The following is a 72,089-nucleotide window of genomic DNA, read 5'->3' on the forward strand; positions in this document are numbered from 1 at the left end:
AGCACAATGAATAACTCAATAATAAAATGCTCAGTTCGTTCACAGTTTCGAAAAAATAAACATTTTTCTTTCCAAATATAATAGTATAACTCAATTATTTTCACTAAAATCACCAAAATATGAGTAAGTTTGAAAACTGTGATTTTTCCAAAATCCTTTCAATAATAAATAAGATGTTTCATTTTTCCTTCCGGATAACCCGTGTAAAACAAATGCAATACTATGCACATCTGTCAAAAATGTGTGAGAAATCATGAATGATGTGATGTTGTACAGCATGAAGAAAAAAACATCTTTATGCCTGTATGTCATGTGTGCATGCCAATGCGATGCAACTCAGTGATAAAATCATAACCAGCCCCTCGAGCAGAACATCACTCATATACAGCCCCTCGGGCAAATCTCACAGTCACTCGCACCACTCGGGCATACCTCACAATCACTCATGCCTCCCAGTCACTAAGCACTCGGCACTCGGCACTCGCACTCAGTAGGTACCTGCGCTCACTGGGGGTATATATAGACTCCGGAGAGGCTCCTTCAGCCCAAGCGCTATAATCTGCACGGATAACTCACGTGCTGCACGGACAACTCACGTGATATAACATCATGCTATAATCTGCACGGACAACTCACGTGCCATAATAATAAAGTATGTTGCAGGCGGGCAGCCCCGATCCACACTCATCCTCAAAATTAGGCTCTCGGCCTCACTCAGTCATCAATCTCTCCAGTCTCTCCGGCTAACAATGTCATGAAAAATAGCCCAACAACAATGATATGATGCATCAACAATAAATAAGAGAGACTGATCGATTTGGAGGTCCGTGGTAGAATTAGGCTTGAATTGGAGAAATTGGAAATTTGGCGATTTCGGTCGGCAGTGGAAAATTTGATATCGGGGTTGGAATGAAATTCCGGAAGTTGGAGTAGGTTCTTAGTATTATTTGTGACGTGTGTGTAAAATTTGAGGTCATTTGGACGTGGTTTGGTTGGTTTCAGCATCGGTTGCCGAATTTGGAAATTTAGAAGTTCTTAGACTTGAATCCGAGGGTAATTTGGTGTTTAAATATTGTTTTGAGTGAATCAAAGGTTTGACTAAGTTTGTATGTTGATATATGACTTGTTGGTATTTTTGGTTAAGGTCCCGATGGCCTCGGGGTGATTCCAGGTGGTAAGCAGATTTGTTGAAGTTGGAATTTGTAGCTGAAGCTGCTGCTTCTACTATTTCCACACCTGTGGAGGAGGAGTTGCAGGTGCGAGGTCGCTGGTGGGCAAAGAGGGTTCGTAGGTGCGGGCAATGATTGGCTAGGCAGGATACGCAGGTGCGAGAAGGCTATCGCATCTGCAAGCCCGCAGGTGCGAGACCTGGGGCGCAGATGCGGAAGGAAGGAGGAAGGCTGGCTTCGCAGATGCGGCGAGACGCGCGCAGGTGCGACGGGTTTGCCACAGATGCGGAGTCTAGGCTGTTAAGTGAGTTGCGCAGGTGCGGCTCCTTGGACCGCAGGTGCGGTCGCGCAGTTGCGAGTAAAAGGCCGTAGGTGCGAGAAGCCTGGGCAGAAGATACATAATGCGCACTTCGCGAATTTTGGTGCATTCTTCACCATTTCTATTCGGTTTTGGGGCTTTTGGGAGAGATTTGAAGAGGGAATCAAAGGGGTTTTCATTGAGGTAAGTTACTTGAGCCCTAATACTCGTATATATGGTGATTTCCTGTTGTTTAAACATGTAATTAGTGAAAATGAGGGGTTAGGGCTTGAGATTTTTGGAGGAGTAATTTAAGGATTTGAAGGACCAAACGATGTCGAATTTTTATAAATTTGGTATGGTTAGACTCGTGAGTGAATGGGATTTCTAGTTTTGTAAATTTTATCGGATTTCAAGAAGTGGGCCGGGTTTGAGCCAATTTCGGGTTTTGGTCTAATACTAGCTTTTCTTGTGGAGTTGATTCCTTTAGCCTATATTGATCGTATTGTATTGCTTGTGGCTAGATTCGGGGTGTTTGAAGGCCGATTTGAGAGGCAAGGGCATCGTAGAGTAGGATTTTGCTTGGTTTGAGATAAGTAACAGTTTTAAATCTAGTCTTGAGGGTACGAAACCCAGAGAAATTCATACGATGTCGATATTTAGAGGTGACGCACATGTTAGGTGATGGACGTATGAGCGGGCACCGAGCGGGATAGAGACTTGGTCTGTCCCGATAGATTGTAAAGTCAAATACACCTTGCTATTACCTGTTCACTCTTGCTTTCGAATTATTGACTATTTTACATGTTAGAAACCATGCTTAGGTTATATAGAAACCTGTTGGGCCCGTAGTGGTCGTGAGCTTGTTGCATTGACTGTTAAATTGTTATCTTGTACTCAGTCCTTGTTTGCTTATGCATTTTGTTCCAGTTCTCTCCCATGATTTGATTTGTACTGGTTATAGTCCTTCTTGGGCTATTGTTGTGATAATTGTGAAGCTGGAGGCTAGTGACTGATATAGGGCATGAGTGCCGGGTTGAGAGCTGCGTGAGTTATGTTGGGTCAGGCTGCATGATGCAGCAGTACTTGGATCGGGCTGCACGCTGCAACAGTGCTTGGATCGGGCTGTACGCTGCAACGGTGCTTGGATCGGGCTACATGCCATAGTAGTGCTTAGATCGGGCTGCACGCCGCAGTAATATATGGATTGGGCTGCACGCCGGAGCAGTATTGGCTTGGGCTGCACACCGCAGCAATATAGCGCTTGGGCGGTAGGAGCCCCTTCGGAGTCTGTACACACCCCAGTGAGCGCAATTACCTTGAGTGTGAGTATTGAGGCTGAGAACCGAGCGATTGAGCTGTCGTGTTAGATGAGTGACAGTAGCCCCTGTGAGGATGTATATTGCTTTTATTTATTGATGCACTTTGTTGCTAGTCATTTTGTTATGATGTTTTGGTGGACTTATACTGTGTCGCATGAGCTTAAAACGTCTTATTTTTGAAACACCAGTTTGAAAGTGTGCCTAAATTCCTTAACTGAAAATTCTGAAAAGAACTGTATTATGTGTAGCTCGGTTTTGATTTCCTCATTTCCTTATTTATTTCTGTTACTTGCTGAGGTGGTTGTACTCATGCTACACCCTGCACTTTATGTACAGATCCAGGTGTGTTTGATTACGGCGGTCATTGAGTTCGAGCGCGATCCAGTATCGGAGACTACGAGGTAGTTGCCGGCGTCCGCAGGACCTTGACTCTCCTTCTATATTCCTTTCTATCTTGTATTGATATTTAGACACTGGTTGTATTAGCTTGATTATCTAGATGCTCATGACTTAATGACACCCCGGTGTCGGGCTTTTCTTTTCTGCACTTTTATTTTGGGTTGAACTCTTTTACGAAGGTTTTTGTGCTAAATAGTCTTGAAATTATTTTTGAAATGAAATATTGGTTTGTTTTGGGAATGAGCCGACTTGCCTAGTTCCACGATAGGTGTCATCACGACATGTTAGGATTTTGGGTCGTGACACGAGAATTTTATTTTTTTATGGACCAGACTTTGTTCCGTCGTTAAATAAAAAGATAAAATCGGGCAATACTGACTAGAAATAAATCTTGTCCCAATAAGTATACTTTTAGGGACCATATTATACACTCATCGTTAAAACTTGGTCGCTAATAAGCCTTTTTCTTGTAATTCAATATTAGTTATTTAAGACTTTATATTATTATTTATCATAATAAATAATAAATCTGTTGTGGCTTTACAGGATATAGGAGTGGTGGATTGAACGGAGAAAATATAGACTTTACATGGTATGAACATTTCAAAGAAACGTGGTTTCTGTTAATATTAAATTCCATTGCTTTCTAATAGTTAAAACATTAAATTTGTATCCATGTACAGGCATCTGGTTGTTGAAAGCTTAAGCTCATTGAACGTAAGGGAGCTGAAGCAGCTGGAGAACAGACTTGAACGAAGCATTACTAGAATTAGGTCAAAAAAGGTAAAATAAAATTGTTAAGAATACTAGTAATATTTTTATTGTCCGTAATATATAACCTCTTAATAAGTATGTTAGGATCGGGTTACCAGGTAGTGCAGAATTTAGCCAAACAACGTTATAATGACAATAACAAAGACAATGCTAGTTGATAATAACGGCAATTAAAGAAGATAAAGAAGACACAAATTTAACGTGGTTCGGTTAAGGTGACCTACGTCCACAAGCGCAGAGGAACAATTTTACTATACCAATAAGAGTACAAAAGAGAGTACAAAATTAGAGTAAATACTCTAATTAGTCCCAAATACCCCAAGAGAATAACCTCACAAGATCACTCCAAAGAAAGGGTTCACACAAGTGTTTCCCAACACTCACTCTTTTACAAAATACTCTATAATGAATAAAGGAGGAGAATGAAAGACAAGAGTGAAAAGTTCTTGAATTAGTGTGTTTGCAAATGAGGAGAAGCTCCTCTATTTATAACAAGAAATTATTGGCCTAATAGTGGATATTATGTCATGGCAAATGTCATGATCCACAATTTTTGTTATAATGGATATTATGTCATGACAAATATCATGAAAATTTGGCCATATTATAAAATGGCTTTGAGATTTCTTATGTGGTTGAACAGCATGAGATGATACTAGCTAGCTGAAACTAAGAATTTAATAATCGCGACCTAATATTACTTAGTGTAGAAGGGATGAAGGCACGTGATGGGGAGAAATGTGCGAAAGGGGTGCCTGTTTGAAAGAAAACAAAATTATATCCAAGAATTATAGGCTGCGATAATATGTCATAATTGAAGTTTACGTAATCTTAAATTTGTTTGCATGAGGTCATTGCCTACGTGGTGTTTCATGACGTTTGCAAATTGTACGTATGTAGAGGGGATGAAGGCACGTGATGGGGAGAAATGTGCGACTTCCCCTTTCTTATGCTAAGACGTTTCCACTATAAATAGCTCCTAAGAGGTCCTCGTTTTTGCATCAACAAATAAGAAAACACAGTATTAACTAATTAACCTTGAGATAAGCATAAAAACACTCAATGGCAGGGAAGGTTGAGAAAGTGCTTGCAGTACTGATGCTTGCAATGCTTCTGTTTTCGGAGCATTTCATGGCTGCTAATCATGAAATTACAACAACTGAAGATAACTCTATTAGCCCTTTCTGCTTAGTAAAATGTTTACTAAGTGATTTGTGCAAAAGCAGCCATTTGTGCAGCTCAATGTGTTATTAAGTGCGCTGACAAAGATGAGGCCAATATAGCTGAAACTAAGGGCATAATAGGTGAGACTGCATACAACCAGTATGATGTTGGATGTGCCCTTGGCTACTGCTCTGAGTTCCTGTTGAATTATGGTATATATCTCTCTCTCCCTCTCTTGAATTACGTTACCAATCATATATATAGAGATCGATTATTTAATTGTGTCTTTAGCATGCTTCTTCGTGTGCGCGCGTGTCTAATTCCTTTTCATGGGTCAAACATAGATCATGGATATGGCAGTGAACTAGAGCCTAGCTAGTTTATTTCTTTAGTATTATGTTGAAGTACAACGTTACCATCACAGCGGATCTAGAATTTTTATCATATGGGTGCACCACTGAAGAAAGGAGAAAAAAAAATATTAAGTAGGAGTGATCTCTCCTCCTCTAGATAAATAACTCAGAATTCGACCAAGTGCACCAATATTGCCATCATATAACATTAGATCAATTTTAGAAAAATATATACATAAAATACCTAATTTCGCGAAAAGATCATGGGTTCGCGGGCCCCACATATTAGCCTATAAATCCGTCCCTCGTTACCATCTCATCTAAAAGATTAATTTAGCTGCTAGAAAGAACATAATCTTTATAGGCTTTTATTATATCTTTGTTATTCAAAATTAATAGTAGCATAAAATTAAAGGGTCAAATGATCTTTCTCTAATATGCATGTCTTCACCGGTTTTATTTATCTGTTAATAATGCAGATGAGAAGAGGTTCAACTGCTGCATGGTATACTGCCGCGAGGACAAAATGACCTGTCCTGTTGAGGTTGCAGCTTGAAGAAATGGTTGCCGCCCTAAAATTATCGCCTCATCAAATGGAAGTACACTACTGTTTCTACTTCCAGTGTTTAGTAGTAATAGTAAATAAGTGAGGCATGTTACTTATTCTTATGTTTTGTAATCTTTATGCTTTTTAATAATGTAATCTGTCTGTGTGCATGCCATGCATGCATACGACGCTAGCTACCACTTTTTATCTACTAAAAGAGAAGAGTAACTTATTTTGTCATTGCTGAATACTTATGCTCGATGGGGAAGCTAGCTTTCTGTAGCTAGAAAATTAGTTCGGGTGGGCAATATATGAATTCTTAATATCTAATTTGTTATATATGTCACGATCCGAAACTTTCCACCGACGGGACCGCGATGGCGCCTAACATTTCACTTACTAGGCAAGCCAACGTTAGAGAATCATTTACCAATTCCTTATTTCCGTTCAGTAATTAGCAATAATTAACTACGATGAAATATAATAAGTGCAGAATATCATAAATCTATATTAACTACTACCACCCGGATCTGGAGTCACAATTAACGAGCATTCTAGAACTTGCTACAAGTAATAGTCTGAAAGAAATACAACTGTCTGAATGAAAGAAAACAGTAGGATATAAAAAGATAGACGGGGACTTCAAGGTCTGTGAACGCCGACAGATCTACCTTGAGTCTCCGGACAGCGGACCAATAGCAAATCTCGACCAACCTGAGCCGGTATCAAAATCTGCACAGAAAGTGCAGAGTGCAGCATCTGTACAAACGACCCCATGTACTAGTAAGTATCGAGTCTAACCCCGACGAAGTAGTGACGAGGCTAAGGCAAGGCACCTACAATCAACCTGTACAATTTAACAGTTTATACGCAAATAACAGGCATGAAGAACTAAACAGAAAATGTCGGGAGGGGAGACATACTGAGGGGAATATAAGATAAAGAACTACAACAGAATGATCACCGGAGCAGTCAATATACCATGAATCAACAGGAATAATGAATATAGTAAAGAAGAATGCACGGCATCACCCTTCGTACTTTTACTCTCAATCTCACCATAAAATTTATAGAAACGGTACGGCATCACCATTCGTGCTTTTACTCTCATATCATGGAACGGCATCACTCTTCGTGCATTAACACTCACAATATGGCACGACATCACCCTTGGTGCATTAACACTCACAATATGGCACGGCATCACCCTTCGTGCATTAATACTCACAATACGACACGACATCACCCTTCGTGTATTAACACTCTCCCTTACCATAATGCAATTCATAAATAACAACAGGGAGATAGAATAACAAGTACAAGCCTTACTTCAACATTTGGTTCCATAATATCAATCTCAACTTTGAAATAAAAACTCAATTATCACCAGAAAATTCCGTAAACATGATAAGAACGATAATTTGAACAACACTAGTATAACACGTAGTAATTTGGCATAGGAATGAGAAAATATCAGAAAAACAGAGAAACATGGAAAAATATGTAAATTGGCGGCGCATAGGTACTCGTCACCTCACATATACGCCGCTCACATGAATTTCACTTAGCAAATAATCTAAGGTTCCTAATTCCCTCAAGTCAGGGTTAGACGCAACACGTACCTCGCTCCGAAGGCCACTTAATTCTCAATCACAGCTTTTTCTTTGGAATTCACCTTCAAATTACTTGTATCTATTCAAAAATGACTCAATAATATCAAATATTGCTAAAGGAATCAATTATATTGCATAAATTAAATTTTCCTCCAAAAACTCGAAAAATCGACCCCGGCCCGCTTGGTCAAAATCCGAGGTTCGGACCAGAATCATTTTACCCATTCACCCCCGAACCCGAATATGTAATTATTTTTGGAATCCGACCTCAAATTGAGGTCTAAATCCCCAAATTCCCGAAATTTTTATTTTCTACCCTAACCCTTAATTCTACCATGAAAAATCTAGATTTTTGGTTGAAAATTCAAGAAATGTAATGGGTAATTGAAAGAAACGAGTTAAGGAACACTTACCTATGATTTGGGGAAAAAATGTCTTTGAAAAATCGCCCTAGGCCTCCTATCCTTTTGAAAACGAAGAAAAATGGCTGGAGTCCGAATTAAATGCTCACTGCCCAGCAACCTTTGCACCTGCGGTGCTTTGGTCGCACTTGCGCATCCGCATGTGCGGACGGGGTGTGCGCTTTTGCGGAAAAGGGCTGGGCCAACTGAGGCCGCACCTGCGGACAGGGTTCCGCTTCTGCGGTCCTGCTCCTGCGGAGAAAAGTCCGCATCTGCGAAAAAATAAAGTCCAGGCCTGGGTCGCATCTGCGGGGCTCTCGCTCGCACCTGCGACCAAAGGCTCGCAGGTGCGGGCACACCAGATTTGGTGCACCAGCAGCCTTGTTGAGGTTTGAACTCAACACGCGCATCGCCCCGAACGGCACCTGAGCCCTCGGGGCTCCAAACCAAACATGCACGCAAGTCTAAAAATATCATACGGACCTTCTCGCGCGATCAAATCGCCAAAATAACACCTAGAACTCTAAATTTAGCACCAAATCAAATGAAATTCTCAAGAACACTTTAAAACTTCTAATTTCTCAATTGGACGTCCGAATCACGTCAAATCAACTCCCTTTCTCACCAAATTTCACAAACATGTCTTAAATATCATAATGAATTGGTACCGGGCTCTGGAACCAAAATATGGACCCGATACTAACAATGCCAAATATCAATCAATTCTTAAAAATAAATAATTTCCAAACTTTTAATTTTTATCAAAAAATCATAATTCAAGCTAGGGACCTCCGAATTCGATTCCGGGCATATGCTCAGGTCCCATAATTCGATACGGACCTACCGGGACTGTCAAAGCACGGATCCGTGTCTGTTTACCAAAAATGTTGACCGAAATCAACTAAAATTAATTTTTAAGGCAAAAATTCTTATTTTCATCAGTTTTCAACATAAAAGCTTTCCGGAAACCTTCCCAGACTGTGCACGCAAATCGAGGAGGGTAAAAATGAGATTTTTAAGGCTTAAGAGCGCAGATTCGAGTTCTAAAATATAAGATAACCTTTTGGGTCATCACATTCTCCACCTCTAAAACAACCGTTCGTCCTCGAACGGACATAGAAAAATACCTGGGCTGGTGAAAAGGTTGGGGTACCTACTCCGCATATCGGACTCGGACTCCCAAGTAGATGCCCCAATAGGCTGACCTCTGCACTGCACTCGAACTGAAGGGTAACTCTTTGACCTCAACTGACAAACCTGCTGGTCTAGAATGGCCACCGGCTCCTCCTCGTAAGTCAAATTCTTGTCCAACTGGACAGAGCTGAAATCTAACACGTGGGACGGGTCACCATGATATTTTCGGAGCATAGACACATGGAATACCAGATGAACTGAGGATAACCCTGGAGGCAACGCAAGTCTATAAGCTACCTCCCCCACTCTCTCAAGGATCTCAAATGGCCCGATATACCTAGGGCTCAACTTTCCCTTCTTCCCAAATCTCATAACACCCTTCATGGGCGATACCCGAAGCAATATTCTTTCTCCAACCATGAATGCAATATCACGAACTTTACGGTCAGCATAACTCTTTTGCCTGGACTGAGCTGCACGAAGTCGATCCTGTATAATCTTGACCTTGTCCAAGGACTCCTGAACTAAGTCTGTACCCAATAACCGAGCCTCCCCCGACTCGAACCACCCAACTGGCGACCTGCACCGTCTAGCATATAATGCCTCATATGGAGCCATCTGAATGCTCGACTGGTAGTTGTTATTGTAGGCAAACTCCGCTAACGGCAAAAACTAATCCCAAGAACCTCCAAAGTCAATAACACAGGCACAAAGCATATCCTCCAAGATCTGAATAGTACGCTTGGACTGACCGTCCGTCTGAGGATGAAATGTTGTGCTCAACTCAACCCGCGTACCCAACTCACGCTGAACTGTCATTCAAAAGTGCGAGGTAAACTATGTACCTCGATTAGAAATGATATACACGGGCACACCGTGAAGACGGACGATCTCACGAATATAAATCTCTGCCAACCGCTCCGAGGAATAAGTAACTGCCACAGGAATGAAATGCGCTGACTTAGTCAGCCTGTCCACAATGACCCAAACTGCATCGAACTTCCTCTGAGTCCGTGGGAGTCCGACAACAAAGTCCATAGTGATACGCTCCCACTTCCACTCAGGAATATCTAACCTCTGAAGTAAACCACCAGGTCTCTGATGCTCACACTTTACCTGCTGGCAATTTAGGCATCGAGCTACATAGGCAACTATGTCCTTCTTCATTCGCCTCCACCAATAATGCTGCCTCAAGTCCTGATACATCTTGGCGGTACCCGGATGTATAGAATACCGGGAACTGTAGGACTCCTCAAGGATCAACTCACGAAGTCCATCCACATTAGGCACACAAATACGACCCTGCATCCTAAAAACTCCGTCATCTCCAACGGTAACGTGCTTGGCACCACTGTGCCGCACTGTGTCTCTAAGGACAAGTAAATAAGGATCGTCATCCTGCCGATCTCTGATGCGCTCAAATAAAGAAGTCCGAGCAATTGTACAAGCTAGAACACAGCTGGGCTCATAAGCATCTAACCTCACGAACTGGTTGGCCAAGGCCTGAACATCCAATGCAAGCAGTCTCTCACCAACTGGAATATATGCCAGGCTACCCATACTGACTGACTTTCTACTCAAAGCATCGGCCACCATATTGGCCTTCCCAGGATGATATAATATGGTGATATCATAGTCTTTCAATAGCTCCAGCCACCTCCTCTGCCTCAAATTGAGTTCCTTCTGCTTGAACAAATACTGCAAGCTCCGATGATCAGTGAATACCTTACATGGCACACTGTAAAGATAGTGCCTCCAAATCTTCAGCGCGTGAACGATGGCTGCCAGCTCTAGATCATGAACAGGGTAATTCTTCTCATAAACCTTCAGCTACTGTGAAGCATATGCAATAACCTTGCCACCCTGCATCAATACCGCACCCACACCAATACGAGATGCATCACAATATACTGTATAAGATCCTGAACCTATGGAAAACACCAATAACGGTGCTGTAGTTAAAGCAGTCTTGAGCTTCTGAAAGCTCGCTTCACACTCGTCTGACCACCTGAACGGGGCACCCTTCTGGGTCAATCTGGTCAACGGGGCTGCTATGGATGAAAACCTCTCCACAAATCGACGGTAATAGCCTACCAAACCCAGGAAACTACGGATCTTTGTAGCTGATGTGGGTCTAGGCCAATTCTGGACTGCCTTAATCTTCTTAGGATCCACCTGAATACCCTCTGGTGATATAACGTGACCCTATAAAGAAACTGAACTCAACCAAAACTCGTATTTTGACAACTTAGCATATAACTGGCTGTCTTTCAGAGTCTGAAGAACGATCCGAAGGTGCTGATCATGCTCCTCTCGACTGTGGGAGTAGATCAAGATATCATCAATAAACACAACTACAAAGGAATCCAAGTAGGGTTTGAACACCCAGTTCATCAAATTCATGAATGTTGCTGGGGCATTTGTCAGCCTAAATAACATCACTAGAAACTCATAATGCCCATACCGAGTCCGAAAAGCTGTCTTAGGAACATCGGATACCCTAATCCTCAATTGATTGTAGCCAAATCTCAAATCAATCTTTGAAAATACCTTGGCACCCTGAAGCTGATCAAATAAATTATCAATCCTCGACAATGGATACTTGTTCTTGACAGTGACTTTGTTCAATTGCCGATGGTCTATACACATCCTCATCGATACATCTTTCTTCTTCACAAACAACACAGGTGCACCCCAGGGCGAGACACTAGGTCTAATGAAGCCCTTATCAAGCAAATCTTGTAACTGCTTCTTCAATTCTTTCAACTCTGGCGGGGCCATGCAATATGGCGGAATGAAAATAGGCTGAGTGCCCGGAGCCAAATCAATGCCGAAATCAATATCACTGTCGGGTGGCATTCCCGGCAGGTCTGCAAGAAACACCTCTGGAAACTCACGAACAACCGGCACTGAATCCATGGAAGTAACCTCCGCATTAGAATCGCGGACATAAGCCAAATAAGCTAGACACCTTTCTCGACCATATGCTGAGCCTTCATATAAGAGATAAACCTGCTGGCAGAATGGCCAAGATTCCCTCTCCACTCTAATCGAGGCAACCCCTGCAAGGCTAAGGTCACCATCTTGGCATGACAATCTAATATAGCATGATAAGGTGACAGCCAATCCATACCCACTATGACATCAAAATCAACCATGTCGAGAAGTAGAAAATCTACACGAGTCTCAAGACTCCCAATGGTGACCACACACGAACGGTAAACACGATCTACAACAATAGCATCTCCTACTGGTGTGGACACAAACACAGGAGAACTCAAAGAATTACGGGACATAACCAAATAGGAAGCAAAATAGGATGACACATAGGAGTAAGTAGATCCCGGATCAAATAGAACTGAAACATCTCTACTGCAAACTGAAATAGTACCTGTGATAACAACATCAGATGACTCATCCTCAGGCCTGGCTGTGAAAGCATAACACAGGGGCTGGGCCCCACCACCCTGAACTACATCCCTGGGACGGCCTCTAGCTTGCTGGTCTCCACCTCTAACGGCCTGACCTCCACCTCTAACTGTTTGGCCCCTACCTCTGGCTGCCTGACCCCTGCCTCTGGCTGGCTGAGCAGGTGGTAAAGCAACTGGTGCCGGAACCATGGTACGAGAACTCTGATGCTGTGAGCTGCCCGTTGCCCGAGGGTAAAATCTAGCAATGTGCCTCAAATCACCACAAGAATAATATAACCTCGGCTGCTGTGACTGCTGACCCTGAAACTGACCCTGTCGACTTGAATGACCACCCTGATAACTCTAGAGTGGAGGTGCACTAATAGGAGCTAGTGGGGCACTGTAGGCTAGCTAGTCGGAATAATGCATCTGAGGGCCACGACCACCTGAGGCACCGTGGGATGCCTGGAGTGTTGAATGAAACGGCCTGGGAGGATGGCCTCTACCAAAAGTACTCCTGCCTCTTGTTTTTACACATAAGAAACCTATCTTTTACACATACGAGATTTAAAAAAGATACTTTTTAAATTTTAACATTGTAAAAAGTCATGAAGGCAAAATACCCCGGTCAAGTCATGACTTGTGAACCACTAAACAAGATAAGTAATAAAGATAGTACCAAATCATAACGTCATGACTTACAAATAATTTAACAGGACAAATAAAATAATTTAGTATCACAATATGACAATCCCTCATGATTTGTAAATAATTTAATAAGATTGGTAAAATATAAATAGTACCAAATCATGCTAATCGATCCATCAAGTGAATAGGAAACTAGTATATAGCTATTGTATATAGAGTTTTTTTTTTAACATCAAAATGGGAGTTCCAGAACTATGAAAATTCAAAGAAAGAGATGGTTTACCTAAAAAGAGGTGGATTGTATATTGGACATTAAATGGTAAGTGACTCTTTCTATGAAATATACTCTCAATTCACCCGTCAAATACGAACTCTTTCTTTCGATTCACACAATGAAACACCAGCTTTTATTATTTTCTTTTAATTGTTGATTGTTACAGACTGAACCCACTACAGGACCAACAATGTAGAAGCATTATTGTTAATACCATATAGTGAGATGGATGATATTTCTCACGTTTAATTATCTTGAATTTAAGTTCTGGTAATAAGGAACTCGTCGAAGGAACACCTTTCCTTTAATGAGCTTTACATAATGCGAATCTCGATTAGACAGGCTAGTTAGTTTTGGCTACCGAATGCATAAAACAATATAACCTTAAACACAATATTTTATCTTCACTACGTACTACAGGGACTTCCAAATTTTCCTACGTGAAATGTAAAAATAATGCATAAGAGAATAGTAACATCAAGATTCGAATGATCAAGATTCAAGTTTTCAGCTATAAAAATGCTAAACCACGAGTGATTCAGTAATTATTTTGTTCAATGTAAAAGTTGTAGTACAATATTAATTTCTTTTATTATAATCATACCCCTAAGTTTGAGTTGTCCTGACTTTCTTTCTTGAATAAAACCATATAAAGTACCATGATTTGATCATTCCCATATTAAGCTAAATTGCTCATGCAGTTTGTTGGCTTTTGCCTCTTTAAGCAATAACTTGAATAATTCATGACCTTCATGGTTTGTTTGCCTTATCAAGCTGAGAATTGAAGCAACTGATTGAAATAAAACTAGCATATATTCTGCTAGTGGAAAGGCAATTTTATCAGAACAGGACTTTCTTTTTTACCTTCTTAATTCATGATACTTTATTTATTACTGATATTGTCATGACCCAAAATTCACAAGTCGTGATGGCACCTAACCCGACTCGTTAGGTCAGCCAATTAACAGTTAACACAATTCTAATAAAATAAATGTGATCAACAATTGATATATCTGGATTCCAAACAATAACCCAAGGACTGGTAGTACAAGACATGAGCTACTAAGACTGAATTACTGCAAAAACGGATGTGAAATAAATACAACTTCTGTTTGAAATGTACATAAACAAAATTCAACTCTAGAACTACCCAGGGAGAAATGGTAGCCACATCCGGAAGGCACGAACATCTTCAGAGTCAGACCCCATCATCCACCGCAGCTCCGCTCTACAAATCTGCACGCAAGATGCAGAAGTGTAGTTTGAGTACAACCGACCCCATGTACTCACTAAATATATTGACTAATCACGATGAAGTAGTGTAAATTCGCCGACAATATTAATATGATCATTTCTAGCAAATTTTGGACGATTGTGAGCGTAACTAATTAACGCAACCTCATTTAGTTTACATGAGCTTAATATATCTTTTCCTTTCGTTGTGCTTGGCTAAGTTTCATATATCCCAAGAAATTAAAGGTCTTTCACTGCAACTTTTTTTTGGGGTTTGCAACCGTACCCTATATTTGTACCACATTTTAACCTGTACTCTATTTTTAAAATTTATTTATCCTGCAGTCTATAGTTTTGTCATGAGTTTTATCCGAAACTTCAGTCTAAATATGCTGAAGTTATTTAGTACATTTGTTAAAACTTCAGACTAAGTATGCTTAAGTTTTTAGTTCAGTTGCTAAAATTTTAGACTAAATATGCTTAAGTTATTTAGTTCATTTGCTAAAATTTCATACTAAACATGTTTAAATTTTTTAGTTCATTTCTTAAAACTTCAGACTAAACATGCTTAAGTTTTTTAGTTCATTTGCTAAAATTTCAGACTAAACATGCTTAAGTTTTTTAGTTCATTTGCTAAAATATCATACTAAAGATGCTTAAGTTTTTGTCTTGCAATATGTAATTTTCTAACGAGTATTTGCTAATGCATGCTGAAGTTATTTAGTTTATTTGCTAAAACTTCATACCAAAACATGCTGAAATTTTGTCATGCAGTCTACAATTTTGTCATGAGTATTATCCGAAACTTCAGCCTAAACAAGCTGAAGTGTTTTAGTTCATTTGCTACAACATCAGACTAAACATGCTTAAATTTTTATCTTACATTATGTAATTTTCTAATTAGTTTTTTCTAATGCATGCTGAAGTTATTTAGTTCATTTGCTAAAAGTTCATACCAAAACAAGTTTTGCCCTGCAGTCTACAGTTTTGTAAATAGTCTTTTATTAAAGAAGGGCAAAATCGTCTTTTTAAAATACTTTTAACAAAAAAATGGGTACGGATACAAACGAATAAACAAAATAGGTATAAGTTAAAAAGAGAATAGGACGCCCCATGCAATTTTTACACTTTTGTACATGTAATTTTTAGGAATAGTCGTCTCGTTTTAACACCTCTAACCATGCATCATGATTTCACACTTATATGGACAGATGTATCTAGAGGTCTATGTAAGGATAATTGACTAAACCATCTCAATTAGCAACCTTTCTGAATTTATCCCTTGAACGTGCTACTGCACTCTCTTTCAAATGTGGTCATTTCTAATAAGTGCAATTACAAGCTAATGTGAATAGCCATTATTTCTTCTGCGAAGTTTTATGGTTTTCCCCCATTTTGACGGAGAAAATTGGCTCAAAATGGTTGCTCTATGGTTTTCCCCATTTTGGTTGGTTCTTTTTTCCATTTCATGAAATGGTTAAATCACCTATGATCAGAACCCTAGCAAGAAAAGCTGGCCTGTTTTATCCAGTCATTGACTTCGGATTATTTCTTGCTTTCTCTATTTATCATTCGGGGTCTTGTGGGTCAATTACAACAGAGAATATAATCTAAATTTTGTGGAGAGAAATTAATGGACTTTGTTAATGGTAAAACTTTCTACATAAATGGGTGCAATTCTTACAGTTTAATGGACCATGATGTGGATTAGAGGAATGCTACTAGCTGGTGCTAAGATGGATCTCACTTTATGTGGAACTTGGGCTTTTAATGATGGTGGATACAAATGCTATGCAGATTTCCCTTGATGCGTAGATTAGATGGAAGAGTGTTTAGAGTAAGGACAACTTGTTGTCAGTACCAAGTACCAATTGTATACGGTTAAAATCGGGCTCACCCGATTTTACTATTTGACCGAGACCAGGAGCTTGCATCGAAGGATGGCCTCGTAACGGAACAGACTAAACCACGAGGATAAGGTACCGAGTTCAGAATCGAGGTAGCTGTCGAGATCGAGGCTAGTAGCAATCGAAGCCAAAAGAGACAGACATCGAGCAGGATCGAAGATAACACAATAACATAAAGGCGAGATAACCGTGACTGGTCGAAGATCATGACGTAAATCTCGGAACGGATCAAATCAGAAATGGTTTATTAGCTAATCATGGAATTTTCTTCTTTAATTACAATTATACCATAAGTGAAATTCCTCTACTATTTAAAGGAGGGGTTCTAATCATCTGTAACACACATTGTTCACAGATTTCAAAGAAATATAATTCTCTTTCTCGTTTATACTATTGTTCATCAGCTTGCTATATTTTAATTGTTCTTACATCAACAAGTTCGAAGGTATCCAAACTCGAGGGTTGAGTTTCATTCTAACACTGGTTTGCTTTACTTTATAGTTCATTTCTGTTATTAATCTTCATATTTATCAATTTGTATTAAGTGAAATCATATGTCCTTAGAACCACATTATAAGTTTAATTGTTATCCAATTTTAAGGTTAAATACCAAATTTTACAGATTTGGAATAGATAGGCTGAACGAAGATAATACTAAGTCATGTTAGTCGGTCGAATGGTTTTGTGCCCTATTACAAACTTGTTTTTAGTTTTATGATCGCATTTATTTTTATAGACATGAGAGATTTGCTTTTATACATAAGAGACCTATCTTTTACACATACGATATTTAAAAAAGATACTTTTTAAATTTTAACATTGTAAAATGTCACAAAGGCAAAATACCCCGGTCAAGTCATGACTTGTGAACCACTAAACAGGATAAGTAATAAAGATAGTACCAAATCATAACGTCATCACTTACAAATAATTTAACAAGACAAATAAAATAATTTAATATCATAATATGACAATCCCTCGTGATTTGTAAATAATTTAATAAGATTGGTAAAATATAAATAGTACCAAATCATGCTAATCGACCCATCAAGTGAATAGGAAACTAGTATATAGCTATTTTATATAGAGTTTTATTTTTAACATCAAAATGGGAGTAACTTGGATCTCTGATCAAGTCCAGAACTATGAATATTCAAAGAAAGAGATGGTTTACCTAAAAAGAGGTGGTTTGTATATTGGACATTAAATGGTAAGTGACTCTTTTAAAGAAATAAACTCTCAGTTCACCCGTCAACTACGAACTCTTTCTTTCGATTCACACAATGAAACACTACAGAACCAACAATGTAGAAGCATCATTGTTAATACCATATAGTGAGATGGATGACATTTCTCACGTTTAATTATCTCGAATTTAAGTTTTGGTAATAAGGAACTCGTCGAAGGAACACCTTTTCTTTAATGAGCTTTACATAGTGCGAATCTCGATTAGACAGGCCAGTAAGTTTTGGCTACCGAATGCATAAGAGAATATAACCTTAAACGCAATATTTTGTCTTCACTATGTGCTACAGGGACTTCCAAATTTTCCTACGTGAAATTTAAAAATAATGCATAAGAGAATAGTAACATCAAATTTAAAAATTTAGTTTCTTTTATTATAATCATACCCCTAAATTTGAGTTGTCCTGAATAAAGTACCATGATTTGATCATTCCCATATTAAGCTAAACTGCTCATGCAGTTTGTTGGCTTTTGCCTCTTTAAGCAATAACTTGAATAAGTCATGACCTTCATGGTTTGTTTGCCTTATCAAGCTGAGAATTGAAGCAACTGATTGAAATAAAACTAGCATGTATTCTGCTACTGGAAAGGCAATTTTATCAGAACATGACTTTCTTTTTGTCACGACCCGACATTTTCCATCGACGGGTCCGTGATGGTGTCTAACATTTCACTTGCTAGGCAAGCCAACGTTAGAGAATCATTTACCAATTCTTTATTTCCATTCAGTAATTAGCAATAATTAACTACGATAAAATATAACAAGTGCGGAATATCATAAATCTATATTAACTACTATCACCCGGATCTGGAGTCACAATTCACGATCATTCTAGAATTTACTACAAGTAATAGTCTGAAAGAAATACAACTGTCTGAATGAAAGAAAACAGTAGGACATAAAAGATAGACGGGGACTTTAAGATCTGTGAACGCCGACATATCTACCTTGAGTCTCCGAACAGCGGACCAGTAGCAAATCTCGATCAACCTGAGCCGGTATCAAAATCTGCATAGAAAGTGCAAAGTGCAGTATCAGTACAACCGATCCCATGTACTGGTAAGTGTCGAGCCTAACCTCGAAGAAGTAGTGACGAGGTTAAGGCAAAGCACCTACAATCAATCTGTACAATTTAACAGTGTATACACAAATAACAGGAATGAAGAACTAAACAGAAAATGTCGGGAGGGGAGACATACTGAGGGGAATACAAGATAAAGAACTACAACAGAATGATCACCGGAGCAGTAAATATACCATGAATCAACAGGAATAGTGAATACAGTAAAGAGGAATGCACGGCATCACCCTTCATGCTTTTACTCTCAATCTCACCATAAAATTAATAGAAACGGCACGGCATCACCCTTCGTGCTTTTACTCTCATATCATGACACGACATCACCCTTCGTGCATTAACACTCACAGTATGGTACGGCATCACCCTTCGTGCATTAATACTCACAATACAGCACGGCATCATCCTTCATGCATTAACACTCACAATATGGCACGACATCACCCTTCGTGCATTAACACTCTCCCTTACCATAATGCAATGCATAAATAATAACAGGGAGATAGAATAACAAGTACAAACCTTACTTCAACACTTGGTTCCATAATATCAATCTCAACTTTGAAATAAAAACTCAATTATCACTAGAAAATTCCGTAAACACGATAAGAATGATAATTTGAACAACACTAGTATAACACGTAGCAATTTGGCATAGGAATGAAACAATATCAGAAAAACAGAGAAACATGAAAAAACATGTAAATTGGCCGCGCATAGGTACTCGGCACCTCACATATACGCCGCTCACATGAATTTCACTTAGCAAATAATCTAAGGTTCCTAATTCTCTCAAGTCAGAGTTAGACACAACACTTACCTCGCTCCAAAGGCCACTTAATTCTCAATCAAAGCTTTTCCTTTGGAATTCACCTCCAAACCACTCGTATCTATTCAAAAATGACTCAATAATATCAAATATTGCTAAAGGAATCAATTATATTGCATAAATTAAATTTATCAAATTTTTCTCCAAAAAGTCGAAAAATCGACCCCGGGGCCGCTTGGTCAAAACCCGAGGTTCAGACCAAAATCCTTTTACCCATTCACCCCCGAGCCCGAATATGTAATTAGTTTTGGAATCCGACCTCAAATCGAGGTCTAAATCCCCAAATTTACGAAATTCCTAGTTTCTACCCTAACCCCTAATTCTACCATGAAAACTCTAGATTTTCGGTTGATAATTCAAGGAATGTAATGGCTAATTGAAAGAAAATGGTTTATAATCACTTACCAACACTTTGGGAAAGAAAATGACTCTTGGAAATTGCCTCTACCCGTTTGGTTCTTGAAAAATATTGAAGAAATGGCTTAAGCCCGTGTTTGATTCTGTTTTATGCACTGGGCGACAGTGTGCATCGCGTTCGCGAGGCCACTGTCGGGTTCGCGAAGGTACTGACTGCCAAGATTTCGCGTTTGCGATGGTTACAACCCCCTGGCCTTCGCGTTCGCGAGACGTTGCTCGCGTTCGAGATGAAGGAACGACCCCCCCCCCCCAGGTCCCCACATGCTCCGCGTTCGCGTTGAGCCGGTCGCGTTCACGAAGGGTAAATCCCCCATCACTTCGCGTTCGCGAAGAAGAAGTCTCAGCCTCATCAGGTTACTCTTCGCGTTCGCGAGAGGACCTTCGCGAATGTGAAGAAAGATATGACACACACCAGAATCTGCAGAAAACCAGATTTTTTCCAAGTCCAAAACATATTGTGGCCTATCCGAAATTCACCCGAGCCCTCGGAGCTCCAAATAAACATGCACACAAGTGTAAAAATATCATACAGACCTGCTCGCGTGATCAAATCGCAAAAATAACACCTAGAACTCTAAATTTAGCACCAATTCAAATAAAATTTTCAAGAACACTTTAAAATTTCTATTTTCTCAACACCAATTATTGTAATTAATTCCATAAGGAGATACTAAATTTTCCAATAAAATCTAAAATTAACTCAAAAATCGTTCGTGGGTCCCACGTATCAGAACCCGACAAAAGTTGCAGAATATGAACGCCTCTCCAACCACGAGTCCAACCATATAAATTTTTCCAAAATCCGATACCAACTCGACCCTCAAATCTTCAATTAAAGCCTATGAAGATTTTCACCATTTTCAACCCAATCTTTACCCATTTAAACTTAATAATCTTTCCACAACCTTATTGGTATATATACATAATACTCTTACTCTCAAGAATCATACTATAAATCACCCATTTTTACTCCAAACCCGAAATTGAAGGATTGAGGAAAGAAATTCTTACCTCTTTGAAGCCCAAGCAAGATCCTTGTGAAATCTTCAAACCTTGAACAAGAATTGATGGATAAATGACTAAGTCTTCACTTTCTCTCTAAAATGCTCTCACCACTCTCTAAAATATCAGATTTTGGCTAAAAATGAGCTTCAAGGGCTATAAATCGAAGTTGGGTCGGGTAAAAAATTAGAAAGAATGGAAGCTCCGACGCAGTTATGCAATCGCATAACAGGTATGCGGTCCGCATATCCGCCGCATAATTTGGCCTCCTCTGACCCGGTCTGCGGTCATTATGCGGCCCGCATACTTGTTATGTGGTCGCATAATGCACCGCAAAATAGGTCTGCAGTCGCATAGTGCACCGCAGAGTTTCCTCAAATCTTGCCCCTCTCCTGATCTACTTTGGGACTATTATGCGGTTCGTAGAGTGATTCTGTGACCGCATAGTGGTTGCAGAAAGGACAATTTTCCGACAAAATTTTTCTTTACACATCGGTGCATTGTTCAACCCAAAAAGTCCGAGCCGCGGCGAACAAGCTCGACACGAGAAATTTCTATAATCTTTGTACAAATTGATCTACCTCGGCACCACCAAACCTCAATTTCCTTAGTAAAATTTCTCCGAGGTCATTACACATAAGTTAACATCCGGTCAACCTTTTCAACTTAAATTTTAAACCTTGGAAGTAAGTGCTCCAAATCATTTCAAAACCTCAGCGAACCCAAACCAATTACCCCGGCAAGCCAAATAACAACTTTAATTCATAATTTGAGCAGTAAATGGGGGAACGAGATTGCAATAGTCAAAACGACCGGCCGGATTGGTACAGGTTCACACAAGTGTTTTCCAACACTCACTCTCTTGCAAAATACTCTATAACGAAATAAAGGAGGAGAATAAAAGACAAGAGTGAAAAGCTCTTGAATTGGTGTGTTTGCAAATGAGGAGAAGCTCCTCTATTTATAGCAAGAAATCCTTAGCCTAATAGAGGATATTATGTCATGACAAATGTCATAATTCACAAATTTTGTTATAATGGGTATTATGTCATGGCAAATATCATGAAAATTTGGCCATATTACAAAATGGCATCTTCAACCCCTGGAATGCCATCATTTTTCTTGAAGACCCATTTGCAACCAACAATTCTTTTTCCTGATGGCGGCTTCACAAGAGACCAAGTACCATTCTTGTGGAGAGATTCAATTTCTTCATTCATTGCAATCAGCCACTTGGCTGAGTCAGCACCAGAAACTGCTTCTAAATATTTTGATGGTTCTCCTTTCTTCAGTTTCCTGTGTAACTGAAAAGCAAATGCAACATAATCTCCAAACCTTAATGGTTGTTTACCTTCTCTTCTTGGTCTATGTTAGGATATAGAATACTCCTCTTCTTCTGGTTTAACTTCAGGAGTCTCAACTTCAAGAATTTCAGCTTCTGTCTCAACTTTAGGAGTTTCAACTATATTTTGTTCCAAAGTTGATGAGCTTGGCTTAGAAGGAATACCAATCTCAATCTTCACCTGGTTCTGTGTACACTTTCCTTTATCTGTATTACAAGAACTAGAAGACTCTTTTCTAGAATATAACATAGAGGATTCATTAAAGGTTACATATCTGCTAATTATATATTTTGGTGTCGTGGGATCAGGATACCATAGTCGGTATCCTTTCACCCCAGATGCATACCCAAGGAAAATGCACTTTTTAGCCTTTGGCTCTAATTTTCCATCATTTACATGCATGTATGCAGGGCAACCAAATATCTTTAAAATTAGAATAATTAGCAGGAGTACCTGACCACATTTCCTTTGGAGTCTTAAAGTTCAAAGATGCAGAAGGAGCTCGGTTGACAATATAACAAGCTGTAGAGATAGCTTCTGCCCAAAAGGCGTTTGTCAACCTAACATTTGAAATCATGCAACGAGCCATTTCCAAAAGAGTTCTATTCATCCTTACTGCCACACCATTTTGCTGAGGTGTCATTCTCACAATACGATGTCGAGCAATTCCTTCATTCTAGCAAAATTCGTTGAATTCATCATTACAAAAATTCAAGCCATTATCTGTTCTAAGCCGCTTAACCTGTTTTCCTGTTTGCTTCTCAATCAAAACTTTCCATTGTTTGAAATTTAAGAAAACATCACTTTTATTTTTCAGGAAATAGACCCAAACTTTTTTTGAATAATCATCAATGAAATTTAACATATACCTGGCACAACCTTTTGATGGGGTACGTGAAGGACCCCAAAGATCTGAATGAATGTAATCCAAAGTACATTTTGTTCTATGAATCGCTGGAGATTTGAAGCCTAATCTTTTCTACTTCCTGAACACACAATTTTCATAGAACTCCATATTTTCCGTACTTTGGCCACGTAAGAGACCTCTTTTGCTAAGGATGGAAAGATCCTTTTCACTCATATGCCCCAATCGGATATGCCACAATTTGGTGATGTCAGAATCTGATTTATCTGATATTGAAACTGCAACGGCACCTGTAACAGTAGATCCCTAAAGAGTATACAACGTACCAGATCTGCGTGCTTTCATGTTCACAAGAGCACCATGAGAAATTTTCAGAACTCCACCTTCACCTGTGTACTTGCACCCAAGAGATTCTAGAGTATCCAAAGAGATGAGATTTTTCTTCAAGTCAGGAACATGTCTAACATCGATGAGAGTTATTACTACATCTTCATTCATTTTGATTCGGACTATACCTTTTCCAATAACTTTGCAGGCAGCATTGTTTTCCACCAAGACAACTCCACCTCCAATAGATTCATATATAGTAAATAAATTCTGACTGGGACACATATGATAAGAACAACCCTAATCTAAAATCCACTCATTGTTAGATTTGAAACTATTATTAGTTGCTAAATAAATAGTTCTCTCAGTCTCATCAGCAGCTACACTTGCTTCGGCAATGTCAGTATTTTTGTTCTCATTTTTTCTTTTCTGCATGCTTTTCTTTTTGTTTTTCAATTTAAAGCATTTAGAAATAATGTGACCTTTCTTATGACAATATTTGCACATGACATTTGTGTATCTGGATTTTGACCTTGATTTAGGTTTCTCACTACTTGAATCTTTCTTATTGGATCTACCTCTTATGAATAAGCCTTTCCCTTGGTTCCCACTAGATTCCCCAGTAATATCTCTATGTATTTGTTCTTTTGATTTCAAAATAGATTTGATATCTTTATAAGAGATATTATCCTTTCCATAAAGCATAGTATTTCTTATATGTTTAAACGACTGGGGTAAGGAAACAAGCAATAATACAGCTTGATCCTCATCTTTGATTTCAGCATCTATGTTAGTTAAATCCATAGGAAGAGAATCAAAAGTATCAAGATATGTAAGTATAGAGGTACCTTTAGCCATACGAAAAGTGTAGAGTTTTTGCTTTAGGTAAAACCTGTTTTCTACTGTTCTTTTCATATATGGGGTTTTAAGCTTTTTCCATATGCCTTTGGCTGAGCTTTCTGCTGCAACTTCACACAAAACCTAATTTGAAAGATTTAAAATAATACCTTCTTTTGCCTTTTTGTCTATGACGGCAAACTTCCCGTCCGTTATTTTATCCGGCATCTTCTCCTTTCCTTGCATTGCCAAATCTAAGCCATCTTGAATTATGATAGCTTCCATCTTTAATTGCCACATTCCGAAGTTTGCACTTCTGTCAAATTTCGCAACATAAGACTTTGTTAGAGTCATTTTGGCTATTAAAACTAACCCGGTTAGATCTGGCTCTGATATAAATGTGTTAGGATCGGGTTACCGGGTAGTGCAAAATTTAGCCAAACAACGTTATAATGACAATAACAAAGACAATGCAAGTTGATAATAACGGCAATTAAAGAAGATAAAGAAGACACAAATTTAATGTGATTCGGTCAAGGTGATCTACGTCCGCAAGTGGAGAGGAGCAATTTTACTATACCAACAAGAGTACAAAAGAGAGTACAAAATTAGAGTAAATATTCTAATTAGTCCCAAATACCCCAAGAGAATAACCTCATAAGATCACTCCAAAGAAAGGGTTCACACAAGTGTTTCTCAACACTCACTCTTTTACAAAATACTCTATAATGAAATAAAGGAGGAGAATAAAAGACAAGAGTGAAAAGCTCTTGAATTGGTGTGTTTGCAAATGAGGAGAAGCTCCTCTATTTATAGCAAGAAATTATTGGCCTAATAGTGGATATTATGTCATGACAAATGTCATGATCCACAATTTTTGTTATAATGGATATTATGTCATGGCAAATATCATGAAAATTTGGCCATATTATAAAATGGTTTTGAGATTTCTTATGTGGTTGAACAGCATGAGATGATACTAGCTAGCTGAAACTAAGAATTTAATAACCGCGACCTAATATTTCTTAGTGTAGAAGGGATGAAGGCACGTGATGGGGAGAAATGTGCGACTTCCCCTTTCTTATGCTAAGACGTTTCCACTATAAATAGCTCCTAAGAGGTCCTCGTTTTTGCATCAACAAATAAGAAAACACAGTATTAACTAATTAACCTTGAGATAAGCATAAAAACACTCAATGGCAGGGAAGGTTGAGAAAGTGCTTGCAGTACTGATGCTTGCAATGCTTCTGTTTTCGGAGCATTTCATGGCTGCTAATCATGAAATTACAACAACTGAAGATAACTCTATTAGCCCTTTCTGCTTAGTAAAATGTTTACTAAGTGATTTGTGCAAAAGCAGCCATTTGTGCAGCTCAATGTGTTATTAAGTGCGCTGACAAAGATGAGGCCAATATAGCTGAAACTAAGGGCATAATAGGTGAGACTGCATACAACCAGTATGATGTTGGATGTGCCCTTGGCTACTGCTCTGAGTTCCTGTTGAATTATGGTATATCTCTCTCTCTCCCTCTCTTGAATTACGTTACCAATCATATATATAGAGATCGATTATTTAATTGTGTCTTTAGCATGCTTCTTCGTGTGCGCGCGTGTCTAATTCCTTTTCATGGGTCAAACATAGATCATGGATATGGCAGTGAACTAGAGCCTAGCTAGTTTATTTCTTTAGTATTATGTTGAAGTACAACGTTACCATCACAGCAGATCTAGGATTTTTATCATATGGGTGCACCACTTAAGAAAGGAGAAAAAAAATTATTAAGTAGGAATTGATCTCTCCTCCTCCAGATAAATAACTCAGGATTCGACCAAGTGCACCAATATTGCCATCAGATAACATTAGATCAATTTTAGAAAAATATATACATAAAATACCTAATTTCGCGAAAAGATCATGGGTTCGCGGGCCCCACATATTAGCCTATAAATCCGTCCCTCGTTACCATCTCATCTAAAAGATTATTTTAGCTGCTAGAAAGAACATAATCTTTATAGGCTTTTATTATATCTTTGTTATTCAAAATTAATAGTAGCATAAAATTAAAGGGTCAAATGATCTTTCTCTAATATGCATGTCTTCACCGGTTTTATTTATCTGTTAATAATGTAGATGAGAAGAGGTTCAACTGCTGCATGGTATACTGCCGCGAGGACAAAATGACCTGTCCTGTTGAGGTTGCAGCTTGAAGAAATGGTTGCCGCCCTAAAATTATCGCCTCATCAAATGGAAGTACACTACTGTTTCTACTTCCAGTGTTTAGTAGTAATCGTAAATAAGTGAGGCATGTTACTTATTCTTATGTTTTGTAATCTTTATGCTTTTTAATAATGTAATCTGTCTGTGTTCATGCCATGCATGCATACGACGGTAGCTACCACTTTTTATCTACTAAAAGAGAAGAGTAACTTATTTTCTCATTGCTGAATACTTATATACTCGATGGGGAAGCTAGCTTTGTAGCTTGAAAATTAGTTCGGGTGGGCAATATATGAATCCTTAATATCTAATTTGTTATATATGTCACGACCCGAAATTTTTCACTGACGGGACCGCGATGGCGCCTAACATTTCACTTACTAGGCAAGCCAACGTTAGAGAATCATTTACCAATTCCTTATTTCCGTTCAGTAATTAGCAATAATTAACTACGATGAAATATAATAAGTGCAGAATATCATAAATCTATATTAACTACTACCACCCGGATCTGGAGTCACAATTAACGAGCATTCTAGAACTTGCTACAAGTAATAGTCTGAAAGAAATACAACTGTCTGAATGAAAGAAAACAGTAGGACATAAAAAGATAGACGGGGATTTCAAGGTCTGTGAACGCCAACAGATCTACCTTGAGTCTCCGGACAGCGGACCAATAGCAAATCTCGACCAACCTCAGCCGGTATCAAAATCTGCACAGAAAGTGCAGAGTGCAGCATCAGTACAACCGACCCCATGTACTAGTAATTGTCGAGTCTAACCTCGACGAAGTAGTGACGAGGCTAAGGCAAGGCACCTACAATCAACATGTACAATTTAACAGTGTATACGCAAATAACAGGAATGAAGAACTAAACAGGAAATGTCGGGAGGGGAGACATACTGAGGGGAATACAAGATAAAGAACTACAACAGAATGATCACCGGAGCAGTCAATATACCATGAATCAACAGGAATAGTGAATACAGTAAAGAAAAATGCACGGCATCACCCTTCGTACTTTTACTCTCAATCTCACCATAAAATTTATAGAAACGATACGGCATCACCATTCGTGCTTTTACTCTCATATCATAGGACGGCATCACTCTTCGTACATTAACACTCACAATATGGCACGACATCACTCTTGGTTCATTAACACTCACAATATGGCACGGCATCACCCTTCGTGTATTAACACTCTCCCTTACCATAATGCAATTCATAAATAACAACATGGAGATAGAATAACAAGTACAAACCTTACTTCAACATTTGGTTCCATAATATCAATCTTAACTTTGAAATAAAAATTCAATTATCACCAGAAAATTCCGTAAACATGATAAGAACGATAATTTGAACAACACTAGTATAACACGTAGCAATTTAGCATAGGAATGAGACAATATCAGAAAAATAGAGAAACATGAAAAAATATGTAAATTGGCGGCGCATAGGTACTCGTCACCTCACATATACGCCGCTCACATGAATTTCACTTAGCAAATAATCTAAGGTTCCTAATTCCCTCAAGTTAGGGTTAGACGCAACACTTACTTTGCTCCGAAGGCCACTTAATTCTCAATCATAGCTTTTCCTTTGGAATTCACCTCCAAATCACTTGTATCTATTCAAAAATGACTCAATAATATCAAATATTGCTAAAGGAATCAATTATATTGCATAAATCAAAATACTCTATAATGAAATAAAGGAAGAGTATGAAAGACAAGAGTGAAAAGCTCTTAAATTGGTGTGTTTGCAAATGAGGAGAAGCTCCTCTATTTATAGCAAGAAATCCTTGGCCTAATAGTGAATATTATGTCATGGCAAATGTCATGATCCACAATTTTTATTATAATGGATATTATGTCATGGAAAATGTCATGAAAATTTGGCCATATTACAAAATGGCTTTGAGATTTCTTTTGTGGTTGAACAGCATGAGATGATACTAGCTAGCTGAAACTAAGAATTTACCATCTCATCTAAAAGATTGATTTAGCTGCTAGAAAGAACATAATCTTTATAGGCTTTAATTATATCTTTGTTATTCAAAATTAATAGTAGCATAAAATTAAAGGGTCAAATGATCTTTCTCTAATATGCATGTCTTCACCGGTTTTATTTATCTGTTAATAATGCAGATGAGAAGAGGTTCAACTGCTGCATGGTATACTGCCGCGAGGACAAAATGACCTGTCCTGTTGAGGTTGCAGCTTGAAGAAATGGTTGCCGCCCTAAAATTATCGCCTCATCAAATGGAAGTACACTACTGTTTCTACTTCCAGTGTTTAGTAGTAATAGTAAATAAGTGAGGCATGTTACTTATTCTTATGTTTTGTAATCTTTATGCTTTTTAATAATGTAATCTGTCTGTGTTCATGCCATGCATGCATACGACGGTAGCTACCACTTTTCTCATTGCTGAATACTTATATACTCGATGGGGAAGCTAGCTTTGTAGCTTGAAAATTAGTTCGGGTGGGCAATATATGAATCCTTAATATCTAATTTGTTATATATATTTAGCCTCGTTTCTATAAATTCTCGAACTTTAAAATATTGTCATTATAAATTCGCCGACAATATTAATATGATCATTTCTAGCAAATTTTGGACGATTGTGAGCGTAACTAATTAACGCAACCTCATTTAGTTTACATGAGCTTAATATATCTTTTCCTTTCGTTGTGCTTGGCTAAGTTTCATATATCCCAAGAAATTAAAGGTCTTTCACTGCAACTTTTTTTTGGGTTTGCAACCGTACCCTATATTTGTGCCACATTTTAACTTGTACTCTATTTTTAAAATTTATTTATCCTGCAGTCTATAGTTTTGTCATAAGTTTTATCCGAAACTTCAGTCTAAATATGCTGAAGTTATTTAGTACATTTGCTAAAATTTCAAGACTAAGTATGCTTAAGTTTTTAGTTCAGTTGCTAAAATTTTAGACTAAATATGCTTAAGTTATTTAGTTCATTTGCTAAAATTTCATACTAAACATGTTTAAATTTTTTAGTTCATTTCTTAAAACTTCAGACTAAACATGCTTAAGTTTTTTAGTTCATTTGCTAAAACTTCAGACTAAACATGCTTAAGTTTTTTAGTTCATTTGCTAAAATATCACACTAAAGATGCTTAAGTTTTTGTCTTGCAGTATATAATTTTCTAACGAGTATTTGCTAATGCATGCTGAAGTTATTTAGTTTATTTGCTAAAATTTCATACCAAAACATGCTGAAATTTTGTCATGCAGTCTATAATTTTGTCATGAGTATTATCTGAAACTTCAGTCTAAACAAGCCGAAGTGTTTTAGTTCATTTACTACAACATCAGACTAAACATGCTTAAATTTTTGTCTTACATCATGTAATTTTCTAATTAGTTTTTCTAATGCATGCTGAAGTTATTTAGTTCATTTGCTAAAAGTTCATACCAAAACAAGTTTTGCCCTGCAGTCTACAGTTTTGTAAATAGTCTTTTATTAAAAAAGGGCAAAATCGTCTTTTTAAAATGCTTTTAACAAAAAAATGGGTACGGATACAAACGAATAAACAAAATGGGTATAAATTAAAAAGGGAATAGGAAGCCCCATGCAATTTTTACACTTTTGTACATGTAATTTTTAGGAATAGTCGTCTCGTTTTAACACCTCTAACCATGCATCATGATTTCACACTTATATGGACAGATGTATCTAGAGGTCTATGTAAGGATAATTGACTAAACCATCTCAATTAGCAACCTTTCTGAATTTATCCCTTGAACGTGCTACTGCACTCTCTTTCAAATGTGGTCATTTCTAATAAGTGCAATTACAAGCTAATGTGAATAGCCATTATTTCTTCTGCGAAGTTTTATGGTTTTCCCCCATTTTGACGGAGAAAATTGGCTCAAAATGGTTGCTCTATGGTTTTCCCCATTTTGGTTGGTTCTTTTTTCCATTTCATGAAATGGTTAAATCACCTATGATCAGAACCCTAGCAAGAAAAGCTGGCCTGTTTTATCCAGTCATTGACTTCGGATTATTTCTTGCTTTCTCTATTTATCATTCGGGGTCTTGTGGGTCAATTACAACAGAGAATATAATCTAAATTTTGTGGAGAGAAATTAATGGACTTTGTTAATGGTAAAACTTTCTACATAAATGGGTGCAATTCTTACAGTTTAATGGACCATGATGTGGATTAGAGGAATGCTACTAGCTGGTGCTAAGATGGATCTCACTTTATGTGGAACTTGGGCTTTTAATGATGGTGGATACAAATGCTATGCAGATTTCCCTTGATGCGTAGATTAGATGGAAGAGTGTTTAGAGTAAGGACAACTTGTTGTCAGTACCAAGTACCAATTGTATACCGTTAAAATCGGGCTCACCCGATTTTACTATTTGACCGAGACCAGGAGCTTGCATCGAAGGATGGTCTCGTAACGGAACAGACTAAACCACGAGGATAAGGTACCGAGTTTAGAATCGAGGTAGCTGTCGAGATCAAGGCTAGTAGCAATCGAAGCCAAAAGAGACAGACATCGAGCAGGATCGAAGTTAGCACAATAACATAAAGGCGAGATAACCGTGACTGGTCGAGAATCATGACGTAAATCTCGGAACGGATCAAATCAGAAATGGTTTATTAGCTAATCATGGAATTTTCTTCTTTAATTACAATTATACCATAAGTGAAATTTCTCTACTATTTAAAGGAGGGGTTCTAATCATCTGTAACACACATTGTTCACAGATTTCAAAGAAATATAATTCTCTTTCTCGTTTATACTATTGTTCATCAGCTTGCTATATTTTAATTATTCTTACATCAACCAATTCGAAGGTATCCAAACTCGAGGGCTGAGTTTCATTCTAACACTGGTTTGCTTTACTTTATAGTTCATTTCTGTTATTAATCTTCATATTTATCAATTTGTATTAAGTAAAATCATATGTCCTTAGAACCACATTATAAGTTTAATTGTTATCCAATTTTAAGGGTAAATACTAAATTTTACAGATTTGGAATAGATAGGCTGAACGAAGATAATACTAAGTCATGTTAGTCGGTCGAATGGTTTTGTGCCCTATTACAAACTTGTTTTTAGTTTTATGATCGCATTTCTTTTTATAGACATGAGAGATTTGCTTTTATACATAAGAGACCTATCTTTTACACATACGATATTTAAAAAAGATACTTTTTAAATTTTAACATTGTAAAATGTCACAAAGGCAAAATACCCCGGTCAAGTCATGACTTGTGAACCACTAAACAGGATAAGTAATAAAGATAGTACCAAATCATAACGTCATCACTTACAAATAATTTAACAAGACAAATAAAATAATTTAATATCATAATATGACAATCCCTCGTGATTTGTAAATAATTTAATAAGATTGGTAAAATATAAATAGTACCAAATCATGCTAATCGACCCATCAAGTGAATAGGAAACTAGTATATAGCTATTTTATATAGAGTTTTATTTTTAACATCAAAATGGGAGTAACTTGGATCTCTGATCAAGTCCAGAACTATGAATATTCAAAGAAAGAGATGATTTACCTAAAAAGAGGTGGTTTGTATATTGGACATTAAATGTTAAGTGACTCTTTTTAAGAAATAAACTCTCAGTTCACCCGTCAACTGCGAACTCTTTCTTTCGATTCACACAATGAAACACCAGCTTTTATTATTTTCTTTTAATTGTTGATTGTTACAGACTGAACCCACTACAGAACCAACAATGTAGAAGCATCATTGTTAATACCATATAGTGAGATGGATGACATTTCTCACGTTTAATTATCTCGAATTTAAGTTTTGGTAATAAGGAACTCGTCGAAGGAACACCTTTTCTTTAATGAGCTTTACATAGTGCGAATCTCGATTAGACAGGCCAGTAAGTTTTGGCTACCGAATGCATAAGAGAATATAACCTTAAACGCAATATTTTGTCTTCACTATGTGCTACAGGGACTTCCAAATTTTCCTACGTGAAATTTAAAAATAATGCATAAGAGAATAGTAACATCAAATTTAAAAATTTATTTTCTTTTATTATAATCATACCCCTAAATTTGAGTTGTCCTGAATAAAGTACCATGATTTGATCATTCCCATATTAAGCTAAACTGCTCATGCAGTTTGTTGGCTTTTGCCTCTTTAAGCAATAACTTGAATAATTCATGACCTTCATGGTTTGTTTGCCTTATCAAGCTGAGAATTGAAGCAACTGATTGAAATAAAACTAGCATGTATTCTGCTACTGGAAAGGCAATTTTATCAGAACATGACTTTCTTTTTGTCACGACCCGACATTTTCCATCGACGGGTCCGTGATGGTGTCTAACATTTCACTTGCTAGGCAAGCCAACGTTAGAGAATCATTTACCAATTCTTTATTTCCATTCAGTAATTAGCAATAATTAACTACGATAAAATATAACAAGTGCGGAATATCATAAATCTATATTAACTACTATCACCCGGATCTGGAGTCACAATTCACGATCATTCTAGAATTTACTACAAGTAATAGTCTGAAAGAAATACAACTGTCTGAATGAAAGAAAACAGTAGGACATAAAAGATAGACGGGGACTTTAAGATCTGTGAACGCCGACATATCTACCTTGAGTCTCCGAACAGCGGACCAGTAGCAAATCTCGATCAACCTGAGCCGGTATCAAAATCTGCATAGAAAGTGCAAAGTGCAGTATCAGTACAACCGATCCCATGTACTGGTAAGTGTCGAGCCTAACCTCGAAGAAGTAGTGACGAGGTTAAGGCAAAGCACCTACAATCAATCTGTACAATTTAACGGTGTATACGCAAATAACAGGAATGAAAAACTAAACAGAAAATGTCGGGAGGGGAGACATACTGAGGGGAATACAAGATAAAGAACTATAACAGAATGATCACCGGAGCAGTCAATATACCATGAATCAACAGGAATAGTGAATACAGTAAAGAAGAATGCACGGCATCACCCTTCATGCTTTTACTCTCAATCTCACCATAAAATTAATAGAAACTGCACGGCATCACCTTTCGTGCTTTTACTCTCATATCATAACACGACATCACCCTTCGTGCATTAACAATCACAGTATGGCACGGCATCACCCTTCGTGCATTAATACTCACAATACAGCACGGCATCACCCTTCGTGCATTAACACTCACAATATGGCACGACATCACCCTTCGTGCATTAACACTCTCCCTTACCATAATGCAATGCATAAATAACAACAGGGAGATAGAATAACAAGTACAAACCTTACTTCAACACTTGGTTCCATAATATCAATCTCAACTTTGAAATAAAAACTCAATTATCACCAGAAAATTCCGTAAACACGATAAGAATGATAATTTGAACAACACTAGTATAACACATAGCAATTTGGCATAGGAATGAAACAATATCAGAAAAACAGAGAAACATGGAAAAACAGATAAATTGGCCGCGCATAGGTACTCGGCACCTCACATATACGCCGCTCACATGAATTTCACTTAGCAAATAATCTAAGGTTCCTAATTCCCTCAAGTCAGAGTTAGACACAACACTTACCTCGCTCCAAAGGCCACTTAATTCTCAATCAAAGCTTTTCCTTTGGAATTCACCTCCAAACCACTCGTATCTATTCAAAAATGACTCAATAATATCAAATATTGCTAAAGGAATCAATTATATTGCATAAATTAAATTTATCAAATTTTCCTCCAAAAAGTCAAAAAATCAACCCCGGGGCCGCTTGGTCAAAACCCGAGGTTCAGACCAAAATCCTTTTACCCATTCACCCCCGAGCCCGAATATGTAATTAGTTTTGGAATCCGACCTCAAATCGAGGTCTAAATTCCCAAATTTACGAAATTCCTAGTTTCTACCCTAACCCCTAATTCAACCACGAAAACTCTAGATTTTCGGTTGATAATTCAAGGAATGTAATGGCTAATTGAAAAAAAATGGTTTATAATCACTTACCAACACTTTGGGAAAGAAAATGACTCTTGAAAATTGCCTCTACCCGTTTGGTTCTTGAAAAATGTTGAAGAAATGGCTTAAGCCCGTGTTTGATTCTGTTTTATGCACTGGGCGACAGTGTGCATCGCGTTCGCGAGGCCACTGTCGGGTTCGCGAAGGTACTGACTGCCAAGACTTCGCGTTTGCGATGGTTACAACCCCCTGGCCTTCGCGTTCGCGAGACATTGCTCGCGTTCGCGATGAAGGAACAACCCCCCCTCCCCTCCCAGGTCCCCACATGCTCCGCGTTCGCGTTGAGCCGGTCGCATTCGCGAAGGGTAAATCCCCCATCACTTCGCGTTCGCGAAGAAGAAGTCTCAGCCTCATCAGGTTACTCTTCGCGTTCGCGAGAGGACCTTCGCGAACGTGAAGACGGATATGACACACACCAGAATCTGCAGAAAACCCGATTTTGCACAAGTCCAAAACATATTGTGGCCTATCCGAAATTACCGAGCCCTCGGGGCTCCAAATAAACATGCACACAAGTATAAAAATATCATACAGACCTGCTCGCGTGATCAAATCGCCAAAATAACACCTAGAACTCTAATAGCACCAATTCAAATGAAATTCTCAAGAACACTTTAAAATTTCTATTTTCTCAACTGGACATCCGAATCACGTCAAATCAACTCCATTTCTCACCAAATTTCACAGACATGTCTTAAATATCATAATGAACTTGTACCGGACTCCAGAACCAAAATACGGACCCGATACTAACATTGCCAAATATCAATCAATTCTTAAAAATAAATAATTTCCAAACTTTTAATTTTCATCAAAAATTCATAACTCAAGCTAGGGACCTCCAAATTCGATTCGGGGCATACGCCCAGGTCCCATAATTTGATACGGACCTACCGGGACCATCAAAGTACGGATCCGGTCCCGTTTACCAAAAATGTTGACCGAAGTCAACTAAAATCAACTGCGCACACAAATCGAGGAGGGTAAAAATGAGATTTTTAAGGCTTAAGAGCGCAGATTTGATTTCTAAAACATAAGATGACCTTTTGGGTCATCACACTTTTTTACCTTCTTAATTCATGATACTTTGTTTATTACTGATATTGTCACGACCTAAAATCCACAAGTCGTGATGTCACCTAACCCGACTCGTCAGGTCAGCCAATTAACAGTTAACACAATTCTAATAAAATAAATATGATCAACAATTGATATATCTGGATTCCAAACAATAACCCAAGGACTGGTAGTACAAGACATGAGCTACTAAGATTGAATTACTGCAAAAACGGATGTGAAATAAATACAACTTCTGTACAGTAAACTAGCAATAGAACGATACTACAATATAACATAAAAGACTAAACGAAATGAATATGCTAAGCAATAAATGAGTACTGGAAGAGATCACAATTTAGCATTTTCCAATATCTCGACCAATCCCTTCCTTAGAGCGATAACCAATAAACCACGATAGTAACTCTATAACTTTCATAGTGTGAGAAATGTACTCAAGATATCAAGTCAATGGCACGGTAACACCCTGTCACGACCCAAAAACCGACCATCGTGATAGCGCCTATCATGGAACTAGGCAATCTAACTAATCAAACAGTTCAACCAAATAAAATCTTTGAAAATTAAATGGAAGCAGTTAATATTTAAGAAAAACCCTTTAAATACCGAAATAAAACCACAACGCAATACAAATCTCTCCCAAAATCGGGGTGTCACCGAGTACATCAGCATCTACAATAGAAGATAGTCTAATACAATGTTTAAAGAGTGAAAACTGAAATACAAGTAAATATAACGAAGGAGGGCCAAGGTCTGCAAACGTCATGCAGCTACCTAGATAGTCTCCCGAGATCCTGACTCCATACTCAGAGTCGCCGTGAACGTAAGTACCTGGATCTGCACACGTGGTGCAGGGTGTAGCGTGAGTACAACCAACTCAATAAGTAACAAATCCAAACTTTGGACTGAAAGTAGTGACGAACTCAACCGGCACAGTTCAATATAGAAATAACAGTGCAGAAACGTAGGCATGCTTTCAAGTTCAACAGATAAACTCAAAATAGATCAAATATGAATGATAAGAAGAATATAACTTCTCTACTTCTACATGCCAATGCACATGCTGTATGTGGTTCACCATGCTGACAGCCTCATGTGCTAACACTCTCAATTGCTCAATCACTCAGTATTGTGTATGGCCACTGCGGCCCAGGAAAGATCATTCCCCGAATATATACATCGACTGACCATCAGTCACCCAGTACTGAGTAAGGCCAATCCATCTCGTGGGGAAGATCCATCCTCAGGTATATAACGCTTCGGACAAGGTCCATGTCCAGGGAAAATTCATCCCTCAATATAATCAACCATACTCACTGGGGGTGTGTGCAAACTCCATAGGGGCACCTTCAGCCCAAGCGCTATCATAAATCAGTATAACCATTTCGGCGTGCAGCCCGATCCCTTAAATGTCACTCATGATCAGGCCCTTGACCTTACTCAGTCATCAATCTCTCTAGTGTCTCTCTCACGGGCTCACAATATCATGATACTAGCCCGAAAACAATGATATGGCATATCAATAATTAACAACAGAGACTGAGATACAATATGAAATGAATGAATATGACTGAGTACGAAATATCAATGAAATCGGTAAAATAACAGCAAGAAACGACCACTATGGGCCCCAATAATACCGGCATATCACGACCCGAAATTCTCACCTTCGGGATCATGATGGCGCCTAACATTTCACTTGCTAGGCAAGCCAACGTTAGAATAATATTAGACATTTTTAAATTATTTTAAATTTTTCAATAACAAAGTAACAAATGAGGAAACAAAGTTTGAAATAAAGTGAATAATCCATAATAATAGCGATGTCTAAATACCATCCCAGAACTGGAGTCACAAGTACACGAGCTTCTAGAATAATACAAACAAGGGTCTGAATTAAAAAAATAAAATTGTCTGAAAGAAAGCACACAACTAAAAATAAAGTAGAAGAGGACTTCAGAACTGCAAACGCCATGCAGTTATACCTCAAGTCTCCTACGAATAGGTGAATCTGAGTAAATCTAATATACCCCACTGGGACTAACTCCGGTGTCTGCACAAGAAGTGCAGAGTGTAGTATGAGTACAACCGACTCCATGTACCCAGTAAGTGCCAAGCCTAACCTCGACGAAGTAGTGACGAGGCTAAGGCAGGTCACTTACATTAACCTGTATGCAATAGTAATAATAACAACAATAATAGAAATAAAACAGGTATCTCATTTACAAAATATTTTTGTAAACCTAGGATTAACTCTAATCCCGTTGTGGCAACCAACCTTAACTGCTGCGACAACATCAAGTTAACTCTAACTTGAATACTTTGAGTACCTATTACAATTGCCTCTAGATAAAACTGAAAGGTACAATATGAAAACACTTACTACAATTGAACTAGAATAAAAGACAGACACTTGGAGCTGGTTCTTCTATCTAGTTCATGTAGCTTCAGGTTTGCACACTTGAATCACACACGAATTGCTTGCAAAATGCTTTGCTATTTTGCTCTCAATTCACGTTTAACTTCTGCTTTTGTGCCTCCCTGTAGAATGAGAACATCCTGCGATTTATAGAGTTAGTAGAGTAGAAAATAACTAGAGTTCTAATGCTACTCTTCCTTGGTGGAAGATTTCTAGTTGCTCTCAACTTCTAACTCCTCCCTTATCTTGGATAGTGTTCTCTTTTATTAAGGAGTCCTTCTCCTTATCAATTATGCAACCTTTTCGATCAGGAGATATAAATTTTACCAAGTTAAGCTTATCGCCTTCACGTGAATCCAACATGCTCGAATCTGCCTGTCTATGCACACAAGGGATGGACCTGGTTCATGCCTGAGCTTCCTTTGTCAATCTTCAAAACTAACCTTCACTTAGGCAAACAAATTCCCCCTTTTTGATGATAACAAACTCTGTGTTTTTCATAAGCTTGGGACCTGTTTTAACTTAGCTAATTAGGTTATAAACATCACTGTTCAAAGTGTAAAAAGCACAGCCTTTTCCCCCCTTTTGGCGTCATCGAAAAGTTACATATAAAATGTACGATACTGAGATTTTAAAACTTACTCATGGCCACTGGGCTACTTCAAATGCAATCATGGATTAATCATCATTGATCAAGCTAAGAATTTTATCCATCAAAGAAATATAAACAAACCGTTAGAGCAAAACCAACAATTTTCATTGATACTTGATATGATTCCTCCACAAAGCATAAAAAGAAATAAAAATACTGAAAACATGAGCAAACAAAAAAAACATCCCAAACTGGGTCACTGAAGGATCTACACTAGGCTAGGAGCTTAAGGCTGGGAAGAACTGGGTGCTTGGTTTTTGGCTTGGAGAAGTTTCAGCATATCTTGAAGAATATCATCATTCTCCTCCTTTTCTCTTGCATGCTCAGTTCTGAGAGCAAATCTCTTAGTCTCCACCTCAGCCAACCTTTTCTTCAGCCTCTCAATCTTAGCATCCTTTACCCCACTCTCCTGCACCAAGGCTTTGACCTTGCTATTGATTGGTACTTTCTTGGATGAATCAGGTTCATTAGGAGTGGCATGGACCTCATAGTCACAAGCAATCAGAGTATTTGCCCCAAAGTGATATTTGCTTGTAGCCACCTCCCACTTTTTCAGAGGCACCTTAAAATGTTCAAGCACAACAGTGAGAATGAAGCCATAGGGAATAACATGAGTCTTGGAGCCATTTATAACCCTATCAAGAAACTAGATTATAAATCCAGGCCAATTGATCTGCCTCCCACTATCCAAACACTCCATCAGAACCAAGTCCATGAAGTTGGCAATGTGCCTCCTTTCCCGCCTAGGCAGAACACACTTGTTGACAAATTTAAACAACACCTTGTGGGATGGCTTCATCTCACTCTTGTACACAGCCTTGGGCTCAAGTTCCTCCTCATTGTCACTGAGTTTTCTGGTAATGGATAGGGCAGTAGGAAGGTTTTCTAGGCTTAGCCACTTATGCTTTGTGTAGTCATTGTACCCCTCAGCAGGTACACCTAGAATTTCACCCAACTCCTTCATATTGAAAAAGATTCGCACCCCTTTCACCAAGTTGGTAACCCGTCGATCCTTCACTGTAGCATTTGCCATGAATTCAACAATTTCACTCCAGGCCAACCTGCCATCCATCTGAAGGACCATGTCCTTCCAGCCTTGCAATTCCAATTTCTCTAACTATAGCACCATCCCTTCCTCCTCCAAATCCCTGAGGAGTCTACCCTTCAGAATTGTCCTCTTGCCAAACTTGGCCATCTTGTCCTTCCCAGTATCTGAATCATCTTCCTTTTCCTCTCCACTCTAGTCTTCTTCCTCAACAATTTTCACTTGTTTTGTCTTCACAGCAGACCTGGTCCTTTTTTCTAGGGTGGATGGTTCATCAGACTTTGACACAGAGATAGACTTCTTAGTAGAAGTCTTGGCTTTCTTGGGTTTGGGAGTCTGAACCTCCAGTTCTTCAATCACATCTTTATCTTGATGGACCAGATCCATCTCATCAACATCAACAGCCTCAACAGGAACAACCATCTTCTTCTTCCATTTTGCAATCGCTTTTCTTTTGCTTTCTTCTAAGGCTTTTTGCAAATCTGCCTCATTCTGCTTTAGCTGGCTTCTTGTGGCTCTTCCTCTTGTGGGAGGATTTTCAGCAGAATCAGAAGGACCAGCCTTCCTTTTCTTCTTAGCCCTAGCAGTTCCAGGGATCTTAGCATTGCATTTGACGTGCGTTCTTGAGATACACGCATAGAGATGAATTTCCTTCTGCTACCCGATTTTGGTGATATTCATGATTTTACCTGTATATTGACATGTAGGCATAAAGATGTACTTTTATCATGATATCTAGAAATGGAACATCTTGTTTATTGTTGAAAGGTTTTTAGACAAATCACAGTTTTCAAACTTACTCATATGCTTTTGGGAGATCTAGGATTTACTGTTATACTTGAAAAGCATGTCTATTTTTCTGTAACTGTGAACGAGTTGAGCATCTTACCTCTGAGTTATTTTCATGTACCCTTTTATTATATTGTTATGAACTGTTGTTGGTTATTGGAGTTGGACTCCGACCTTTGTCCCAGCTCATCACTGCTTTCAATCTAAGGTTAGGTTTGTTACTTACTGAGTACATCGAGTCGATTGTACTCATACTACACTTCTGCACCTTGCGTGTAGATATTGGATGCTGATGTTACTGCGTACAGTGGGAGCTGGATCGGAAAATGTACCTGCATTACAGTTATGGCTATCACTAGTCCTTGGTAGCATTAGATTCAAATTCGGTTCATTTACATTTCAAACAGATGTTGTAATTATTTCAATTCAGTTTTGTAAAGAAATTTAAACCTTAGACGCTGATGATTTGTACTACCAGTCCTTAGAAAATTCTGGTATAAAAGCAGTTGTATTATCATTTCTTTACTTAATAAATCTCATTAAATTGAATAGTTGATTATTGGCTTACCTAGCGGGTTGGGTTAGGTGCCATCACGACTAGTTGGATTTTGGGTCATGGCAGTACAGTCGCGCCGCCCCATGCGCCGCAGTTGTAGGATTTTCTCAGTGTACGGTTCAAACTTCGATTTTTGATGTCCAAAGTTGGTCCTCGTCCCCCGAACACGATCCCAACTTAATTCCTTGGACTTTTAATCAGAATTTCAAACCTCCAAATAGCTCGGAATCACTTCTACAAAGCATAAACACATTACAAGTACAAAACACTACCAATTAAAACTCAAACATAAATAAAGTGCAGTGAATTAGAGTGCAATAAGTGACTAAAACACGAGATTATAGCCTATCATCAGCAAGCCCATAAAGGAATTATGAATTTTCTTTCACGACCCAATTTCACCTGTAGGTCGTGATGGCCCCAAACTCTATAACTAGGTAAGCCAACTAATAAATTAAGCATATATTGATAAAATTTAAAACCAAGAAAATATAAACCCAAACTCTACCAATGTGTGTGTGCCAAGACCTGGTGTCACAAGTGAATGAGCATCTAGTAGATTATACAAAACTCCAAATACTGTCTGAAATGAAATAGATAGAATGTAAATATAAGAAGAGACATTGGTAGCTGCAGAACGGCTCAGAAAGGCAGCTCACCACTATGCCTCGGGATGACGTGGGTATGTGATGATAGGTCCTCCACTAGTACCTGTCTCAGATCCTGCACAAAAAGTGCAGCATGTGTAGTATGAGTACGTAAACAACGTGTACCCAGTAAGTATCAAGCCTAAACTCGAAGTGGTAGAGACGAGATGGCCGACTTTGACACTCACTATGGGTCAATAATAATAACTGAAATAAAACTAGGATTTTTAAATCAGCATAATTTACAATAATTTATTTAATCAGCGAAAATAATCAAATTCCTTCAAATGTAACAATTTTTAATATATTAATTAAATTCCTTCAATTCAAATAATTTCTAATTTATCAATTAAATCTCATTTACAAGAGTAACAATTAATTCCTTAACAAGAAAGAATAATAATTCATTAAATTCCAAGGATTTTTCAATTTATTAATTAGCTTCACAAGCTGAAATAAATTATTAAAGTATCGTGTAATTATTTTTATTAAGCACGATTTCGGCCGAGGACGTACGACCCGATCCAGAGTGTCGTGTAAACTGCCGAGGGACGTGCGGCGCGATCCATAGATGCATCTATCCTGTCGAAGCGTTTGGCCCGCTCCACAAGAAAGGAGGATATTTTCTTATGTGCCTCCGGAAGGAGAGTATATTTATTATAAGATAAATTCGGGAGGAGAATAATTTCTTTTAACAATTAATTAATTTAAACAGAAAATCAAGCCTATGAGATTTCCATCCTTTAATATCTTATCACAATATATTCATATATATCAATTAATATTAATTAATCAAAGAATACAATTTACACAAGTAATGCATGCTTTGAGTCCTAAACTACCCGGACTTTAGCATTAATAGTAGCTACGCACGGACTCTCGTCACCTCGTGCGTACGTAGCCCCCACAATTAGCAACAATTATTTAATTTTAATCACCTATGAGGTAATTTCCCCCTCACAAGATTAGACAAGAGACTTACCTCGTTTTGCTCCAATTTAATCCACTAAAAAGCCTTTTCCACGATTATCTAACTCTGTCTGGCTCGAATCTAGCCAAAATAATTCGATACAATCACTAAAAATTATAGGAATCAATTCTATAAGAAAATACTACATTTTTAATAAAAATCCCAAAATTAATTAAAAATTCCTTTGTGGGGCCCACATCTCGAAATTTGGCGAAAGTTATGAAATCCGATAACCCATTTAGTTACAAGTCCAACGATCCCAGTTTCACTTAAATCCGACTCCAAAATCTCAAAATTTCGTTTCTATGAGATTTCTAAACTTTTCCAAATCTAAATCTCAAAACACTAATTTATGGTGAAAATAATGATATACTTGTATATGTAGACCAAATCTGAGTTAGAATCACTTACCCCAATGTTTTTCCCTTGAAAATATGCCAAAAGTCGCCTCTGCTCAAGCTCAAGTTCGTCAAAAATGGCAAATGCGACAAATGCCCTCTTTTTATAAAACTACCCAGCAGCCTTCGGAACTGGGCCTCGATCGCGGCTTCGATCATAGGCTCGAGCCTGGACCTCAGTCATGGCCTCGATCAGGGCATCGAGGTTGGGCCTTCGATCAGACATCGAGGTTGGGCCTTCGATCAGGGCATTGAGCATGTGCCTTCCATCAGGGCATCGATGTTGGGCCCTCGATTAGGGCATCGAGGTTGGGCCTTCGATCAGGACATCGAGGTTGGGCCTTCGATTAGGGCATCGAGCATGTGCCTTCGATTAGGGCATCGAGCATGTGCCTTCGATCATGGCTTCGATCTCAAGCTCGAGCCTGAGCCTCGTCAACCCTGGGCTCGATACCTGGGCTCGATCACAACTCAGAATATCCAACAGAAGAGGAAACACTGCAGCAGCTTTTAAGTCAAATTTTTGATCCGTTAACCATCCGAAACTCACCCGAGGCTCTCGGGACCTCAACCAAATATACCAACAAGTCCTAAAATATCATACGAACTTATTTGAAACTTCAAATCACATAAAACGACGCTAAAACCACGAATTATGCTCCCATTCAAGCTCAATGAAACTTAAAATTTCCAACTCCTATATTCGATGTTGGAATTTCAAGCCTAATTTAACTACGGACTTCCAAATAAAATTCCGAACACGCTCCTAAGTCCAAAATCACCATACAAAGCTGTTGGAATCATCAAAATTCTATTCCAGGGTCGTTTTCCCATAATTAGACATCTGGTCACTATTCGAACTTAAACATTTTAATTTTTCTTCAAAATTCCATATCTCGGGCTAGGGACTTCGGAATTTGATTCCGGGCATACGCCCAAGTCCCAAATCACGATACGGACCTACCGGAACTGTCAAAACACTGATATGAGTCCGTTTGCTCAAAATGTTGACCAAAGTCAACTCAATTGAGTTTTAAAGCTCTAATCCACATTTTAATCCATTTTTCACATAAAAACTTTCCATAAAATTTTACGGATTGTGCACGCAAGTCGAGGAATGATAAATAGTACTTTTCGAGGTCTTAGAACACATAACTAATTATTAAATTTAAAGATGACATTTTGGTTCATCACATTCTCCACCTCTTAATCAAACGTTCGTCCTCGAATGGGTTTAGAATACCTAAAGTGCTGAATAAGTCTGGATATCTGCTCCACATGTTTTCCTCGGCCTCTCAAGTCGCTTCCTCGACTGGTTGGCCCCTCCACTGGACTTTTACTGCAGAAATCCTTATGGACCTCAACTGGCGAACCTGTTTATCAACAATGGCAATTGGCTCCTCTTCATAACCAATGCTATTATCTAGCTGAACTGTGCTAAAGTCTAACACATGTGATAGGTCGGCATGATTCTTCCGGAGCATAGATACGTGGAAAACCGGATGAACTCCTGATAGGCTGGGAGGCAATGCAAGCTCATAAGCAACCTCCCCAACTCGTTTCAACACCTCAAATGGGCCTATAAACCTTGGGCTCAACTTGCCCTTCTTCCCGAATCTCATAATTCTCTTCATCGGCGAAACCTTCAAGAGAACGTTTTCACCTACCATAAATGATATAACACGCGCTTTCTGATCCGCGTAACTCTTTTGTCTGGACTGTGCTGTACGAAGTCGCTCCTAAATCAATTTTACCTTTTCCAAGGCATCCCTTACCAAATCAGTACCATATAACTTAGCCTCACCTGGCTCAAACCATACGATAGGTGAACGACATCGCCGACCATATGAAGCCTCAAATGGAGCCATATAGATGCTGGATTGGTAACTATTATTATAAGAAAACTCGGCCAAAGGCAGGAAACGATCCCACTGACCTCCAAAGTTGATCACACATGCCCTGAGCATATCCTCAAAAATCTGAATTGTCCGCTCTGACTGCCCGTCGGTCTGTGGATGAAAGGTTGTGTTGAGCTCTACACGGGTCCCCAACTCACTCTGTACTGTTCTCCAAAAATATGAAGTAAACTGAGGGCCTCTATCTCATATGATGGAAACTGGCACACCGTGAAACCGAACTATCTCCTGAATATAAATCTGGGCCAACCTCTCTGAAGTATACGTAGTCACAACAGAAATAAAATGTGCCGACTTAGTTAACATGTCAACAATCACCCAAACTGCATCAAACTTCCTCAAGGTCCGCGGCAACCCAACTACAAAGTCCATAGTAATTCGTTCCCATTTCCACTCTGGTATAGTCATCTGCTGAAGTAGTCCACCTGGCCTTTGGTGCTCATATTTAACTTGCTGGCAATTTAGACACCTAGATACATACTCAACTATGTCCTTTTTCATTCGTCGCCACCAATAATGTTGCCTCAAGTCACGATACACCGTAGTAGCACCTGGATGAATAGAATACCGAGAACTATGTGCCTCTTCCAGGATCTTTTTCCTTAGTCCATCCACATTAGGAACACATAGACGATCCTGGAGTCACAGAACACCATCCGCTCTAATAGTAACTTCCTTGGCACCACCTCGTAGTATCATTTCACGAAGAACCATCAAGTATGGGTCATCATACTGGCGAGCCTTGATCTGCTCAAATAGTGAAGATTGGGCCACCACACATACAAGAACTCGGCTGGGCTCTGAAATATCCAGCCTCACAAGTTTGTTAGCCAAGGACTGAATATCCGAGGTTAATGGCCTTTCCTCTGCTGAAATGAAAGCCAAACTACCCATACTCTCCGCCTTCCTGCTCAAGGCAACTGCAACCACATTTGCTTTGCCTGGATGATACAAGATAGTAATATCATAATCTTTTAGTAACTCCAGCCATCTGTGCTGCCTCTAATTTAAATCCCTCTCCTTGAACAAATGCTGCAAACTGCGATAATCAGTGTAAACTTCACAAGACACCCCATAAAGATAATGCCTCCAAATCTTTAGAGTGTGAACAATCGCAGCTAACTCCAAATCATGTACTGGATAATTTTTCTCATGGGTTCAACCACGGACCTCCAAATCACAATCCGGACGCGCTCCTAAGTCCAAAATTACCCAACGGAGCTAACAGAACCATCAAAATTGCAATCTGAGGTCAAATGCTAAAAAGTCAAACTCGGTCAACTCTCCCAATTTAAAGATTCAACAATGAAATCCATTCTTCCAATTCGATTCCGAAATACCTGAAAATCAAAAACGATGATTCACACAAGTCAAAATATATCATACGGAGCTATCATGCCCGTAAACTACCGAGCGAAATGTAAATGCTCAAAACGACCGGTTGGATCGTTACAGACATGACTTAGTATTATCTTCGTTCAACCAATATTAGTCAACTATTCCAAATATGTCAAAATTGGTATTGACAACATGTTGTCCTTACTCTAAACACTCTTCCATCTAATCTACGTATCAGCGGAAAGCTGCATAGCATTTGTATCCACCATCATTAAAAGCCGAAGTTCGACATGCAGTGAGACACATCTTAGCACCAACTTGTAGCATTCCTCTAATCCACACTATGGTCCACGAAACAGTAAAAATTGCACCCATTTATGTAGAAAGTTCTACCATTAACAAAGAACTTTAAGTCCATTAATTTCTCTCCACAAAATTTAGATTAAATTCTCTATTGTAATTGACCCACAAATCCTCAAATGATAAATAGAGAAAGGAAGAAATAATCCGAAGCCAATGACTGGATAAAACAGGCCAGCATTTCTTGCTAGTGTTCTGATCATAGGTGATTTAACCATTTCATAAAATGGAAAAAAGAACCAACCAAAATGGGGAAAACCATAGAGCCGAAAAAATAGCTTTCTGATAAAGTAGCCATTTTAAGGCAATTTTCTCCGTCAAAATGGGGAAAACCCATAAAATTTCGCAGAGAGGAAAAATATATAATGGCTATAAGTGTGAAATCATGATGCATGGTTAGAGGTGTTAAAGCGAGACGACTATTCCTAAACATTACATGAAAAAAAGTTGTAGTGAAAGACCTTCTTGTGATCTATGAAACTTAGCAAAGCTCAACGAAATAAAAAGATCTATTAAGCCCATGTAAACTAAATGAGGTTATGTTAATTAGTTACGCTCACAATCGTCCAAAATTTGCTAGAAATAATCATATTAATATTGTCGGCGAATTTATAATGTCAATAGATAAAATGTAGAGAACTTTTAAAGTTCGAGAATTTATAGAAACGAGGCTAAATATAACACTACTAGAAATACGCTAAAAACCGACCAAATAAACCGATCAAAGTTGGTCGGTTATGGCCAATTACCGACCAAAACGCGACCATTAGGGTGTGAACGGTGTTTTGATGGTCGGAATGGCTTACCAACCAAAGTTGGTCGGAAATTACCGACCAACGTTGGTCGGTAGCTTAAAACGACCATCTGACAATTTTAAGTACATACCAACCAACTTTGGTCGGAAACATATTTTATTAATTTAATTTTACTGACCAAAGTTGGTCGGTTTAACTAAATTATATTTTTTTATTAATTATTAAAATTTTAAAAAAAAACTATCAACTTTGGTCGGTAATTGAAAATATATATATTTTTTTAAATAATTAAAATTAAACATTACCAACCAACTATGTCGGTAACCTCAACAGTGCAGGCAAAATACCGACCAAAGTTGGGCGATGATGTTGAATTTTGGGAATTCAATGTTCATTAACCGACCAACTTTGGTCGATATTTTGGAATAAATATTTTTTTTATTAAAAACTAACCAACTTTGGTCGGTTTTTTTGGGTTTAATTTTGGCATAAAATGCCTGTTTTGGCAGCTACACCACCTTCCAGCATACCAATACACCTAATAACAACTTAATTATAACAATAACAACAACAACAACAACACAACAACAACAACAACAACAACAACACAACAATTAAAACATTCAATAAATACTTTAAAACTAACAAATTAAAGTTCAATTGAACATAAAAATCCAAAACTAAGTTAAAACTAATTACAATTAGTTCAAAACTGGTTCTATTTATCTAGTTCAAAGTACATAAAAGTCAAGGGGTATTTTCTACAATATCATCCTCACCGTCTGATGAACCTTCATTTAGAAGACGGTATAGAGAACGGTCTTGTGGAGGACAGGAAGAATGATCACGGGGAGGACGGGAGGAACGATCACGAGCAGGACGGGAGGAACGATCACGTGGAGATCGACCGTCTAGAGATGACTCACGAGACCGGGGCAACAGAAAAGCTCCACTAGATAGGAGAGTTCTGATCTGAGCTTGCATGCCAAGGAGTTGAGTATCTCTAAGCCTTTCTCTTTCCTTGGCCGCTTCTAGCTCGAATGTGAGCTTTGTCACTGTCTCCCGCATAGCGGAGAGGCTCTCCCTATTAAGTTGATCGCCTTGTGAGGAAGTCCCTATTCCTTGCATTCCACACTTATAGCGATGGAATTTTTTAGTAGGAAGCCCGTATACCTTCCCCCATTTTGGACCGCCAATAGACTCCAACCATATTCTTTCAGCATCCTCGTCTGAAGGTTGGGTTGTCTCACCCGATTCACCAGCTCGATGACTACGGATGAATTCCTCCACGTTACTTTGGAAGCAAACCTATATTATTTTAAATTAAACCAGTATTTCAAATTTTTTATAAAATAAATTATAATACTTAAAGAAAATTGAAAGCTTAAATATGCAGTCGAGGCCCGGTCCTCGACACACCTATTTTGATCGCCCTCTTTTTTCTTCTTCACAATATGCGTCTCCTTGAATAGCTCATCATGGCTCATTGGACGCTCATACTTCTTTTCCTGAAAATAAATTAATTTAGTTAATAAACAGAATAGATATACTTAGAAAAGTAAAATAATTTAAATAATTACGTACCAATCTTCTTTTTATTGTCCCTAGGCTGATCGCACCTCCAGTGTGCAAGGAGCCTTCCTTCTTGGATGCGCGAGCTTTCTTTCCTTTTTCGCTCCTCTCTAAGAACTCCGCGGTAAGCCATTTCCTTTTCAAATCATTCCAAAAATTCTCAAGTAACCAGCCAGGCCTCTTGTTCTTCTTTCTAGCATCCGAGAAAGCATCCGCCAATCTCTTGCGAGCTTTATGATGAAAATTTGCAGCCACTTCCGCGCTATAGCGGTCTTCCCATACACACTTGCTATGTATTTCAAAAGTTAAATATTAGATGGAAACATCATAAATATAAATTATTAAACTGTTTAAAAGAACATTTATACCTTTAATTGATTGAAAAGTTTCTCCTTCAGCGAGAATGGGCAATCAGTCCAAGTCGCATAAAGTCCATCATAAAGCTTTCTGATGGCATTGGTGATTATCTTCTTAGTCTCATTACCCGGCCTGAACCTGTAGTGTAACAATAAAAACACATTAATATCTTAGTAAAAATGTTACAAATAGATGGAGTCGATGATGAAGATGGTTGCGATCCCTATGACTGCGACATAGCTAGATGCGACCCAAGTGGCTGTGATACTGATAGCTGTGACCCGAGTGGCTGTGACATGGATGGATGCAATCCATGTGGCTATGATATGTAGGGATGTGATCCACGTGGATGTGATGTAAATGGCTGCGATGCAGATAGTTGTAAGGCAGCGGGACTGTATGTCAGACGTATAGTCCTATGGCCCTATGATAGAAGACCTGGTGTCTGAATAAAGGTGTACGACTCGTGATGCTGTGGCAGCTCAGTATAGCCGTGTGGTGGAGGATAAGACATAGGCATCTCAGAAAAGGGTGGTCAAGAGGGACTATTATTTTCTACCCTCCTCTTTCCCTTCCTACCCTTTTCTCGACCCCGAGAACTAGTAGGGTCATTGTTACCTTGACCCTTGCCTGCCATATGCATAATATAATACACATTTAGATTGAAACATATAAGAAACTAGCTATAAAACGAGAGTGCTTTAAAAAACCAACTTTTTAATCCTCATCGACGTATTGTTCCTCGTTCGAGAATTCTTCGTCCTCACTTGTTTGAGCTTCATCAGTTGATTCTTTGTCCTCATTTTCTATAATTGTTACTTCATTTATATCAACTTCTTCCAATATGCGTTCAGGATGTTTCAAATCATTTTCTAACTGATCGCCTACTATTTGGTGAACACTGGAGATATCGTTTTGATATGCAATATCTAAACACATTCTCGACTTTCACCCTACCTACAGGCTTAGTTTTTATTACAACCCACCAATCGGACTTATTCTGCCACAATGGATAAGGAGCATAATACACTTGCCTAACGTTATGTGCAATTATGAAAGGATCATAATGATCATACTCCCTCGTATGATTAACCTCAATTATGTTGTATTGGTGGTGTACTCTTGTACCTCTTGTTGGATTTGGGTCAAACCACTTGCATCTAAAGAGTATCAATTTCTTATATGGCCAACCTGTATATTCTAGTTGTAATATTTCTTTGACCAAACCATAATAATCAATATCTCCAACTTGGTTGCCATCACCACCTTGAACCCACACCCTGTTGTTGTTGCTATTTTTATTTTTAGAGCAATACTATGTATGAAACTTATAACCATTCACTACGTACTTAGACATTGTTGTGACCTGAAGCCCAGGTCCCCAAGATATATCTTTCAAAAATTGATTTACACCATTATTTGAATTATTTACCTACATAGTGTTAAAAAAATTCATAAGTTAGCACAACTTATGAATCAATTTTTATATATTCACTACGTATAAGCTGTTTGAACCACGTATCAAATCTCGTATATACAGCATCATGGCCAAATTGACCCACGAAGTGACTGTGACACATCAAATATTTTTAGTAGTTGCATCAATATGTAGTCACAGTAAATTTTACATTTTGATAACTAATAAATCAATACTTACTTGAGAAATGGTACAACTTCGGGACAATTTAGCAACACATGAAGTGTAGCTGACTTGTACTCCATAGCACTCAAACTTCTCCTTCTAACATCCTTAGAACATCGGCCTGGTTGATTGAATATCGACATTGGTGGATATAATTGATCATTCACACATTCGATCGTGTGCCTATTGGGCCTATTCCTAGAACATAGCACGTTACTCTCAAAATAATAAGAACAAAAATGTGCAGTTTCCTTTGCAAGATAGGCTTCGCATATAGATCCTTCAATCCTATTCCTCTGCTTAACAAATTATTTACATTTGTCAATTGTCCTACATAATGTCATGTTAGCCAAGAACATTCAAATAAAATAGAATATTACATCAACTTATAATATTACCTCTCAAAGGGATACATCCATCTGCATTGAATAAGCCCTCCAAGTCGTGCCTCGTGTACAAGGTGTATTGGAAGGTGTTCCATCACATCAAAGAAACTACATGGAAATAGTTTTTTCCATTTTACTAGAAATTACATGAATGTTCTGATCCATCTGAAGTAGGTTTCCTTCCCTTAATGTGGTAGAACAAGTCTTTGAAAAACAAACTAATCTTTGTGATGGGTTTTCAGATTCTTTCAGGCAAACCACAAAATGCAATAGGCACTAAGGTCTCCATGAAAACATGGAAGTCATGACTTTTCATATGGATCAACTTCCCTACCTCCATATCTTCTTTTTTTCAAGATTCGACTTATAAGCCTCATGCATCTTCAATTTCGTAACCCAATCACAAATTTGTCGTCTTTCCTCCAAAGTGAATGTATAACTTGCTTTGGGCTTGAACACCTTACCATTGTTTGTTGTCTGCAAGTATAATTCAGGCCACCTGCAATATTCTTGTAAGTCCATTCTAGCCTTCGGGTTATCTTTTGTATTACCTTTAACATCCATCACTGTGTTGAACAAATTGTCAAAATTATTCTTCTCAATATGCATGACATCAAGTTTGTGTCGGAGAAGATTATCCTTCCAATAAGGCAACTCCCAAAATATACTCTGTTTCATCCAATTATGATTAACACCATATCCGGGGAATCTATAAGGTGGAGCCTCAGTAACTTTACTGAAGTTCTGGACCCTCTCCCAAATTTTCTTACCTGAAAGTATCGGAGGTGGAGAATCATATTCCACTTTATTCATTTTGAATGCATTTTTCATCTTTCTAAACTCATGATCATCAGACAAGAATTTATAGTGACAATCAAACCATGATTGCTTTCGGCCATGTTTCAAAGTGAACGCTTTACTATTTTCCATGCAGTAAGGACAAGCTAGCTTCCCAGCAGTCATCCACCCACAATTGTTTTAGCTCATCAATCAAATGTTGCAAATATACATCAATCAAACTTTTCGGATTACGTGGACCGGGGATAATACAATTTAAGAATATATATGGACTAGTCATACACAACTCAGGTGGTAGATTATAAGGTGTAAGAAAGATAGGCCAACATGAATATGGTGTCGCAGATATAGAAAAAGGCGTGAAGCCATCCGCACACAGACCTAACCGAATGTTCCTTGGTTCACTAGCAAAATCTGGATATGTCCTATCAAAGTGCTTCCAAGCTTCTCCAACTGAAGGATGACACATAACACTAGGTGGTCTTCTATTTTCAAAGTGCCATCTCATATGAGGAGCAGAACTCATCGACGCATATAACCTCTTTAACCTAGGTATAAGAGGTAAATAATGCATCGCCTTGATAGCGACCATATTCCCGCTGGAAAGCTTCTTGAAACGAGGCTTTTTGCAAAATTTACAACCATCAAAAGTTGCATCATCTTTATAATATAACATGCAACCATCTTCACAACAATCAATTCTCATTGACGAAAGTCCTAACTTAGAAACCAATCTCTTTGCCTTATAGAAATCACCAGGTAAGTTGATATTAGGGTCAACTAGTTCACTCATAAGGTCAATGAAAGAGTCTATGGCTGCTTGAGAAATATTCCAATCAGATTTGATACTTAGTAATCTAACTGCAACAGACAGCTCAGAGTACGGACTTCCTTCACGTAGTGGACGACTAGCTTCCTCTAACTGTTCATAAAAATGTTTTGCATCATCATTAGGATTTTGTTCAACATTTTTATTGGGCTCACCCTCGAAGTGCATCCCAAAAGCATCCGCAACCATATCCTGAATTCTAGAATCAAGATTTGTATTCTCCACCGACCTACTACTTTCACCAACAACCATGTTATGAAATATCCCACGGCTACCATCGATCTCTCCATGATTAGTCCACACAAAGTAATTCTCTATAAACCCCTTCCTATAAAGATGAAGCTTAACTTCCTCCAGTTTTTTAAACTTCATACAATCGCACCTGACACAAGGGCACCTAATTACTCCTTCACTTTGGTATGGTGGCAGTGACTGTAACCACCCGACTGGTCATTTTGAAGATCTTCACTTCTCTCGATGTTTTGAGGGCTCGAGTATCTCCGCATGATGTATTATGACTTACATAAACTGTCGGTGTTGGTTTTCAAATTATCCTGAATCGATTTAAAAGAATGAACTTCAAAATTTAAGCTCTAAGTTGGACGAGCTGACCAAGTTTAACTTTTTAGCATTTGACCTCGGAATGGAGTTCCGTCAGTTCCGTTAGCTCTGTTGGGTAATTTTGGACTTAGGAGCGCATCCGAATTGTAATTTGAAGGTCCGTAGTCGAAGTAGTATTGAATTGGTAAAAGTTGGATTTTTTGGGAAGTTTGACCGGGAGTGGACTTTTTGCTATCGGGGTCGGATTCTGATTCCGGAAGTTAGAATAGGTCTGTAATGGAAAATGTGACTTGTGTGCTTAATTTGAGGTCAACCGGAGGTGATTTGAGGGGTTTCGGCATCGGTTGTAAAAGTTGAAGTTTCAAAGTTCATTGATTTTGACTTGAGGTATGATTCATCGTTCCGAGGTTATTATGCATGATTTGAAGCTTCGAGTAGGTTCGTTTCTTGAAATGGAAATTGTTTGCAAAATTTGGTGCCATTCGGAGTTGATTTGATATGGTTCGGACGCTCAGTTGTGATTCTAAAAGTTCTTGAAGTTTAGTTGATCTTCATGCGTTTTGGCGTCCGATTCATTTTTTTAGAAGTTATTTTGATGATTTGAGCACGCGAGCAAGTTCGTGTTGTGTTTCTAGACCTGCGTGCATGATTGGTTTGGAGCCCCGAGGGCTCGGGTGAGTTTCAGATTAGTTTCGGATTGATTCTTCATAAATTTTGATTGTTGGTACTGGTATCATCGCATTTGTGATACATTGGTAGCAAATGCGACATCCGCAATTGCGAAACAGCCATCACATTTGTGAATTCTGGGTTGCTGGGAAGAGTTCACATTTGCGAAGAACTCTGCCGTATTTGCGAAATTTCTGCCTTCGCATTTGCGAAGTATAGGGTCGTAATTGCGACCTAAGCAGGAGGCCCTCCAGTTCGCATTTGCGATACATTGTTCGCATTTGCGAGGGTCACATTTGCGAACCCCCTGTCGCAGATGCAACATCTGCAACCTGTTAAGTGGTGAGAATTCCGAGACTTAGCTTCATTTGGGTATATTTTGAACCCTAGGTCCGAGAAGAGGCGATTTTTGTGAAGGGATTTTCCTACCAAATCATTGGGTAAATACCTTTAATCATTTCCCCAACTACATTTCATGATTATATATATGATTTAACATAAAATTCTTGAGAATCTAAAGGAAAATTTGGGAAAAATTGTAAAATCTTTCAAAAATGCAAAATGATGATTTGAAGGACAAATTGGTATCGGAACTTGATAATTTTAGTATGGTTGAATTCATACCGAAATAAGTGTTTGAATTTTATAAATTTTATCGGGTTCCGAGGTACGGGCTCGGGGAGTTGACTTTTATTGACTTTTTAGAATTTGAATAAAAACCACACCTTTATTAATTGAAATTGTTTTCACTTGCATTATGTGATGTGTTTAAGTCGTCTTTGGCTAGATTGAGCCGAGTGGAGGTAAATTGGTAAAGTAAAAGCTAAATTGAGTATTGAATTAGCCGAATTAAGGTAAGTGTTTAGCCTAAGTTTGTTGAGGGAATTTTTCCTCCTATTTGTCATTGTTTGCCACATGCGGGGGTGATACATATATGAGGTGACGAGCGTATATGTATGTGCCAGGGTTAATCATGCTTGGGGGGTGGACTATGTTACATTTATGGTTGTAGAATTTCGTGATCTCCTGTTTCATGCCTTACTTGACTCTTAGAAACTAAGAACATAATATTAAATGATAGAAATCAAGACTTAGCTTATTATAACTTGATCAAATTTGATGGAATTCTGAGAATATATTGATGTTTCTAATTCAGTCATTTCTATGCTTAATCATTAATACATTGCTACAGTCGATCTCCTTGGGATACTAGATTCTATACTTGTGTTGTGGATCATTTGTGAGATTGTGGAAGTATTTGAATAATACGGTTCTTGAGGGTTTATTGAATCATTGTTGGCTTGAAAAGTTGTGATTGGGATTTGTTTTGAACATCCGTTAAAATACTCTCCTTTATGTTATTTATGCTTCCTGCCTTGTTTGTCATTCATATATATATGCTTGGTAAGGAAGAGTGTGAAGCACGAAGGGTGATGCCGTGCCATATTATTGAGAGTAAAAGCACGAAGGGTAGTGTCGTGCCATATTATTGAGTATAAAAGCATGAAGGGTGATGTCGTGCCATATCATTGTGAGTAAAAGCACAAAGGGTGATGCCGTACCATGTTATGTGAGTAAAAGCACGAAGGCTGATGTCGTGCCATTGTATTGATATTATTACGCTTTCATGTTATGGTGAGTTCATGGCACGAAAGGTGTTTCCGTGCAAGTGAGGACGAGAGACATGCATTATGTTGTGATATCTCTTTCTTGCAGATATTTTTATGTCTTTACCTAGAGTTGTTGTTATTATGTTCATGGTTCTTATGTGATATGTTGTTACTGTTCTGTCTTATCCTCTATCACCTTTGTTGTCGTGTTACCATTCATTCTATTTACTTAAACTTGCCAATATCATGCTTACTTCCTGCTGTTATGATTGCATCCATGTCATCTGTTTTGTTGCACTTAAGTGTAGGTCTTCTTCCATACTAGTCGTTCATGTCCCTACTTGATAATTTATAAAGATCATGTGTTCGCTTCCTTATTTGCCATATCTATTTTCATGCCTTCACCTTGCTAGTTAGTCGAAGTTACATCCCTTTTTCCTAATCGTTGTTATTACCTCTATGTTTTCTGTTCAGTCTGTTAGTAATGTTCTCATGTACATTCTTGTTCTCCATAGCTAATTGCGTATTTCCTACACTATTATTTCTATTATCGGCATTTCTGTCATTTGGTTAGTACTGTTTTATGCATAATTGGTGAGGATGAGATAAATACACGAAGGGTGTTGTCGTGCCATTGGATTTGATGTCTTGAATATATTTCTCACATTATGAAAGTTTTGAGGTGACTGTTGTGATTTATTGGCTTTCTCTCTAAGAAAAGGATTGGGTGAGATATTGATACCTGTTGAGTTGTGTTTTCTTCTAGTACTCTGTTATTGCTTTGTATATTCGTTTCGTGTGCTCTATTCTGTTGTACTGTAGTATAGTTCTACTGTTAGTTTATATTTTAGGTTTTATCAGTGAGCATCTTTTAACCAAAGCCTCATCACTACTTCGACGAGGTTAGACAAGATACTTACTCAGTACATGGGGTCGGCTGTACCGATACTACACTTCTGCACATTGTGTGCAGATGTTGGTTGTTATTGTTGTTATGCTCGACGATGTCGGAATTGAAGATGTACCTGCGTTTCTGTTGTAGCTGCCTCTTGTTCATGGTAGCCTTAGATTTATAAAAATTTTGTTTATGTACTATTCAAACAGAAGATGTATTTACTTCATATCAGCTTTGTAAATTCTATTCTTAGAAGCTCATGATTCGTACTACCAGTCCTTGGGGATGTATAAGATTCAGATAATTTCTTTGTTTAATTGTTTTATTAAGTTAATTGAAAATGGATAATCGTTAATTGAGTTACCTAGCGGGTTGGGTTATGTGCCATCACGACTAGTAGATTTTGGGTCGTGACAGTGACATTGCATGTCTAATAAAGTCATCAACCCCTTCTACAAAATCCTCCCACAATCCCCGTCGATTAGGATAATTCCTATTGTACATCCAAGTATGATGTTCCATCTATACAAATAAAACAAGAACAAATTAATTTATTCTACAATTATAAATTAATTATATCTTTTTAGTTAATTCAAGATAATTATTTTTTTCTAAAAAGTTCAACTTATATCCTAAAGGTTAAATTCATATCCAAAAGGTCCAATTCATATCCTAAAAGTTCAATTCATATCCTAAAAGTTTAATTCACAAGAACAAATCCTAAAAACTAAAAGTTCAATTTATATCCTACGAGTTTAAACATAAACTAAAAGTTCAATTTATATCATAAAAGTTCAATTCATATCCAAAAGGTCCAATTCATATCCTAAAAGTTCAATTCACAAGAACAAATCCTAAAAACTAAAATTTCAATTCATATCCTACGAGTTTAAACATAAACTAATTTAATTTATATCCTAAAAGTTCAATTCATATCCAAAAGGTCCAATTCATATCCTAAAAGTTCAATTCACAAGAATAAATCCTAAAAACTCAAAGTTCAATTTATATCCTACGAGTTTAAACATAAACTAAAAGTTCAATTTATATCCTAAAAGTTCAATTCATATCCAAAAGGTCCAATTCATATTCTAAAAGTTCAATTCATATCCTAAAGGTTTAATTCACAAGAACAAATCCTAAAAACTAAAATTTCATTCGTATCCTACGAGTTTAAACATAAACTAAAAGTTCAATTTATATCCTAAAAGTTCAATTTATATCCTAAAAGTTCAATTCATATCCAAAAGGTCCAATTCATATCCTAAAAGTTCAATTCACAAGAACAAATCCTAAAAACTAAAAGTTCAATTTATATCCTACGGGTTTAAACATAAACTAAAAGCTCAATTTATATCCTAAAAGTTCAATTCATATCCAAAAGGTCCAATTCATATCCTAAAAGTTCAACCCATACCCTAAAAGTTTGATTCACAAGAACAAATCCTAAACCCTAGATTCTAACTAAACTATTCAAGACAATACAAAGTTAATAATTCAATTCTAACTAAACTATTCAAGACAATACAAACTCAAAATTGAAACACTCATCAATTAAAAGTAATTCATAATTAATTGACTAATTAACAAAACTAATTAGTTAATAAAACTAATTAACAAAACTAATTAAAACAAGACCTAAACCCTAGTCCTCAATAAAATGCAATGTTCAAATATGTAATGACTCGGTCGGTCGTTTTGAGTATTACAACCCCGATTCCCCCTTTACTGATCGAATTGTACTTTACAGTTGTTGTGTGAATTGCCGGGGTAAATGGTTCGGGTCTGGTGAGGTTTTGGAATAAATTGGAACACTTAGTTCCAAGGTTTAAAGCTTAATTTAAAATAGTGACCGGATGTCGCCTTATGTATAAACGACCTCGTAATGGAGTTTTGATGATTCCAATAGCTCCGTATGGTGATTTTGGACTTAGGAACGTGTCTGGAAAATTTTTTTGAGGTACGTAGTGGAATTTGGCTTGAATTGCCGAAAGTCGAATTTTTGGGAAGTTTGACCGGGGGTTTGACCTTCTGATATCGGGGTCAGAATCTGATTCTGGAAATTGGAATATGTCTGTAATGTGAAATGTGACTTGTGCGCAAAATTTGAAGTCATTCCGGATTGATTTGATGTGTTCCGGCACAAGATGTAGAATTTGAAAGTTCAAAGTTCATTGATTTTGAATTGAGGAGTAATTCGTCATTTCGATGTTATTAGGTATGATTTGATGCCTCAAGTAGGTCCGTGTTATGTTATGGGACTTGTTGATACAATTGGTTGAGGTCTCGGGGGCCTCAGGTGAGTTTCGGACGGTTAACGGATCAAATTTGGACTTAAGGAAATGCTGGAACTGCTGCCTACTGGTGTGATCGCACCTGTGAAGATTTTGATCGCAGGTGCGAAGCCGCATGTGCGTGAAATAAGCCGCAGAAGCGGCCAAGAGTGGGACTGGGCAGTGCTTGCAGGTGCGAGGAATTTGCCGCATCTGCGAGGCCGCAGGTGCGAAGGTGTTGGCCCAGATGCGGACTGGGGCAAACGCAGGGGCGAACGCAGGTGCGAAGGGTTTGCGCATATACCAGCCCGCAGATGCGAGAAGGGCGCCGCAGATGCGAGGTTTTGAAAGGTTGGCATTGTCCACAGGCGCGCAATTTGTTCCGCAAATGCGGATGCACAGGTGCGAGCCCAGGCACCGCAGTTGCGTAAATGCCTAGGCAGTGTTTAAAACGAGGGTTCCGAGATTTTTTTCTCATTTTGGACATTTTGGAGCTCGGTTTGGGCGATTTTGAAGAGGAAATTTTCCATACAACTTGGGATAAGTGTTCTTAACTCCCTTGTAATTATATTCCATGAATTTATCTTCATTTTTGGTGTACGATTATTGAATATTCAAAAGCAATAGAAGGAAATTTCTATAATGTCACAAAACGAATTTTTAAAGTTTGAATACCGATTTGGAGTCAGATTTGAGTGAAATTAGTATGGTTGAACTTGTAATTGGATGGGTTGTCATATTGTGTGAGTTTCATCAGATTTCGAGATGTGGGCCCCGCGGGTAATTTTTGGGGCGTAATTTCGGATTTGATGGAAAATATTAGCATTTTGATATGGAATTAATTCTTATAAATTGTGTAGACTGAGTCAAATTATTGTGACTAGATTCAAGCCGTTTGGAAGTTGATACGCGCAAAATGGAATTTCTAGAGCATTGCTTAGCTTGCTCGACATTGGATTTGGCTTGTTCGAGGTAAGTAACTCTTCTAATCTTGGAGTTGAGGGAATGAACCCTGAATATATGTATTTCGTAAATTGTTGGGAGGTGACGCACATGCTAGGTGACAGGCGTGTGGGCATGCACTATAGAAATTGTGACATAATTGTTTCTGTGAAATTTTGTAGTTAAATGATCTTGGCATTTTCCATGCGATTTTATGAGTTAAATAAATTGAGCTGAAAAGCATATTAAAAATCATGCTGAGGCTATGTGCCAGTATTATTGGGACCCATAGAGGTCATATTATTGTGAAATATTTATTTTAAATTGAAAATTCGTAATCAGTCATATTCATTTCATTGCATATCATATCTCAGTCTCTGTTGTTATTTATTGATACATCATATCATCATTTTGGGCTATTCTCATGACATTGTGAGCCCATGAAAGAGAGACTGGAGAGATTGATGACTGAGAGAGGCCAAGGGCCTGATTGTGAGGATATTATTTTTTAGGATCGGGCTGCACGCCGCAGCAGTCCATGTTGGCTTTATATATATTATACTATTGTACGTGAGTTGGCCGTGCAGATATATATATTATACTATTGCACGTGAGTTGGCCGTGCAGCACGTGAGTTGGCCGTGCGGATCCAGATATTATTATAGCACGTGAGTTGGCCGTGCGGATCCAGATATTATTATAGCACGTGAGTTAGCCGTGCGGATCCAGATATTATTATAGCACGTGAGTTGTCCGTGCGGATCCAGATATTATTATAGCACGTGAGTTATCCGTGCGGAACCAGATATGATATTATAGCACGTGAGTTGTCCGTGCAGCACGTGAGTTGTCCTTGCTTATAGCGCTTGGGCTGTAGGAGCCCCTCATGAGTCTGTACATACCCCCAGTGAGCGCAGTCGACTATAAACAAGGATCGGGCTGCATGCCGCAGCATGTATTGTATAGCGCTGAGTGATTGAGTATGCTGAGCATAGTGAGAGAGAATGCGAGATAGTGAGATTCAGTACTCTGAGAGTGTGAGTACATGAGTACAATCTCTAAGATATATTGCATTGATATGCACACATGACATATATGCATAGAGATGTGTTTTCCTCATGTTGTACGGTATCACATTATTCATGATTTCTCACACATGTTGACAGATGGGCATAATGATGCATTTGTTTTACACTGGTTATCTAGAAAGAAAATGAGATATTTTATTTATTATTGAAAGGATTTTGGAAAACTTTCTATTTTCAAACTTATTCACATTTTTGGTAACTTTGGCAAAAGATTTGGATTTTCACTGATGTACTTGAAAGGAAGAACTATTATTGCTGAAATCATGATGTGACTGAGCATTTTATCTCTGAGTTACTTCTGGTATTATTTGCTTTATGTCGTTATTAACTGTTGTGGATTAGTGGTTTTGGACCCGACCTTGGTAGAATCTCGTCACTACTTTCAACCTAAGGCTAGATTTGTTACTTACTCAGTACATGGGGTCGGTTGTACTGATACTACACTTCTGCACATTGCGTACAAATGTTGGCTGTTATTGTTGCTGTGCTCGATAGTTGCGGGATTTGAAGATGTACCTTCGTTTGTGTTGTAGATGCCTCTTGTTCACGGTAGCCTTCGATTTATAAAAGCTCTGTTTATGTACTATTCAAACAGACTATGTATTTATCTCATTTTCGCTTTGTATACTCTATTTGTCATGACCCGAAATTCCCACCTTCGGACCGCGATGGCGCCTAACATTTCACTTGCTAGGCAAGCCAGCGTTAGAATAATATTAATCAATTTTTAAATAATCTTTAAATTATTAATAATTAAAGAAACAAATGCGGAAGCAAAGTTTGAAATATAGTGAAATAACCCATAAAAACAACAGTGTCTAAATATCATCCCAGAATTGGTGTCACAAGTGCACGAGCTTCTAGAATAAATACAAATAAAGGTCTGAATAAAATAAAGCTGTCTGGAAATAAACACATAGCTAAAGTAAAATAGATAGGGACTTCAGAACTGCGGACGCCGTGCAGTTATACCTCAAGTCTTCTCTGGTAGCTGAAATCCGAGCAAGTCTATGGTACGCCGCTGGGACCAACTCCAAAATCTACACAAGAAGCGCAGAGTGTAGTATCAGTACAACCGACCCTATGAATTGGTAAGTGCTGAGCCTAACCTCGACGAAGTAGTGACGAGGCTAAGGGGGTTCACTTACATTAACATCTACGCAATATTAATAACCACAACAAATAATAGAAATAAATCAGGTAACTTATTTGTAATAATTGAAGCCAACTCAGCATCCATAATCCATTATTATTTCAACCAATTTTGTTGCAGTGTGCAACCCGCTCTCACAATATATTCACATTCAATTCTATTGCAGCGTGCAACCCGCTCTCCCAATATATTCCTTTTAATCAAGTATGTCATATATTTATTTCAATCAAGTATATATATAGACTTTTAAATAAGTCTGTTGCGGCGTGCAATCCGATCCCCCAATATTGACTTTTAAATAAGTCTATTGCGGCGTGCAATCCGATCCCCCAATATTGACTTTTAAATAAGTCTGTTGCGGCGTGCAATCCGATCCCCCAATATTGACTTTTTAATAAGTCTGTTGCGGCGTGCAACCCGATCCTCCAATATGGACTTTTTAATAAGTCTGTTGCGGCGTGCAACCCGATCCTCCAATATGGACTTTTTAATAAGTCTGTTGCGGTGTGCAACCCGATCCTCCAATATATCCATTTCAATCAATTCTTATAGAAAACATTTCCCCAATAAATGCAACAATTAATATAAAATTATAAGACAACAAGCATTCAATAATTATGATTTAATTATGAAACAAACAATGACAAATAACAAATTATTATGGAAATCAGGGAGAAAATAGGCAGTTTAATATTTAATATGCTAAATGTCAAATAACAATTAAAATACATAATTCAAATAGCATGTAACAATTAATGCAGGAATTCAAGAATTAATATATGACAAAGAATAGGAGCTAAACAATTATTATAATAATTAATTTATAATTTAAAACAATTTATGATTTTTCAAGTAAGCAGGCAAATAATTAATTTCACGACGTATAGACACTCGTCACCTTGCCTATACGTCATTCACATGCTTTTTACATAACAAATAATTTAAGGGTTGTATTCCCTCAAGTCAAGGTTAACCACAACACTTACCTCGTTTTGCAAATTCCAATCAATTACTCGACCACAGCTTTTCCTTTTAAATTTGTCTCCAAAAGATTCAAATATATTCCCAAACAATTCGATATACTCAATACGAATCATAGGAATTAATTCCATATGAATTTATAAATTTTTCGGATAAAAAGCCAAAATTCATTTAAATATTCGACAGTGGGACCCACATCTCAAATCCCTAAAAAACTTGCCAAATCCGAATACCCGTTCCGCTACGAGTTCAACCATACAAAAATTGTCCAATTCCGATATCAATTGGACCTTCAAATTTTAATTTTTTGTTTTTGGAAGATTTTATAAAAATCTGATTTTTCTTCTATAAATTCACGGATTCATGATATAAGTGAGTATGAAATCATGAAATATAACCAATATTATATGAAATCATGAAATATAACCAATATTAGATAAGGAACACTTACCCCAATGTTTTCCCGTGAAAATCGCCCAAGAATCGCCTTACCCGAGCTCAAAAATGGAAAAGAGTTGAAAATGGGTCGAAACCCCATTTCCAGAACTTAAGTTCTGTTTCTGGGATTTTTACTCATCGCGATCGCGGAAATTCGTTCGCGATCGCATAGATCAACTTTTGCCCAGGTTCATTTTACTCTTCGCGATCGCGGGAATGGCTTTGCGATCGCGAAGCACATTTTGGTTTCCCGGACTTTTAACTCTACGCACGCGGAGTACATTTTTCCAGCCTTACACGATCGCGTAAATGTTCATGCGATCGCGGAGCACAATTGACGTGCCTAGCTCCTGCCTTCCTTCCTTCTACGCGATCGCATATGGTCCCTTGCGTTTGCAGTGCACCGGGAGTTTACCTTCCGCAAACGCGTGCCTATATTCGCGAACGCGAAGGATAAAACTCACTACTTACAATTTACTATTCGCTATCGCAGGAATGGCTTCGCGATCGCGAAGCACAATGCTCCAGATGACAGTAGAAGCTCAAAAACCAGATTTTCTAAGTTCAAAATCATCTCGTAGCCTATCCGAAACTCACCCGAGCCCTCGAGGCTCCAAACCAAACATCCACACAAGTCCTAAAACATCATACGAACATGCTCGCTCGATCAAATTGCCAAAATAACACTTAGAACTATGAATCGGACATCAAATCAAAGGAAATTTTCAAGAAAACTTTAAAACTTATATTTTTACAACCGGGCGTCCGAATCACGTCAAATCAACTCCGATTCTCACCAAATTTGGCAGACAGGTCATAAATATTATAGTGGACCTATACCGAGCTCCGGAACCAAAATACGGATCCGAGGTCAATAAATCCAACATCAGTAATTTCTTAAAAATCATTAAGCTTTCAAGCTTTTAATTTTTCATCAAAATTCCATATCTCGGGCTAGGGATCTCGGAATTCGATTCCCGGCATACGCCCAAGTCCCCAATCACGATACGGACCTACCGGAATTGTCAAAACACGGATCCGAGTTTGTTTGCTAAAAATGTTGACCAAAGTCAACTCAGTTGAGTTTAAAACTTTATTTCACATTTTAATCCGTTTTTCACATGAAAACTTTTCGAAAAATTTTACGGACTGTGCACGCAAGTCAAGGAATGATACATGTTTTTTTCGAGGTCTTAGAACACAGAATTACTTATTAAATTTAAAGATGACAATCTGGGTCATCACATTCTCCACCTCTAAAACAAACGTTCGTCCTCGAACGGAGTTAGAAAAAGTACCTGAGCTGGAGAAAAGGTGTGGATATTTACTCCGCATGTCCGACTCGGACTCCCAGGTAGATGCCTCTACCGGCTGACCTCTCCCACACCCGAACTGAAGGATAACTCTTAGACCTCAATTGTCGGACCTGCCGGGCTAGAATAGCCATCGGCTCCTCCTCGTAAGTCAAATAATTGTCCAATTGGACTGAGCTGAAATCTAACACATGAGACGGATCACCATGATATTTTTCGGAGCATAGACACATGAAACACCGGATGAAACGCTGATAAATTAGGTGGTAATGCAAGCTTGTAGGCTACTTCACCCACCCTTTCAAGAATTTCAAAGCGTCCGATATATCTAGGGCTCAACTTGCCTTTCTTTCCGAACCTCATTACACCTTTCATAGGTGAAACCCGGAGCAATATTCTTTCTCCAACCATGAATGCAATATCACAAACTTTACGGTCGACATAACTCTTTTGCCTAGACTGAGCTGTGCGAAGTCCATCCTGAATAATCTTGACCTTATCCAAGGCATCCTGTACCAAATCGATACTCAACAATCGAGCCTCTCCCGGTTCAAACCAACCAACTAGCGATCAGCATCGCCTTTCGTATACTGCCTCATATGGAGCCATCTGAATGCTCAACTGCTAGCTATTATTATAAGCAAACTCCACAAGTGGCAAGAAATGATCCCAAGAACCTCCAAAGTCTATAACACAAGCGCGAAGCATATCTTCCAATATCTGAATAGTGCGCTCTGACTGTCCGTCTGTCTGTGGATGAAATGTTGCACTCAACTCCACCCGCGTGCCTAACTCACGCTGTACAGCCCTCCAGAAATGTGAGGTAAACTGCGTACCTCGATCTGAAATAATAGACATGGGCACGCCGTGAAGGCGGACAATCTCACGAATGTAAATTTTAGCTAACCTATCTGAAGAATAGGTAACTGCCACTGGAATGAAATGTGTTGACTTGGTCAACCTGTCCACAATGACCCAAACTGCGTCAAATTTTCTTTGAGTCCGTGAGAGCCCAACAACAAAATCCATAGTGATACGCTCCCACTTCCACTCAGGAATTTCTAACTTCTGAAACAAACCACCAGGTCTCTGATGCTCGTACTTAACTTGCTGACAATTCAGACACTGAGCTACATATGCAACTATATTCTTTTTCATTCTCCTCCACCAATAATGTTGCCGCAAATCTTGATACATTTTGGCGCTACCTGGATGAATAGAATACTTGGAACTGTGTGCTTCTTCAAGAATTAATTCACGAAGCCCATCCACATTAGGCACACAAATACGACCCTGCATTCGCAGAACCCCATCTTCCCCCACAGCAACCTGTTTGGCATCACCGTGCTGCACCGTGTCCTTAAGGACAAGTAAATGAGGATCATCATACTGCCTCTCTCTGATGTGCTCATATAAACAAAACCGAGTGACTGTGCAAGCTAGAACCTGACTGGGTTCTGAAACATCTAACCTCACGAACTAATTAGCCAAAGTCTGAACATCTGCAGCTAATGGCCTCTCACTAACCGGAATATACACAAAACTGCCCATACTCATAACCTTTCTACTCAAAGCATCGGCCACCACATTTGCCTTTCCGGGGTGATACAAAATGGTGATATCATAGTCTTTCAATAGCTCCAACCATCTTCTCTGCCTCAAATTAAGATATTTTTATTTGAACAGATACTGAAGGCTGCGATGATCAGTAAACACCTCACACGAGACACCGTAGAGGTAATGCCTCCAAATCTTCAGTGCATGAACAATGGCTGCCAATTCTAAGTCATGAACAGGATAATTCTTCTAGTGAACTTTCAACTGCCGCGACGCATATGCAATTACCTTGCCATCTTGCATTAATACTGCACCAAGCCCAATGTGAGATGCGTCACAATATACCGTATACGATCCTAAACCTGTGGGTAATACCAACACTGGCGCCGTAGTCAAAGCGGTCTTGAGCTTCTGAAAGCTCAACTCACACTCATCTGACCATCTGAATGGGACACCCTTCTGGGTTAGTCTGGTCAGTGTGCTTGCTATAGATGAAAACCCTTCCACAAACCGACGATAATAACCTACTAAACCCAGGAAACTCCGGATCTCTGTAACTGAAGTAGGTCTAGGCCAATTCTGAACAGCCTCAATCTTTTTAGGATCCACCTTTATGCCTTCTGCCGATACCACATGCCCCCAAAAGGTAATTGAGTCTAACCAAAACTCACATTTTAAAAACTTGGCATATAACTGAATATTCTTCAAAGTGTGAAGCACATTTCGAAGATGCTGCTCATGCTCCTCTTGACTGCTGGAGTAAATTAAGATATCATCAATGAATACAACCACAAAAGAGTCCAAATAAGGCTTGAACACCTGATTCATCAAATCCATAAATGTTGCTGGGGCGTTTGTCAACCCAAATGACATCACTAGGAATTCGTAATGCCCATACCGAGTTTGAAAAGCTGTTTTAGGGACATCAGATGCCCTAATCTTCAACTGATTGTAACCAGACCTCAAATCGATCATCAAAAATACCTTGGCACCCTGAAGCTGATCAAATAAGTCATTAATTCTTGACAGCGGATATTTGTTTTTGATAGTGGCTTTGTTCAACTGCCGATAATCTAAACACATCCGCAAAGAGCCATCTTTCTTCTTTACAAATAATACTGGTGTACCCCAAGGCGAGACATTGGGTCTAATGAATCCCTGATCAAGCAAGTCTTGTAACTGCTCTTTCAATTCTTTCAACCCTAGCAGGCCATACAGTAAGGTGGAATAGAAATGGGCTGAGTGCCCGGAGCCAAATCAATACAGAACTCAATATCTCTGTCGGGTGGCATCCTCGGCAAATCTGCAGGAAATACTTCTGGAGATTCATGAACAACTGGTACTGAGTCCATAGAAGGGACATCCGCACTAGGATCGTGAATATAAGCCAAATAGGCTAGATACCCTTTCTCTACCATACGCCGAGCTTTCATATAAGAAATAACCCTGCTGGCAGAATGGCCAGGAGTTCCTTTCCACTCTAACCGAGGTAACCCCGGCATAGCTAGGGTCACTGTCTTGGCATGACAATCCAATATAGCATGATAAGGGGACAGTCAATCCATACCCAAGATGACATCAAAATCTACCATATCAAGAAGTAGAAGATCCACACTAGTCTCAAGATTACTAATAGTAACCACACACGAACGATAGACATGATCTACTACAACAGAGTCTCCCACCGGTGTAGATACACACACATAAGCACTCAGAGAATCACAAGGCACAACAAAATATGAAGTAAAATAGGAGGACACATGGGAATAAGTAGATCCTGGATCAAATAGAACTGAAGCATCTCTATGGAAAACGGGAATAATTCCTGTGATCACAGCATCAGATGATCGGCCTCGGGCCTAGTTGGAAAAGCATAAAATCGGGGCTGGGCCCCACCACTCTGAACTACGTCTCTAGGACGGCCTCTAACAGGCTAGCCTCCACATCTCTAACGGTCTGACCTCCACCTCTAATGGCCTGATCTCCACCTCTAATAGCCTGACCTTCACCTCTAGCTGCCTGACCCCTACCTCTAGCTGGCTGAGCAGGCGGTGAAGCAACCGGTGCCGGTATGATGGCACGAGAATCTTGCCGAGATTTGTTACTCGCCAATCTAGGGCAATACCTCCTGATGTGACCAATGTTCCCATACTCATAACACCCATCCTGATGCCGTGCCTGCTAAAGCTGAAGCTGACCCAGATGGGCCGGATAACCACTGTAGTAACTCTGGAGTGGTGGTGCACTGATAGGAGCTGAATGTGTACTGAATACTGGCTGCCCAGAGTAAGGCATAATAGGACCGTGACTCCCTGAAGCACCGGGAGATGCATGAAGTGCTGAATGAAACAGTCTGGGAGAATGACCCCTACCAAAATTACCCCTGCCTCCAGACAAGGCACCAGTGAAACCACCGAACTGATGAGGCCTCTTATCGGACCTCTGCCCTCTCTCCTGTTATGATGACCCAAAATATTATTTTTAAATTTAATAATTAATTATGTGTTCTAAGACCTTGAAAAAGCACTATTTATCATTACTCGACTTGCATGCACAGTCCGTAAAATTTTCCGGAAAGTTTTTATGCAAAAAATGAATTAAAATGTGAATTAGAGCTTTAAAGCTCAACTAAGTTGACCTTGGTCAACATTTTTAGAAAACGGACTCGGATTAGTGTTTTGACAATTTTGGTAGGTCCGTATCATGATTTGGGACTTGGGCGTATGCCCGGAATCAAATTTCGAGGTCCCTAGCCCGAGATATGGAATTTTGAAGAAAAATTAAAAGTTTTAATTCAAATAGTGACCGGATGTCGAATTATGTACAAACGACCCCGAAATAGAATTTTACTGATTCTAACAGCTCCGTATGGTGATTTCGGACTTAGGAGCATGATCGGAATTTTATTTGAAAGTCCGTAGTGAAATTAGGCTTGAAATGGCTAAAATAGAAATTTAAGTTTGGAAGTCTGACCGGGGAGTTGACTTTTTGATGTCGGGGCCAGAATCTAGTTCTGAAAATTTTAACAGCTTCGTTATGTCATTTATGACTTGTGTACAAAATTTGAGGTCAATCAGACTTGATTTGATAGGTTTCGACATCGAATGTAGAAGTTGGAAATTCTTAAGATTTATTAGGCTTGAATCTATGTGTGATTCGTATTTTTAGTGTTGTTGGATGTGATTTGAAGACTCGACTAAGTTCGTATGATAATTTAGGACTTGTTGGTATTTTTGGACGGGGTCCCGAGTACCCCGAGTGCGATCCGGATCGAAATCGGGTCAATTTTTGGACTTAGGCAAATTCTGAAATTTGCAGCTTTTGGTTTCATCGCACCTGCGGAGGGACTGACCGCAGGTGCGGACTCGCACAAGCGAGTTGTGGCTTGCAGAAGAGGATGAAGGGCTGCCCAGTTGGAGCTGCAGATGCGGCTCATGTTGCGCAGAAGCGCTTGTGCAGAAGCGAGAGGAAGGGTGCAGGTGCGGGCAGGTCCATAGGTGCGATGGAATTTTCCGCACCTGCGAAGGCACAGATGCGGTCCAAAGCTCGCAGAAGCGAAGGCAGCTGGGCTGAACAATTTTTGCAGATGCGGTATTTCACCGCAGATGCAGGAACGCAGGTGCGAGAATTTTGTTCGCGGGTGCGAAAGCACTGACCAGATTACAAAAACATAGGGGTTCCGATATTTTTGTCATTTGGACATTTTCAACACGGTTTTGGGCGATTTTTTAGAGAGAATTCACGGAGAAACTTGAGGTAAGTCATATGTGATCATTGTTAGTCAATTATATTGGATTATCATTGAATATTTCGAATAGATTATATGTTTTTGAGGTGAAATTAGAGGATTTGGGCCTAGGGATTTCAAAATAAAAATTTGAGATTTGGAGGTCAAGTTGATGTCGGATTTTTGTAAAAATGGTATGGTTGGACTCGTAGTTGAATGAGCGTTCATATTTTGTAACTTTCGCCAGATTCCGAGACGTGGGCCCCACGGGCCATTTTTGCGTTAATTTCGGATTTTATTGAAAAATATAGTATTTTCTTATGGAATTGATTCTATAATTTTTATTGACTGTATCGAATTAATTATGGCTAGATACAAGTCGATCGGAATAGGAAAATTGAGGAAAAAACATACTACTTGGTTAAATTGGAGCAAGTCGAGGTAAGTGACTTGTCTAACCTTGTGTGGGGGAAATTTTCCCTAGAATTGATATTAATGTGATTATTGAAATGTGTTGAAAGTCGTGTACACGAGGTGACGAGTGTGTACACGGGATAAATATGAAAGATTATATTTTTAAAATTGTGTAGATCATTGTTGCGCATTTATTAAATTATTTTATCTTGTTATATTCTTCATCATTGATCTGAGATATATACCTTAAATTTGTTTGATCTTTTCTTGCTAATTGTTATACTTGTTTAGTTGAAACTTGGTTTCTTTTATTCTGTGCATTATTTGAAGGGTGATTTTCTTTAAATTAAACATTATTATTATGAAATATTTAACATTTTAAATTTGATATTGAAGCAACGTATTAAAGGTCTTGAAATATTATTTTCCTGAATTATTTATTCTTGAATATTTTGTAAGATTTTTGTACTCATTGTGATGGAGCCGTGAGCTTTTTATTGTGGAAAAATATTATTGATGATTTATTTTGGCATGAGCCGTGAGCTCTTTATTGTGAAAAAATATTGTTGTTGAATTATGTTGGCAAGTTACATTATTTGAGCACTTGAGGTACAAATTGTGAAATATTATGATATTGATAAGCATGCGGTGGTATAAGGTCTGGGTATTGAAATGCATGCGGTGATATAAGGGTGGCTTGATACACGTGTCTAGAAGGGGGAACTAATAGAAGTCATGCGGTTTGATAAGGATGGCTAAAATGCGGGATGCTATTTCGGGAAAAATGTTTTCTTTCAAAGAAATTGTGAAGGCTCCCGCGGTGAGATAAGGAAATGAGATATTGTGAATTTGTTTATCATTTGGGACTATGAGGCGGTACCTCGAGAGTGCCCTTGTTGATATTGATTTATGGCCGCAGTTGCCTTGATTATTTGTTGTGATTTTCTTAAAGTTGAAAGGAAATTCGGTTTGTTTCCACGAGATATTATTTGCCATTATTTTGCTTAATTAAATGGTGACACACTACTTGATTCATTTCCAATGTCATTTTATTTTACTATATTGTTAAACATTTTACCATGCCATTATTATATTCCAATCGGGCCTCACCTGACCTCGTCACTACTCTACCGAGG

At 38.4% G+C, this 72,089-nt stretch overlaps 2 pseudogenes; both read left to right on the top strand.

Moving 5' to 3' along the window:
- Window positions 1-4,981: 4,981 nt before the first annotated feature.
- Window positions 4,982-6,126, top strand: LOC107770811 (uncharacterized; annotated as a pseudogene).
- Window positions 6,127-25,743: 19,617 nt separating this feature from the next.
- On the top strand, window positions 25,744-26,859 carry LOC107813726 (uncharacterized; annotated as a pseudogene).
- Window positions 26,860-72,089: the final 45,230 nt, after the last annotated feature.

This window comes from Nicotiana tabacum, chromosome 22, assembly GCF_000715075.1.
Source record: "Nicotiana tabacum cultivar K326 chromosome 22, ASM71507v2, whole genome shotgun sequence".
NCBI lineage: Eukaryota > Viridiplantae > Streptophyta > Magnoliopsida > Solanales > Solanaceae > Nicotiana > Nicotiana tabacum.